This window comes from Ornithorhynchus anatinus, chromosome 8, assembly GCF_004115215.2.
Source record: "Ornithorhynchus anatinus isolate Pmale09 chromosome 8, mOrnAna1.pri.v4, whole genome shotgun sequence".
Lineage (NCBI taxonomy): Eukaryota > Metazoa > Chordata > Mammalia > Monotremata > Ornithorhynchidae > Ornithorhynchus > Ornithorhynchus anatinus.
This window is the reverse complement of record NC_041735.1, coordinates 5,791,941-5,861,863: the sequence shown is the minus strand read 5'-3', so window position 1 is coordinate 5,861,863 and position 69,923 is coordinate 5,791,941. Positions and strand designations below refer to the sequence as shown.

Here is a 69,923-nt window from a genome sequence, read left to right as displayed (position 1 = left end):
TGCGGAAGGGTCTCCTCTCCCACCCGGGTGGGCAGGGGCAGCATGGAAATGCAACTAAGTCATGCATGAAATGAGAATGTCGGGGTTGGGGTTTTAGGGAGGCGGGAGGAAGGACTGTGGTAAAAAGGGTACTTCGGGGGAGTGGGGGTCCCCTGTCAGTGTAAAAGTTCCTTCCGGGAAGACCAGGGTGGGATCGGTAGGCGGGGAGCGCCTCTATCCGTCCATCAACATGATCTAGCGGTTAGAGCCCGGGGCCTGGGAGTTCGAAGTACCTGGGTTCTAATGCCAGCTCCGTTACTCACTCGTCTGCCGTGTGACCTTGGGCCAGTCACTTAACTTCTCTGTGCCTCATTCACCTCATCTGGGGATTAAGACTGTGAACCCCACGTAGAACAGGGGCTATGTCCAACCTAATTATCTTGTATCTGCCCCAGCACTCGGTACAGTTCCTGGCACATAGTAAGCGCTTAACAAATACCATTTATCTTTACCCATCAATGGGCATTGCTGGATGATGCGGAGCAGTTTCTGAATAGACATCTTTCCAGTTGGGGAGGAGACTTGCGGTGATAGTAACGGTGGCGTTTGTTAAGCGCTTACTCTGTGCCAAGCACTGTAGTAAGCACTGGGGTAGATACACTTAAAGGAGATGGGACCTGTCCATGTCCCACACGAGGCTCACGGTTGAGGAGGGAGGGAGAACAGGTATTTTATTCCCATATTTTACAGGTATTTCTAGGCACAGAAAAATTAAGTGACTGGCCCAGAGTCCCACAAGCAGGCAAGTGGTGGAGCCGGAACTAGGACTCAGGTCCTCTGACTTCCAGGCCTGTGCTCTTTCCACTAGGCCATGGTGCTTCCCTGCAGAGAGTAATCGATGCGCTTGTTTGACACTGAATCTGAGCAGAGGGGAATTCTTTCCAGCAGAGGGGAATTCTTTCCAGCAGGGCCCAAGGGCCCCTTTTCCCTTCAATCTTCCTCCCTGTTAGGAAATCTCAAGAAGGCAGGGGAATTACAGAATGATGATGGTATTTTTAAAGCACTTTATATGTACCAAACACTGTGCTCAGCCCCAGGTTAGATATTAGTTTCTGCTCTGCCTCCTGAAATTTCCTCAGAAATCTCTCACCAGATAAAGCAGACCGACTTTAGTCTTGTTGAGGCCTTGAGCCTCTTCACCGGGGTCAGTACCCACAGATGCTAGTCCAGTAAAAGGAATGCTGATTGTCTTTTTTTTATAACCGTGTTCTATAAGCCTGCTAGGTTGTGGTAAGTGGATGGGAATTTGCACTGGGATGGTTAATTCAGGTATTTCTCTGCACGATAATGGGGATAAAGCTCCGTCCTTTAACCCCTTGACCTGGAATGGCTATATATATAAGCTCTTGTCTTCCCCCTTAGAAGGAATTCCTTTCAGGGGGAGTGAGAATTCCACGGATGAACCCAAGTCTGTCCAAACCGTAGTCCAGGGCCCTCTTAGCAAAAAGTAGTGGTAATAGTGACGAGGGTAGTGGTCAGCGCTTAGAACAGTGTCAGTGCTAGTACAGGGCTAGTGCTAGTTAGTAAGCGCTTAACAAATCCCATCATTATTATCATTATTATTATTAAGCACTCACTGGGGGTAGTGCACTTTACTGAGCATTTGGGCAGCACAAAACAATCACACATCCCCCGCCCATAGGGAGTTTACACTCCACTGGGGGAGACGGACAGAAATACTTACCGAGCAATCAAACTAAGTAATTGAACTCGTAATTGAATAAACTTGCATACCCGCCCTTCGGAGCCTTATTAAAAGCACATCTCCTCCAAGAGGCCTTCCCCAACTAAGCCTTCATTTCGTCTTCTCCCACTCCCTTCTGCGTCACCCTTCTACTTGGATTTGCACACTTAATTCACCCTCCCTCAGCCCCACAACACTTATTTACATATCCATAATTTATTTATTTGAATATCTGTCTCCCCCTCCAGAGTGTAAGCTCGTTGTGGGCAGAAAATGTATGTTATCTTGTACTCTCCCAAGCGCTTAGTACAGGGCTCCTCACAGAGGAATCGCTCAATAAATACGAGTTATCGATTCGTTTATATAAGTGCTAAGGATGAGTATAAGTAGGTACAGAAGTGCCAGAGTTGGCCGATGGGCTTGGGATGCTGGGAAGGGAGGGAGAAAGGCAGAGTTTTTCACCTTCTAGAAGAAGATTGCAAGCTCCTTGAGGGCAGGGATTATGTGCCTTTCTTCTGTTGTTCTCTCCCAAGTGCCTAGTATAGAGCTTTGCACTCAGTAGGGGCGAAGTCTATGTATCAGGGATTGAAAAACACTTGGAGGACCTCAGAAATCAGGAACCCCAGCCCTGTGACTCTTGGGGAGAATCACGGCCAACAACAGAGGAACGCTCTGAGTCTTTCTTAATAAGAAGACCTCATGGCAGGTGAACACTGTCACGCGCTGACCATGAAAGTCTGGAAGGTTCTCCTTTATCCACGCCAGAGGACACTTACCACCACCGCTCAACGGAACCTCTCGACAGGACCGTTGGCCACTTCCAGAGGGACAGGATTTTGGGACAAGGAACCGCCGGATTTGAGAGTGGCAGATTGCTGCCGGACTGGACCCGAGATTAGGCGGTCGTCCCTAGACCCCGTGGACCCTAACAACCTCCTGGTCCTGGGCTGGTTGGGCGGATGTATTCTGAGTATGCCGTGCTTGTATGGTTGGAATCTGGGTCTGTATTGCTTGTACAAATGGATTTTGGGTCTACCGTGCTCGTTCAGATGAATTCTGGGTATGCCTTGCTTGTTCAGATGGATTCTGGGTATGCCTCGTTGCTTTTTAAAATGCGTGTGTGTGTGCGTTAACTTCTAGAGGAAAAATACAACTGCTAGAGAGAGTTGATGCAACAACCCCATTAGGTGGGGAAGGGGCCAAGGGGAGGGAAGGGGGAGGCTTGGGCCTGACCGTCTTTCGGGGACTCAGGATAGGGAAAATGAGATCCTGACTTTGTCCAGAACCCTTGGGTGGTAATAGTGGAGTTGTCCTCCCAGGTGTGGTGGTCAATGTGACCTTCAGTGGGAATTTATTCCCAGCCTCCCTGTCCAGGTGAGATCACCCTGATGACCAGGAAGCCCCCCCAACTCTCGTGGCCAGAGGCAGGAGAGATGTCATTTTTAGAAGAAGGCCCTTCCTCTGGGACAGAACGGAAAGTCAGTCTTTCGCTCCCACCGGCACCAAGTCCATCAGCGACAGACAATGGCAAGGCAGAGACCAGAGGAGCCCCAAGCAGGACTCGGGGTGAGTGGCCCTGTAGAGACGCAGTGCTAAATCAGAGAGGCTCCGGCGAGTCAGAGCCGTGAGCCAGCCAGCGGGTGGGGATCGGGGAGTATCCCGGGCTCACAGCACCTCACGGCCCCGGCAAGAGGTCTGCCTCAAGTAGGATCCGTCGGTTGGTCTCTGCTGCTAAAGTCAGAGAGGTTCCAGATGTGGGATACCCCTGGGGGAGGGGCTGAGACCAAGGAGGCGGACAGAGACCGGAAGAAGAGAAGGTTCTGCTTCACATCTACTGGAAGAGGCAAAAATGTCAGGACGCTGACTCGGTCCAGTGGTGGGACCCCAGAGGAAACCCCCGCTCTGCTCTGGGGCCGTTGGGCCTGTGCGGTGGAATTTGAACCCGAGGCAAGAAGAGCCTCCAGCCTGAGGATGTTGGAAATCAAATCGGACCTGGCAGCTCAGAGCGGCGTGGGGCAGAGCCAGTTGGGCAAGTCTTCAGGGTGAGAGGAACCGGGGGCCTATTGAAGTAGGGCACCTCTGAGAAGTCCTTCCTGTGGAGTCCATTCCTCTCTGAATCACCCTATTGTGCTCTCAGGACATTTGGGGGTACCGACCCTTTCCTCTCACCCCTGCCTCTGCTCTATCTAGACTGACGTTCGGTTGCCCAGAGGTGACTAGGCACCCCCTCCCCGTTTGTGGTGCAGACCATCTGACCTCTCTGCTAAGGCCATAGGAGTAGAAGTCCTTTCACTCCGTTCCAAATTGGCCGAAGCTCCGGAGAGAGGACAAGAGCGGCAGCTTGGCCTAGCAGACCAAGCGGCACTTGGAAGCCGGCATCTCCCTCCATTCTAGGCCGCTCCACCCCTGGGGCCATAATCTAAAACGTCTCTTTGTCAGATTTCCCCCATGAGGGGACGAAGGAGAAGGTAAGACCCGCCTCCCCGAAGGAGAGCTGAGATTGGGTGACCCTAAAGTCTGCCCAAGGTGGGTATTGTAAAGCCACGGGCTTCTCTTGATTAAAAAGTCAGATCTCTGCCCTTAGGGAAACGTTTTAATAATAATAATTGTGGTATTTGTTAAGCACTTGGCATGTGTCAGGCACTCTACTAAGCACTGGGATGGATACAAGCAAATGAGGCTGGACACAGTACCTGTCCCACGTGGGGCTCACAGTCTCGATCCCTATTTTACAGATGAAGGAACTGAGGCCCAGAAAAGTGAAGTGACTTGTCCAAGACCACACAGCAGACACATGGTAGACAGGGGATTAGAATCCAGGACCTTCTGACTCCCAGACCTGGTCTCTCTCTATCCGCTAGGCCATGTTGGGGGTCTTGATCATGCTCCCCCAACCCTCTAGCTGGTGGGCTGAGTCCGGCAGCTATGGTGGTGAGGGCTGGGCCCGATGCCCAAGGCCAGCGACTGCCTCCCGCCCAATCCTGCAACCCGTCTCCAGGAGCAACAAGTCAACTCACGGGGTCTGGCGGAAGCTTGGAGTCACCCAACATCATTAGCACGGTCGCTTCCATCCATAATGGTAACGGTCAGCCCTCCCCCCCCGGCCCACGAGTGACCGGCCAAACCCCGGCCCGGGTCACCGGCGTCTTCCAGGCCAACTGTCCCTGCGGCTCCGTCTGGCCCGTGACGGATTCGTTCGTGGAACGGCAAACTCGGGGACGGAGGGGTGGCGGGGATCGATCGGCAATTCATTAAGGTGACTGTGTATCTAGCTCCGGGTGGGGAAGAGATGAAGATGGATGATGTCGGGAGGGTTGGGGGTGGTGGGGGAGGAGAGGGGAGAGAGTGAGGGGGATCTTCCAGTTCTCTCCCTGCTAATCCCCAAACGCCCCTGATCCTGGCCCACTCCAGGGCTGTGAGTCCCAGAAGTCCGAGAAATAGCGTGGCCTAGTGGAAAGAGCTCGGGCCTGGGAATCAGAGGACCTGGGTTCTAATCCCAGCTCCGGCAACTGCTCCGCCAACTGCTTGCTTGTGTGATCCTGGGCAAGTCACTTAACTCTTCTGTGCCTCGATTTCCTCAGGGGAAAGGGGATTCAGTACCTGCTCTCCTTTCTATTTAAGGCTGTGATCCTCCATTCACTCTTTCAATCGTATTTATCGAGCACTGTACTAAGCACTCGGGAAGTACAATTCGGGAACACATAGAGACAACCCCTATCCAACAACGGGCTCTAGCCCTCCATGAGGACTGTGTCCGAACTAATTAACTTTTACCTACCCTGGCGCTTAGAACGGTGTTTGACACATAGTAAGCCCTTAACAAGTACCATCAAACAAACCAAAGGACCCGCACTCGGTCTCGGTCCTCTCTCCCTCTCTCCTCTCATGTGCCCAGCTGGAGGGGGTTGGGGGCTCCAACAGATCCCTCCTCTGGGCGGTGGTGGGAAATTGGAGGAATGGGCAGGGGCAGGACCTTAGGCCTCACTTCTATGGCCTGGGACTACCGAGTCCGGGAGAGTTCCGCCCCAGGGAGGCCACCGGTGGCCCTTGTGGACACCGGGCTAGCAGATGCAAGGGACGTCCAAGGCTATACGCCGGGCACACGACATAATGTGATGATATCATCGCTGCCATCTTGTGAAAGTCTTTGCACAATCCCAAGAGCCTTCCTCTGGTGGGGAATCCCTGGACCCCTCCCCTTGGTCCACTCACTACCAACCCGGGCCAGAGTGGATCCCAGCGTAGCATCCGAGCTGTGGAGCCCAAGGGCGGAGGGAGACTCGGTGCCCCGGATGGAAAAAAAGGACTGTCTGGTCTAAAACAAGACAAGCAGCATGGTGTAATGGAGAGAGCCCGGGCCTGGGAGTCAGAAGGACCTGGGTTCTAATCCTGGCTTCACCGCTTGTCTGTGTGACTTGGGGCAAGTCGTTTCACTTCTCTGGCCTCAGTTCCCTCATCTGTAAAATGGGCATTAAGACTGAGAGCCCCATGTGGGACAGGGACTATGTCCAACCCGAATGGTTCAGCGCTTAATACAGTGCCTGACACATAGTAAATGCTTAAATTCCACAATTAGTAGTAGTATTAACAAATTCCACAATTGGTAGTATTACCCAGCTCTTAGAACAATCAACAGTATTTACTGAGTACTTACTGTGTGCAGAACAGTCAGTCGGTTGTATTTATTGAGTGCTTACTATGTGCAGAGCACTGTACTAAGCGCTTGGGAGAGTACAGTGTAACAATACAACAAACATATTCCCTGCCCACAATGAGTTTATAGTTTAGAGCACTAAACTAAGGGCTTCGGAGAGCCCTTAACAGACTTAATAGATCAGTCTCGTCTTATGTGTCGAGTCATCACCGACCCATAGCGACACCACGGACACATGTCTCTCAGAACTCCCCACCTCCGTCTGCAATCGTTGCGGTCGGGGATCCAAAGAGTTTCCTTGGTAAAAATCCGAAAGTGGTTGACCATCGCCTCCTTCTGCACGGTAAATTTGGATCTCCGCCCTCGACTCTCTCCCGTGCCGCTGCTGTCCAGCAGGGTTAGGTTTTGACTTGTAGCAGGCGGCCTTCCACTCGCTAGCCACTGGCCAAGCTAGGGATGGAATGGACAGGCCTCTGCTTGACTCTCCCTCCCGTAGTCGAGGCTGGCAGAGGACCGGAAGCTCTCCAGGTGCGACACTGAGAGGGGCTGACAAATACCTCTGCCCAAATACCTTGTTTTGGCTTCCATCCGAAAGAGACTCTCTCTTCTTCTGACCCGACCTTTCAGCCGGAGAGGAGTCAGGGGTCCGAGGGCCCAGCTCAAAAGAAGGCTGATTTGGGCTTGGTTCTGTGGCTGTCGCAAGAGCTTAGCACAGTGCTCCGCACGCAATATTCAATATATACCACTGGTTGATTGAATGCCCCAGATCCCTTGGTCAGACAGGCTAATGGAACTGCCCCAGATCTGGAGTCCCTGACTGAGTCCTAGGCTCATGTGTCCAGCAGAAGGTGTTACGGCACCACTGACACCTCCTCATGGGTCCCTGTCCAGTCTCCCTGTCCCTCCCGGGGATGGGGGGGCGAAGGCTTTGGATTCCGGGAATTGCCCAGCCCTGAAGCTCCTACATCTGGGGATTCCCTCGAGCACGACCTGCCCGGAACTTCACTTTCACCACAACACATTTCCATAAGATGGAGGGGGAAGTTCCCCCATTGCTGCGGCGCTTTGTCTATCGTATCGTCCTCTCCTGAGCGCTTAGTACAGTGATCTGCACGGAGTGAACGTTCGCTCAGTCCCCTGGATTGATTTCAGTCTCCGTTATAGGCTGGCCTGTTCCCATCTGTCATCCCCCAGTTATGGACGGTTTGGGTGTGTGTTTGGTGTGGTGGGTCCATGCGCGTTATGTGTTGAATGAAGCGGCCCGGTCCGGTGGAATGAACACAGACCCGCGAATCAGAGGACCTGGGTTCTATTCCTGCCTCCTCCACTTGCCTGCTGTGTGACTTTGACTAATCCACTTCGCTCCTCTGCACCTCAGTGTCTTCCTCCTCTGTAAAATGGGGATTCAGAACCTTGCTTTCCTCCTGCTGAAGACTACGAGCCCCGTGTGGGTCAAGGACTGTGTCTGACCTGATTATCTTGTACCTATCCCAGCGCTTAGCCCAGTGCTTGGCAGCCTCCTCTGGCACCCATTCCAGCCCCTTCCAGCCCTGCACAGAGAGAGAGAGAGAGAGCATTGTGCATGCAGTAGAGTGAGCAGGTAACTGTTTATTATTGCACATAATCCAGCAGAACAACGAACAGAAAGGCCAGGGCAGGTGCAGAGGGCCCCAACCCTGAGCCCCAGGGGTTGACCAAAGTGCCTCCGTGGCTCAGAACAATCTGAGAAACCCCTGGAAGGGCCCCCCCTACCCATCTCTGGGGAGGACCCCGGGGCTGAGGCCCCACAGCCTTGGCGGACAACCTCCCTTACAAGACTCTACTCTACGTACCGAAAATCAGTCACGGAAAAAGCAAATCTACGTACTTCCTCAGAACACGACGGGAAGGAGAGCTACCCTCAGACTGCCTGTCCCCACCCAGTACACACACACCCCCACCCCAACCCGGGGTAGGGGACCATCTCTGGCCCCGCACAGCCTTCTCTGGACCCCTCACCAAGTCACAGGCAGCTCGTCTCCTTCTGCGGAAATCATCTAAGGGGGCGTTTCAAATAAGCGACTGTCAGGGGAAGAGTGATCAGCTGCAACCTGGAGCCACGCGAAGCTGCAGAGGCGGCCAAGTCCCAGGGTTCAGACTGACCCCACCAAACGCACATCGCCAGGAGAGAGAAGAGAGAAAATAACCCACAAGAAAAGCAACCTGCTCCCCCATCCTAGTCGGGGGGGGCTTCTTAGACACGCAGGCCTCCTGTCTCGGTGTGGATTCTACAGGCCCCAGAATCACTTCTCTGCTGCATTAAACGCTCCCCAGGAGCAGCAGTGCTCTGGGGAGAAGTCACTCTTCAAAATAAAACAAGGAGAGACGAGTACGAGGTTCGGAAGTCAGATCCTTCCCGCTACCTAAGGGCTCATAAATTAAAGCTAAACTCTGCTTACCCCCTCCCTATCCTAATAGCCCATGCCAAGTCTCCTGGCTTTTCTACCTCTGGTTAACCCCTTCATATCCACTCCTCTACCCCCAGCCCACCTCAAGTGCCAGGCATCCCTAAGGACCAGATCAACTGTCTTGTTCTCCACCTCTCACTGTCCTTGCTTTTCTGGATATCTGCCCATTCACCCATTCATCCATCCATCCATCCATCCCTTCCACCCTCCAGTAGTGTTTATTGAGCCCCTACTGTGAGCTTAATATGGTCAAGTTACATGTCTACCGATTCAGCCGTATCACACTTTCCGGGGGACTTATTACAGTGCTCGGCACACGGTAAACACTCAATAAATACCAGATTGATTGGTTACCGTGTGCAGGGCACCTGACTTTTCTCTCCCACTCCCCTTTCTGCGGGTGGTGATTTTTTAAAGGCTTAAAGGGGAAGGTTGTTGTCTCTAAAGCCCCAAGGAGTGGAAGACCAGTGCGAATGTCCACTCCCATAACTTCTCCCGGGTCACCTGGAATTACCTGCTTGGAGTCCCTCCCCTCCCCTCTGCCCCTGGCTTTAGCTGGGGAAATTTCTTATAGCCAACTTCAGCTCTGGGGAGGATGAACCTCTCCTCTCGAGCAGGGTGGCTAAATATTAATTTCCTATTCCATTTCCATTCTGACACTGACCTGGTCCTGCCCCGGCTCGGCCTGATGTGGACGGCGCCTTGGACCCTGGGAGGGATATGTGTGGGCAGGAGAGTTCTGGAAGCTCAGCCAGTGGAGAGGTGCTACTGATCAACCAGAGAGGAGAGAGGGGAGAGAGAGAGAAGAGAGAAAGAGAAGAGAGAAAGAGAAGAGAGGGAGAGAAGAGAGAAAGAAGACAGGGAGAGAGAATGGGAGAGAAGAGAGAAAGAAGATGGGGGGGGAGAGAAGAGAGAGGGAAGGAGATGGAGAGAGGCATAAAGGGAGAGGGAGAGAGGAAGAGAAGACAAGAGAGAGAAGAGAAGAAAATGAGAGAGAGGGAGAGGAGAGAGAGTCAGGGAGGCAGAAGGGCAAAGAAACAGAGGAAGAGAGGAAGGGGAGGAGAGAGGGAGAGGCAGAGAAGGAGGGAAGCAGAGACGAAGAAGGGGAGAAGAGACGGAGGTAGAGAAGGAGAGAAAGAGCAGCAGAGAAGCAGGGGGCAGGGGGGCAAAGAAACAGGAAGAGAGGGAGTGAAGGAGAGAGGGAGTGAGGAAGAGAGAGCGGCAGGGAGGGAAGAAGGGAGAGGCAGGGAATGAGGGAAGCAGAGGGAGGAGGGGAGAGAAGGAAAGGGAGGGAGTGGAGAGAGGTAAGCAGAGGGATAACAGCACAGAGGAAGAGGGGGAGGGAAGGAGAGAGGGAATGAGGAAGAGAGGGACGGAGGGAGGAAAGGAGAGAGGAAAGTCAGAGAGGGAGGAAAGAAGAGAGGGAAGGAAACAGAGAGGGAGAAGGGGAGAGAGAGGAAGGAAGTGGAGAGAGACAAGAAGGGAGGCAGAGGGCAAAAGCACAGAGGAAGAGGAGGAGGGAAGGAGAGAGGCAAAGGGGGGCAGAGAGAGAAACTGAGGGAGAGAGAGAAGCAGAATGAACGAATGGTGGATGGGAGGGGGCCACGGCCTGGCGACTCCTGGATGGTTGGCAAAGTTTCCAAACAACGGGCCTAGGAGCTTTTGTACCTTCGGTCTGATCCCAGCCATGAGGAGATGTGGCTCTTTCACTCCCAAAAGGCACGAACATGCGGGTGGGCCTGGGTTGCGGGCACAACCGAGACTTGCTCTGCTCTCACCGGGTGCCAGTCATTTTCCCCCTCCGGGGCAGGAAGACACCAACTCCCAGGGAGGAGGGGAAGCCATTGGAGTTCGACCTTTCGCCAGTCCCCACAAGCCTTGGAGAAGAAGTCTTTGACACAGTCGGGTTGGAGAGCGGAAGCCAAACCTGGATTCTAGGGAGGGGGGCCAGGGCCTCAGCCTGTCAGCCCGGCTTTGGCCGGTCTGGCAGCGAACAGAGGCCCCGGCGATGAGGGATCTTTGGCTCTCGGTCATTTTTCCGGGCCCTCTGGGGTCCGTCCCCCGAGAGCCGCAGGATGGGTGCTGCCCGATAAAGGGGGAGGACAGGGGGCTGGGAGGGGGCTTTTGGCTGCCTCGACCTCTCCCATTCCCTGCCCGCTGGCAAGCCCTGAGAGGAAACCGACACTCGAAGCAAGGAGGGTTTGGGCAGAGGAGGGGAACGGAGGACTGGCTCCCTGCTAGCCTGGCACAGGGAAGCTAAACATCTCCAGGCACTTGGGTTTGGGTCTGGGGGCGGCGGGGGTAGGAGGGGCGGGGGGGGGGGGCCCGTCTTTAGGCCCCTGTCCGAAGCCTCGCCCCCACACAGCTGCATCCAGTCATTGCCAAGAGGTCTGCCATCTGCATCCGTCCGTCCGTGGGAACTCCTGTGGGAACGGGGAGGGGGAGGATATCAGAAAGGGGGTAGGGGCTCCGGCAGTTGACCGCCCACCCCGGGCTGGAGAAACGGGGAAGGGTCTCCCAACCACCACCATCACCACAGGCCTCCTGTGGCCTCACTCCCCGCTAGACTGGAAGCTCCCTGAGGGCGGGGATCATGTCATCTAACTCTCATACTCTCCCCAGCGCTCTGTACAGTACTCTGCACACAGGCGGCGCTCAATAAATACTCTCACTGATGGAGAGAAGAGCGGCTTTCAGCTTTTAGTCCAGAAAAGAGGCTTCTCAAAGACAAAGCTCATCACGGCCTCTCCTCGTCTTCTCCTCCTGAGCCTGGCCCAGGGAACAGGTCTCGAAGGGCCAGGGGGCAGGGTGGCCTGATGGAGGGAGCACAGGACTGGGATCCAGAAGACCTGAGTTCTAGTCCCGGTTCTGCCACTTACCTGCTGTGTGAGTTTGGGCAAGTCACTTCACTTCTCTGTGCCTCAGTTTCCTGATTAGTCAAACGGGGATAAAATACCCATTCTCTCTCCCTCGCTGTGGGACAGGGACCGTGTCCGATCTGACCATCTCGCATCTACCCCAGTGCTTGGCACATGGTAAGTGCTTAACAAATATCATCGTTTGTTTGGCGGGGGCAGCCGGGTGGCTGAGGCCTTAGGCAGGGATGGCTGGGGCCTCCTGTTTCCAAGCAACGGTGAGAAGAGGCTTCCGGGATGCTTGACCTAGAAGGGCCCGGCAGCAGGCCGTCCCTCCCACCCACCCAGACGGTTGACGTCCGTCTGAAAGAGCAGGCTCAACCCCCGTCCCCCCGTTCCTCCTTCCTTCCCCGTCCCACGTAAGACTCTGTTCTGGAGGCCTGGAGGGAGAGGAGGGGAGGCTTTGCCGGCTGAGGTGCCGCCCCGCTCCGACCTCACCTGAGAGACACGTCAGGTCAGGAAATGCACAAAAAGGATGGCCAGGCCGATGTTCAACAGGATCACCATGCAGATCATGACAGTGTTGGGTCCCTGTGAGGGGGCAGACCGGGGAGGAGGCGGGGGAGAGAAAGGAGGACGGAAGCTGAGAATGCGGAACTCACCGGCCACGGGAGACCCTCCCCACCCCCACCCCAAAGTCTCCTAGATGACCCTACCCTGTCCTCCACCTCTGGCCTCCAGGCCTTAAACTACATCCCCGCGATGGAGATCCAGCCTGTCCTTGAAAATATCCATGGAAGGAGACGCCACACGGTCCTTAGGCGATGATTCTCGGGGTCTCATAAGCAGTGGGGCCGGGAAGTCCTTCCTACCGTCTAACCTCAGTCCCTCTTGCTGCTCCTGCCGAGGTCGTCGGGCGAGGTGCCCTTCCCAGACTCGGGGGGAACCCAAACCCCGACTCTGATACGGCGTTGCCCAAGCCGGCCAGCGGTCAGGCCTCCCGGCCTGCAGAGTCAGAAGTTCCCCCGGGGCCCGCGTGGGCGGAAAGAGCCGCTGGAGCTGGGAAGGGCCTCATTTTGACCCTTGTCCCTTGACCAGGAAGTCCCCCAGGGCCCGTGGAAGCCCTACCCTGCTCCCTAGACTGTAAGCTCGTTGTGGGCAAGGAACGAGTCTGTTGATTGTAGTACTATACCCTCCCAAGCCCTTAGTACAGTGCTCTGCACAGAGTAGGCGATCGAGTGAATGAAAGAATAGCCCCTGGGGCTTTCCCTGTGGGGTTCCACCCTCAGACCTCCCCCACGATGAGGGGAACCCCAGCTCCCGTCTCCCCCGGGTCCTGGCCCGTGCTGCGTCACCTCCTCTAATTCCGCCTCCGCCGTGGCAGCCGCCGCCGCCCCTCGCCGGACCTTCCTTTTGGCCACCGCCTTGGTCGACCCCCGGGCCTCAGTCTTTCGTGCGGCCTTGGCCTCACCGGAGGGAGGCTGCTGCTTGGGCTCGGCCTTGGCCGGGGTTCTGGGCTCGGCCTTGGCCTTGGCGGCGGCCCTCCCAGACGGCGGCTCCTCGCTGGGCTTGCCGGGCGGGGGCCTGGCCGGTGCCGTGGGCAGGGGGGAGGATGGAGAGGAGGAGGAGGAGGGCGGAGAGGACGGGGAGGGTGGGAAGAAAGGGAAGGACGGGGAGATCGGAGAGTAGGGCGAGGAGGGGCCCGTGGGGAGGTCTTCGGCCTCGTCTTCCGGGGGCGGCGGGGGGACGGGAGTGTTGCGCACGGCGTAGCTGTGGTAGCCCTGGTAGCGGGCCACCTCGGGCTCTCGGACGGGCGCAGGAGAGGCCCGCAGGGGCTGGATCTCCATCTGCTCGGTGGGCACGCGGCCGGGGGCCAGGCCGGAGGCCGGGCCTGGGGTGGGGGTGGCCGGCCGGCTGCCCTCCCGGCTCCGCTCGCCGTTCCAGTCCCCGGGGCTCAGCGGGCCTTGGCCGCGGGTGGCCCCGGGCTTGGGGCGCTTAGACTCGGGGGGCGTCCCCACGGGGGCGCGGGCCGGCGGCGCCCCTCTGGGCGGCGGGTGTTCCCGCTCGTGCAGCTGAGGGCTCTCCGGAGGCGGCGGCTCCGGGAGGGCGGGACCCTGGGCTGCCCCCACGGCGTGGTCCTGCTCGCTTTCCGCGTTCTCCATCATCTCCTGGAGCAGTCGCCGCTTCTGGTACTCGGGGCCTGAAAGAAGAAGGACTCGGGGGTCACCCGGGGTCCCCTCCTCCTCCGTGCCCCAGCCTAGCCCCCTCTGGGGAGACTGAGGCAGAAGCAGCGTGGCCTAGTGGATACAGCCCGGGACTGGGAGTTGGAAGGACCCGGGCTCTAATCTGGCCTCTGCCACTTGTCTGCCGTGGGACCTTGGGCAAGTCACTGAACTTCTCTGTGCCTCAGTTCCCTCAGCTGTAAAATGGGGATTAAGACTGTGAGCCCCACAGAGGACAAGCTGATTACCCTGCATGTATCCCAGCACTTTGAACAGTGCTTGGCACATAGTAAGCGTTTAACAAATACTCTAATAATTAGTAGTAGTAAGCACTTACCAAATGCAATTAAAAAAAAGAGGGGTCGGGGAAGGGCCAGAACCTCAGACTAGTTGCCTCCCCCTCCCCCTACCATTTCCAACCTCCCCTACATTCAGCTGGTGGAGCAACTAATGAGCACCTACTATACGCAGAGCTCTGTACTAAGCCCTGGGAAAGAATACACGAATAAGAGTTAGACACCTTCTCCCCCAACAGCCTCTCGACAGAAGAACAGAAGGGGAGAAAAGACTGGCAACAAACACATACGCTAAAATAGAATAAAATAAAATAAAGTAATAAAATCCATATGGTTCCGGGCTTAGGCTATCCTGAACAAGCCACATATGGAGATCCCCGTCCTCTCACCGTGATCCTTAAAACCCCCAGCAGGCTCATGGGTGAGATAAGCCCCCGAAGATGGCGGGAGAAGGTAGGGGCGAAGTAACTTGGCAGCCGTGGGTATGTCCGTAGCCTCCTTTCAGCTGGGCCAGGGCAGGTCTCCCCGTCTGACCCCTTCCACGTCTATCCATCCCGCCCCCCTCTTCAGCTACCACCCACCTGGCTGGTAGAAGTCCGGCGACAGCTCCCTGGCCATGGTCCGGGCGATGTTGGATTCGGTGCCCGCAGCCTGGGCGGCCTGCTCGGCCCCGTCGGCCTTGGCTTTGGCATGGGCGGTCCTGCAGAGATAACGTCCTTGGAGCTCTGCCCCACCGTCACGGCCAGCCCGGTCTCCCCACCTCCTCCGGAGGCTGGGTTGGGGGCCGCCCTCGCTGAGGACTCGGCCTGGCTCGGCTGACCCCTGGACCTATGGCTCGAAGCCCTCGGAACGCTGGCTCTCTCCCACCCACCACCAACCCCACTCGGGGCGAGAGCCCAAATCCTCAGGTCCCAGAGCTCCTTCCATTCGTTCGTTCATTTAATCGTATTTAATGAGCATATACTGTGTGCAAAGCACTGTATTAAGCATTTGAGAGAGAGCAATATAACAATAAACGGACACATTCTGCCCGCAGTGAGCTTATAGTCTAGAGGATAGCAGCAGGATACCAAATCTCCATCCCTTTCTGCTACCCTGGCAGCTAGGCCCTCTAAGGGTCTCGGGAGCTGAGAGATCACCTGACTCGGTCACTGCCCCAGACGTAAAAAGCCCAGACAGCCTCTACCTCCTAATATCAGCTTTTCCCGTTGTCGGTCACGGAAACAGAAGCCCGGGGCCTTTAGAGAAGCAGCGTGGCTCAGTGGAAAGAGCCCGGGCTTGGGAGTCGGAGGTCACGGGTTCGAATCCCGCTCTGCCACTCGTCAGCTGGGTGACTGTGGGCAAGTCACTTCACTTCTCTGTGCCTCAGTGACCTCATCTGTAAAATGGGGATTAACTGTGAGCCTCACGTGGGACAACCTGATGGCCCTGTATCTACCCCAGCGCTTAGAACAGTGCTCTGCACATAGTAAGTGCTTAACAAATACCAACATTATTATTATTATTATTTTGGATAGGGACTGTGTGCACAAATTTTCTTGTATTGTACTCTCCTAAGCGATTAGAACAGAGCTCTGCACCTACGAAGCACTCTATAAATATAATCGATGTTAGGAGGAGAAAACGAGGGAAGAGAAAATTGGGGAGTTGGGGCTGGGGGCGGGGTGCTGCTGTTGCTGGGGTGTGGTGTGTGTCTATGCTTGTGTGAAATCGGGGGCTTTTTTTAATATGGTATGTGTTAGTAGAACAAATGGTAATAACAAACATATGGTACCTAGTATGTGCTAGGCACTGTAATAATAACAATAATGATAATGATGATATTTGTTAAGCAAATATGTGCCAAGTACCGCTTTAAGTGCTGGGGTAGATACAAGGCAATCAGGTTGTCCCAAGTAGGGCTCACAGTCTTAATCCTCATTTTACAGATGAGGTAACCGAAGCACAGAGAAGTGAAGCGACTTGCCCAAAGTCACACAGCTGGCAAGTGGCGGAGTCGGGATTAGAACCCAAGAGCTCTGACTCCCAAGCCCGGGCTTTTTCCACTAAGCCTCGCTGCTTCTCTGCTTGGAAAGTTTAAGACTGTGAGTCCTATGCGGGACAGGGATTGTGTCCAACTTAACCAACTAGGGAAGCAGCATGGCTTAGTGGATAGAGCAGCAGCCGGGGAGTCAAAAGGTCATGCGTTCTAATCCCAGCTCTGCCACTTGTCTGCTGTGTGACTTTAGGCAAGTCACTTCCCTGCTCTGTGCCTCAGTGAGGTCATCTGTAAAATGGGGATTAAGACTGTGAGCCCCAGGTGGGACAGAGGCAGCGTCCCACCCGATTTTCTTATGTCCACCCCAGCGCTTGGTTCGATGCCTGGCACTTAACAAATACCACAATTATTATTATCTAGCCCAGTGCTAAGAACAGTATTTGACACATAGTAAGCGCTTAACAAACGCTGTAAAAAAAGAGCAGGAGCAGGGAGAAAGGGAAAGGGGAGAGGAGACATCTAGAGGCAACCGATGTCCTGAGTGTGAGGAGAGGGTGAGGCAGTCTCTGCGTGGAGAGACACCGCATCTCCTTTTTTGGTAACGGGCCGAGAAAACCTCATTCCCCTGAGCCCGGAAGAGCAGACCTGAGGTAAATGAATGGTTTCTCGTGCCTTACCCGGCCCACAGCCACCTCAGCTATGCCCAGCCCAGAGAGTCCGCAAACCCCCTCACGCAGGACGGAAGCTCCCAAACCTGGAGGTCAAGAAGGGGGCAGCCCCGGGCCCGTGGGTGGGACAGAGTGGGCTGGGGAGTCTCTGGAGGGGATGAGGAGGAAGTGGTTGGGAAGTCTGGACCCTCTGGGGCCTCTGAAGCTTAGTGGCATTGAGGGGGGCAACAAGGAAGTGGGACCAGAGGCCACTGACTGCCCAGAGGGCACAGAAGTCGGATGAGATACTGCTTCCCTCTAGACTATAAGCTCACTGTGGGCAGGGAATGAGTCTGCTTATTCTTCTATTGTACTCTACCCGGCTCTTAGTACAGCGCTCGGCACACAGCAAGTGCTCAATAAAGACTGACTGGTCTTGGTTTGTGACCACCCACGTCCATCCATCCGTCCGGAAGGTCCAGACCCTGGGGGCCCAAGCCAGGGGCAATCGGTGGCTGATCGGAGAGGGGAGCCAGGGGGCACGTGTGTGTGGAGGGAGCGTGGCTATCGTCTTCATTTCGTCCGAGATTATCTCTCTGTCAGCGCAGTTAAAAATAGGGTCTGGGACTTGTGGAAATCAAGGGGAGTCTCTGTTGCCCCCGAGAGGTTCTGGAGAGAGGGACACGGCCCCTGGGTCCTCAGGCTATTCGCTCCCCTCCAAGGTCCCGCCCCCGGTGACCCCAGGAAGAACTCTGGCCAGAGGTCACCCAGATACCAGAAATCAAGCTACGACTGGAACTCAGAGCCCCAGGGTTCCCCGAGACGGCAAGGAATCGGTGCATTTCTCTCTCTTCTACAAAAGGGCTGGGCCGGGACCTGGGGTGGTGGAGGAGGGAGACGGTGCCACTCTCTTCCCCCCGTTGGCAGCATGGCCACCCCAGGTGCCCTCCCTGAGGCCAGAGCCTATCCCCAGCCTGGCTGGCCACTAAGCCACCGGGCCCCCGAAGCGCTGTGTCCCTCAAGGCTGTAAGAAGAAGGCCATGTGCAATGTCGGTGCTGAATCTGACCAATGACCACCTTTCCACCAAGCATCTCCAAGGCGACAGGATGCTTGGTGGAGAGGTGATGATGGGTGTGATCTCCTGTGTCACGCTCCATTTTGCCAATTGCAGCCGGGCCTTTCTGCTCTGGGGAACCTGGTGCCCTGGAAGAAGCTCCTGCGCCCCCGGGGCAGTGACATTTGTTGCCGAGGGAGTGGAAGCCCCGACCCTCACGCCCTGAGGGAGCCGTAGCCTTGACTCCAGTGTCCGAGGGAGGGGTGGCCCTGACTCCAGTATACAGAGGAGCAGTAACCCCAACTCCAGTGTTCTGGGAGAGCAGCAGCCCTGATTCCAGTACTCTGGGAGAGAGACAGCCCTGACTCCAATATCCCGGGGGAGAGTAGCCCTGAATCCAATGCACTGATTAGCACTGAAGAGTGGGGGAGGAAGAAGGGAATCTGCCCAGCACAGCAAGCCCCTGGCTTCTTCTCTCTTCCTGATCCTTAGGGTCACGGGGCAAAGGGCAGGGCAAACTCTCTTGTTACGTCGGGAAAAGCTGCGGAAGAATTTAAGGCATCTTTCCATCGGGCCCAAATTCATCTCGGTCGACAAGCCCCCCGAGCACGTGTCGTTCCTTCGGCTGGGGGCGGGTCGCCCTCTGAAATCTTATCCTGGGCCCTAAATAGCTCCACGCCCCCAGAGGAGGAACCCCTAGAGGAACACAGAACGGCCCTAAGGGCAGCAAAACCACAGCTGCTCCTTTAAGATATTTTCCGGACAAGCTGCCGACTCCATCAGCCCCGCCCAGCCCTCTCTGACGGCCCCGGCTTGCCAGACGCACTTGGGTGGGCCTTAGAGACCTCACGTCCTGCGGGTTCAATGGGTCCTCACTGGCTAACCCAGCTGGCCGACGCTCAGGGGCACCCGCTGGCCAGTGCTCGGGAGCACCAGAGATTCATTCCGCGTCCTGCTGCCTCCATATCGGATGGGTCTTCGCCGGCTAGCCCCGCTGGCCGAAGCTCAGGGGCACCCGTTGGCCGATACTTGGGACCACCAGAGACTCCGTGTCCTGCAGGATCAATACCGGATGGGTCCTCACTGGGTAGCCCCCCTGGCCGACGCTGAGGAGCTCCTGCTGTCCAACGCTCAGGCCATTGGGTAGCCCTGTACCACCACTCCTATTCTGCTGCCACGTGTCACTGCCCACCGCCTGGGCATCCTGGCCACCAGAGCGGCTCAAGATGCCCCTGCCAAGGCCCAGCCAAGCCCTGGACATCCCCCAGATAATTATAATAATAATAATGATGGCATTTGTTCGGTGCTTACCATGTGCCAGACACCGTAGTAAGCACCGGGGTGGATGCCGATGCCCAGGACGGGACGATCACCACCAATTGTCTTGTGCTAAGCCCCTGGTAGAGTACGGTAGAGAGGTAGACGTGATCCCATCCCTCAAGGAGCTTACAGTTTCACGTGGGGAGGGAGGCAGATGCTAAAATAGAGTGCAGGTAGGAGGGAGTACTACTGCATGGCCTTGGGAGCCAGAGGTCATGGGTTCTAATCCCAGCTCCGCCACTTGTCTGCTCTGTGACTTTGGGCAAGTCACCTAACTTCTCTGTGCCTCAGTTCCCTCATCTGTAAAATGGAGATTGAGACTGTGAGCCCCATGCGGGACCACCAGCTCACCTTGTATCCCCCCAGTGCTTAGATCAGTGCTTGGCAGATAGTAAGCGCTTAACAAACACCAACATTATTATTATTACTACTAGTATTACTAGCAGCACTTAATCCTACTACTAACATAGGTACCAAAGTGCGACAGGGGTTGGAATACTTACGGGGGTAGGCAGAACGTGGCCTAGTGGAAAGAATACAGGCCTGGGAGCCAGGGGTCCCGGATTCTAATCCCAGCTCTGCCACTTGCCTGCTGGGTGACCCTTAGGAAGTCACTTAACCTCTCTGTGCCTCCGTTTCCTCGTCTGTAAAATGGGGATTCAAAACTTGCTCTCCCTCTCCGCCCCCGCCATGTGGGTCACAGTCAATGAATCGATCGATCCATTGTATTTATTGAGCACTTACTATGTGCAGATCGCACTACTAAACGCTCGGGAGCGTATAATACAGCAGAGTTGGTAGACACATTCTTTGCCCACAAGGTGACTGTCTTAGTATAAATGTTATTATTATTATTGTATGGGGTGCTGAAGCGGTAGATGGGGTATGAAGTGGAACTGCTAAGTGATTGAGGCTGCGTGAATCTGCTGATGTGAACAAACCTATGAAGCAGTGTGGTCTAGTGGATAGAACACGGGCCTGGGAGGCAGAAGGACCTGGGTTCTAAGCCCGGCTCCGCCACTTGTCTGCTGCGTGCTCGAAACCAAGTCATGTAGCTTCTCTGTGCCTCAGTTACCTCAGCTCTAAAATGGGGATGAGTAACTGTGATCGCCCCACAGGACATGGACTGTCCAGTCTGATTAGCTTGTATGTAGCACAGCGCTTAGTATAGTGCCTGGCGCAAAGTGTATAACAAATACCATTATAAAAAAAAAAATCTGGCCTCCTGCGATGTCTCCAGGATTGCACAGAAGTGTACTGAACCTCCTTCACCTCAACTCCCGACACACAACCTCCTGAAAGAGGAGGTTAATATATTTAAGACAAATGCCTGCCTCAGCACTCACTCTCCCGGCCTTGCACCTCTTAGATTGGAAGCTCCTTGTAGGCAGGGAACGTGTCTAGACTGATTAGACTGTGAGTCCGTCACTGGGCAGAGATTGTCTCTATCTGTTGCCGAATTGTACCTTGCAAGCGCTTAGTACAGTGCTCTGCACATAGGAAGCGCTCAATAAATACTATTGAATGAATGTCTACCCCCCCTGCTCTACTGTACCTGGCATTTTTCTCCATGCCACACTGAGCTCTCTCTCCTTTACTTTATTATCACTTCTTAAACATTTACTATGGGCTAAGTGCTGGGGTAGATAATGATAATAATAATGATGGTATTTGTTAAGCGCTTACTATGTGCCAAGCACTGTTCTAAGTGCTGGGGTAGATACAAGGTAATCAGGTGGTCCCACGAGGGCTCACCATCTTAATCCTCATTTTACAGATGAGGTAACAGGCAAAGAGAAGTTTAGCAGCAAGCCTAAGGTCACACAGCAGACAAGTGGCGGAGTCGGCATTAGAACCCGTGACCTCTGACTCCCAAGCCCGTGCTCTTTCCACTAAGTCACGCTGCTTCTCCCGCACGATCAGACCCGGTCCCTGCCTCATATGGGGCTCACAGCCTAAAAGAAAGGGAGAGCAGGGATTTCAGCCCCATTTTACACATGAAGAATCTGAGACCCAGAGAGGTTAAGTGACTTGTCCACATAGGTGGCAAGGGGTGGATCCGGGGATTGGAACTCAGATCTTCAGACTCCCGGGGCTGCCCACTTTCAACCAGACCACACCGACTCAGCCTCCCTCTCTCTGGCTCTTTCCAAGGAATCCCGCGGGAAGGGAGAGGGAAAAGCACGAGTGAAAGGGCCAGGATACCCCTAAATGTGTGGGGACCCCTCTCTAGGGGGTCTTCCCTCACTGCGGGGCAGAGCGGGGCTAGATCATTGATTCTTGATTCTATTTATTGCTATCTTGAGTCTACTTATTGCTATCGTTCCTGTCCGTCCGTCTCCCCCGATGAGACCGTAAGCCCGTCGACGGGCAGGGACCGTCTCTATCCGTTACCCATTTGTCCATTCCAAGCGCTTAGCACAGTGCTCTGCACATAGTAAGCGCTCAATAGATACTATCGAATGAATGAATGACTAGTAAGCGCTCAATGAATACTATTGAATGAATGAATCATCATCAGGGGTGTCTGTTGAGCGCCTACCGTATGCAGAGCACTGTACTAAGTGCTTGGGGTAGTACAGCGTCGACAGATACGATCCCCGCCCACAGCGAGCTTGCGGTCGAGAGGGAAACGGGGAGGAGGAAGAGGGAAGGGTGCCACGCAATCTAGGTCTTATTCCCTCTCTTCCTCTCTCAGCCCTCAGGTGACTTCTCCGTATGATCTGCAAGGTCCGTTTCATTTTCTGAATCTCACCCCCTCCCTCCCCCGCCCCCCCAAGCCCAGAGATGTTCGAACCCCCGGCTCCCGCCCCAGACGCCGTCCTTCCCACCTCCTCTACCCGCCAGAATCCCATCTGCGGGGCGGGAGAGAAAAGCAATCGATCAACCGGTCAATCATCCAGTGGTATTCGTCGAGTGCTCACTGTGTGCCGAGCACTACGCTACGCGCTTAGGAGAGTACGATACAATAGAACCGCTAGTCACGTTCCCTGCCCCTAACGGTGGGAGATCCCCACCACCTAGAGGAGCAGCGTGGCTCAGTGGAAAGAGCCCGGGCTTGGGAGGCAGAGGTCGTGGGTTCGAATGCCGCATCTGCCACTTGTCAGCTGGGTGACTGTGGGCAGGTCACTTCACTTCTCTGTGCCTCCGTTCCCTCATCTGTAAAATGGGGATGAAGACTGTGAGCCTCACGTGGGACAACCTGATTCCCCTATGTCTACCCCAGCGCTTAGAACAGTGCTCTGCGCATAGTAAGCGCTTAATAAATACCAACATTATTATTATTATTATTACCTCAGAAATCCAGGAACATATTCCGGGATTAGAACCCAGATCCTTCTTAGTTCCAGGCCCGTGCTCTATCCACTAGGCCGGTCAGGATTAGAACCCAGATCCTTCTTAGTTCCAGGCCCGTACTCTATCCACTAGGCCACGCTGCTTCTCCCTCCTGCGCCGCCCTGATGTGCTCCCTTTATTCATCCCCCCTCCCCAGCCCCACAGCACCTATGTCCATATAATCACGGAATTGTTTCTATTAATATCTCCCTCCCCCTCTAGACCGTAAGCTCGGTGTGGGCAGGGAACGCGTCTGTTTATTATTATCTCATACTGAGTTCAGTGCCCTGCACCCGGTAAGCGCTCAATAAATTCGATCGAATGAATGAATTGATTGATGGACGGATTGACGGATTGATTGATGGAAGGCAGCTTTTCTGACACCCCCCGGGTTGAATTCCTCCGTCCACTCGACTTCCTCGGAGACAAGCAAATGGGACAGGACCAGTTGGGAGTTTAAAAATAAAGTCCAGCCCTTAGCATCTGTAAAGTAAACACCCCGTCTCCTAAAATAGCCCCCCAAGCCAGCCGGGTCTTCGGATAGAACGGAGACTCTTGGGGGAGGGGAGGGGTCTGAGGGTCTCTTTCTCTCACTTTCTCTCTTTCTGGTTCCTGTCTGTCTCTCTATTTCTGTCTGTCCTGTCTTCCCAGCATGTCAACCTTAAAGCCACTGAAATGCTCAGCTCGGCACAGTCCTTGCCAATCAGTCAGCATTATCTATTGAGCGCTTATTGTGCGCTAGGCGCTTAGGGGACCACAATAAACCCACTCATTTCCTGCCCACGATGAGCTTCTCGTCTAAAGGACGGCAAGGAAGGCTGGCAAAGATGTAGATATTCAGACCCCGGGTTCTAATCCCAGCTCTACCCCGATCTGCTGTGTGACCTTGGGCAAACGGCTAATCCTCTCTGGACCTCCATTGTCTCATCTGTAAAATGGAGAGAAGATACCTGCCCTCTCCGCTTCCTAGATTTGAGCCCTGGGGCAGGGATGGGGTTTTTATCCAATGAGCTGTATCCACCTCTTGGTTCGGCAGCATGCCAGTTGCCCTTCGGTGGTATTTACTGCGGTGTGGCTCAGTGGAAAGAGCACGGGCTTTGGAGTCAGAGGTCATGGGTTCGAATCCCGGCTCTGCCACTAGTCAGCTGTGTGACTGTGGGCGAGTCACTTCACTTCTCTGTGCCTCAGTTCCCTCGTCTGGAAAATGGGGATTAAGACTGTGAGCCCCACGTGGGACAACCTGATTCCCCTGTGTCTACCCCAGCGCTTAGAACGGCGCTCGGCACATAGTAAGCGCTTAACAAATACCAACATTATTATTTACTGAGCACTTCCTATGTGCAGAGCACTGTTCTAAGCATTTAACACTGTTCTATTCTCCTACTCCTTTTAACTCCTCCCAAATCCACCCTGTAGCTGTTCTTCATTCTCAGCTCTCCCACCTCTATCCCCTCGCTCCCAGATTGGAATTCCCAGATCTGGAAGACCACCGCTCTTCCCATATACAAATTCCTCCAGCCCCCAACCCCACAGCACTTCATGCACATATCTATAATTTCTTTATATTAAGCGCTGTCTCTCCTTATGGACTGTGAGCTCAATGTGGGCAGGGAATGTGTCTATTTTTATGGCGTCCTCTCCCAAGTGCTTTGCACAGAGCTCTGCGCACAGTAAGTGCTCAATAAATACCATCGACTGACTATTGAAATCTCACCTCCTTCAGACAGACTTCCCCAATTAATTTTGCAACACCTTGAGCCAAATGAACCCAACAGCCAATTCTAACACTTCCGAATTTAGTTAGATGCCTCCTCGGCACTTAATGATCATCATTAATGGTATTTACTGGGCGCTTACTATGTGCAGAGCACCGTACTAAGGTCTATCTCCTCCTCTAGACTGTACGTTCATTATGGGCAGGGAACGCGCCTGCTAACTCTGTTCTATTGTACTCTCCCAAGAACTTAGAACAGTGCTCAGCACATAGTAAGTGCTCAATTATTACCATTGGTTGATTGATTGACTGGTTGCTGGGTGACCATGGGCAAGTCACTTCACTTCTCTGTCCCTGTTACCTCATCTGTCAAAATGAGGATTAAGATCAGGAGTCTCATGTGGGACGTGGACCGTGCCCAAGCTTGTATCTACCCCAGTGCTTAATTCAGTGCCTAGCACACAGTAAGAGTTTAGAAAATACCATTTAAAAATAAATGTCGTAATCATTTACACTATACAATCGGCAAAAGTCCACTACTCCACGGAGCTGCCTCATGAGAACAAGTGACTACATCCAACCCGATAATCTTGTGTCTACCTCAGTGCTTACTACAGTGCTTGACGTGTGGTAAGCACCTAACAAGAACAATAATAACTGTGGCATTTGTTGAGCGATCACTATGTGCCAGGCACTGTTCTAAGCGCTGGGGAGGATACAAGCAAATCAGGTTGGACACAGTTGCTGCCCCACAATGGGGCTCGCAGTCTTCATCCCCATTTTACAGATAACTGAGACACAGAGAAATGAAGCGGCCTGCCCAAGGTCACCCAGCAGACAAGTGGAGGAGCCGGGATTAGAACCCAGGTCCTTCTGACTCCCAGGCCCGTGCTCTATCCACTAGACCAGGCTGCAGACAGGAAATGTGTCTGTTATATTGTTATATTGTACTCGCCCAAGCACTTAGAACGGTGCTCATTCATCCTCCCTCTCATCCCCACAGCACATATATATATATATACACCTGTCATTTATTTACTTATTTATTCATGTATATTAATGTCTGCATCCCTCTCTAGATTGTGAGCTCGTTGTGCTCAGGAAATGTGTCCGTCTGTTGCTGTATTGTGTTCTTCCAACGCTCAGTAGAGCGCTTTGCACGCAGTAAGCGCTCTATAAATAGAATTGAATGATTGAACGAATGGCAGCTCAAAAATTATGATTGATTGACTGACTGACTAAAAGCAGCACGGCGGAAGGGATAGAGCTCGGGCCTGGAAGTGAGAAGGTCATGGGTTCTAATCCCGGCTCCGCCACTGTCTGCTGTGTGACCTTGGGCAAGTGACTTGACTGCTTCGGGCCTCAGTTACCTCATCTCTAAAATGGGATTGAGACCGTGAGCCCCTCGTGGGACAAAGGACTGTGTAAACCCGATTTGCTTGTATCCATCCCAGTGCTTAGTACGGCGCCTGGCACATAGTGAGCGCTTAACAAATACCATTATTAGAATTACCAGCATTATTATTAGTATTAAAAATAATACTAATGATGATACAACAACAATAATAATAATAGTAATAATAATAACCTGTGGCCACCCGAAATGGAACCAGGGCTGGGAGAGTCAGGGCTTTATCGGTCCGGCTGAGCCGGCCCGTCGCCGCTGCCTCTCCATTTGTCCGCGTCCTCTCTGTCGCAGGGTCCTGATCCTGTTCCTGTGGAAACGTCGGGCCCAGCCGTTTCGGCTCCTCTGCATCCTATCTGGGGGAGGCTGCCCCTCCGGGAACAGACGCTGTCCGACATGATTTGCATCTCTGCTTCCATAAGCATTCCTACTGGCGACTGGACAGAGACCAGGCTGCCTCCCTCCTCCCTCCGGCGTCTCTAGCAGCCAGTACCAACCCCAGTGAACCTCGGGAAGACCCTCCGGGGAAGGGAAGTTGCTTGAATTATCTTCTAAGTCATTAATAGTAATAATGAGAATTGTACCGTTTGTTAAGCGCTTACTACGGGCCAGACACTGGGGTACGATATGAGGTAATTGGGTTGGTCGCAGTCCCTGTCCCGCATGGGGCTCACGCTCCTAATCCCCATTTTACGGATGAGGGAACTGAGGCACAGAGAAATGAAGTGACTTGCCCAAGTTCACACAGAGGACAAGTGGCAGAGCCGGATTGGAACCCAGGTCCTTCTGAACTCCAGGCTCGTGCTGTATTCACTAGGCCATGCTGCGTCCCAGAGCTTTTACTTTCCCCAGAGCTTGGTACAGGGCACTGGATTCAATAGGCACTCTCCTCCAAGAGGCCTTCCCTGACTAAACCCCCCTTTCCTCTTCTCCCACTCCCTTCTGCGTCGCCCTGACTTGCTCCTTTTGTTCTTCCCTACTCCCAGCTTGGGGTGGATACAAGCTTTTCAGGTTGGACCCAGTCCCTGTCCCTCGTGGGGCTCACAGTCTTAATCCCCATTTTACAGAGGAGGGAACTGAGGTCCAGAGAAGTGAAGTGACTTACCAAGGTCACCCAGTAGACAAGTGGCAGAGTCAGCATTAGAACCCAGATCCTTCTAATGCCTGGGCCCGGGGCATTCCACAGCACTTCTAACTCTGTTTCATTGCTCCCAGCCTGGAACACCCCTCTTCCTCAGCTGCAGGAAATCAGTGGCTCCCTCCTTCAAAACGTCCCCCCAGAATCACTTCTTCCAAGAGCCATTTCTCTTTAACTTCCCTGACCAACCCGTCAGCTCCCTGAGCACTGGCGCTTGGTGCATTTAACTGCCTACTTGTGTTTCTCGCCATTTGTCATTCTTTCGTTCCTGGGTGCCTCCCTCGTTGGACCGCAGGCTTCTTGAGGGCATCTTTCCTATTGTGTGTTCTCCGGGCACTCGATACAGTGCCCTGCGCACTGTGGCTTCGAAAAATCTGGTTGCTAACGATAGATAATTCCTGGGAGGTCAGAAGAATCGAGAATGTGACAGGGAAATCGCCCAGAGGCCACCGAGTTGGATAAATCACTGAATCAGTGGCATTTTTTGAGTGCTTATTGCATGCCAAGCACCGTGCTAGACTATGAACTCGTTGTGGGCACGGAATGTGTCTGTTATATTGTGCTGTCCCAAGCGCTTAGTACAGTGCTCTGCACACAGTAAGTGCTCAATAAATACAATTAACTGACTAAAATGTAACAGAGTTGGGTAGACAGGATCCCTGCCCTCAAGAAACTTACAATCTAGGGAACAAAGACTACCTACAGGCGGGGCGGTGGTTTTCCATAGCAGGGGTAAGTTCCTTGATAACCAAATGATCCAATATCTTCTCCCATTGCTACAGGTGGGAAACCGGAAGCCTGGTTTCACTGAGGAATTGCGGAACCCAAGAGGGGATTTCCCTCCCTGCCTCACTGCCCACCCCCCCCCCGGCCCACCTGGAAGCTGGGTTTCTTAGTCTGTGTGTCGGGGTCTTGTCCACTCAGGGACCGCCCCCCCCCCCCAGTCCTCTCCCAGACCAGCTGGAGTCAAATAAACCACCCTCATTGGTCAGCATGGTCTAGAGGAAAGATCCCAGTCCTTGGGGTCAGGGGGCCTGGGTTCTAATCCCAACTCAAAAAATAATAATAATAATATTGGTACTTGTTAAGCGCTTACTATGTGCCAAGCACTGTTCTGAGCGCTGGGTGAGATACAGGTTGTCCCACTTGGGGCTCACAGTCTTCATCCCCATTTTACAGATGAGGTAATTGAGGTCAAGTGACTTGCCCAAAGTCACACAGCTGACAGGCGGCGGAGCCGGGATTAGAACCCACGACCTCTGACTCTTAAGTCCGTTCTCTTTCCACCGGGCCAGGCTGCTTCTCAACCACTTACTTGTCTGCTGTGTGACCTCAGGCAGTTCGCTTAACCCCTCTGGGGCTCATCATCTGTAAAATGAGGAATCAAAGTCTACTTAAACTGCAAGCCCCATATGGGGCAGAGACTGTGCCCGGCTCCATTATCTTATATCTTCCCCGTAGTACGATGCTTGGCTCATAGTAAGTGCCTAACATAAATCCTAATTATTATCATCACTGTCTGTTCCTCCCCTGGGACAAGACAACCAAAGACCCCAACGTCAGGGGACCTACGGCCTCCTCTACTAATCACTCGAACTACGGGCACTATTTACTGAACGCCTACTGTGTGCCGGCTGTCGTACGGAGAGCCTGGGGGAGTGCCCTGGGGCGAGGAGACACGATCCTTGCCCTCACAGAATGGACAGTTGAGAGCGGTGGGGACAGATGAGAAATACGTTGCAGAGAGAAGGAAGAAGAGAAGGGAAAGATGGATATATAGATGAGTAAGTGCTTAAATAGAAGGGTGTGTAAGTGGATATGTTCAGAAGGGAGGGGGTGGTATCGTAAAGGCCGAGTGGAAGCAAAAGTGCTGAGCGGGGAGTTGCGAGTGTGTGACCTGGTGAAAAGAAAAATGAATTGGGGAAGGCCTACTGGAGTAGGGATTTTTTTTTTTTAGAAGGTATTTGTTAAGCGCTTACTACGTGCCAAGCACTGTTCTCGTACTTTCCCAAGCGCTTGGTACAGCGCTCTGCACACCGTAAGCACTTAAATACGACTGAATTGAATTTTACAGACGAAGTAACTGAGGCCCAGAGATGTTAAGTGACTAACCCAAGATCACCCAGCAGACAAGCGGCAGAGCCGGGATTAGTACTCAGGTCCTTCTGACTCCAAGGCCCGTGCTCTGTCCACTAGGCCGTTCTGCTTCGAGGAGGGATGCGGACCGGTAGATTTGAGCGGGGAGGGAGTTCCAGGGAGGAGGATGAGCTTGAGAAAGGGGTTGGAGGGAGAGAAGAGCGCGAGCTGGGGTGTGATGGTAGAAGAGAGTGGGACAAGTAGGCTGGAAGGAGCTGTCTGAGGGGCTTGAAGCCAGTGATCAGGAGTTGCTGCTTGACGTGGGGAGGAATGATCCACCCCTGGAAGTTCGTGAGGCACTTATGCACATTTCCATCTGTAATTTATTTTAGTGTCCTCCTCCTCTCTAGCCTGTAAGCTCCTTGTGGGCAGGGATCATGCCTACCTACTCTAATAATGTTGGTATTGGTTAAGCGCCTACTATGTGCAGAGCACTGTTCTAAGCGCCGGGGTAGACTCTAACGTAGTGTACTTTCCTAAGTGTTCAGCGTAGTGCTCTATACACCGTAAGCGCTCATTAAAAGCCACTGCGTGAGTGGGGAGATGGACGCAGCACAACATAATAAAGAAATGGTCCGGGCAGCACAGTAAAGTAAGGATGGAGAGGGGAGAGACTGGAGGCAGGGAGACCAGGGAGGAGGCCGATCGATAGGAAGAATCTATTTGGGATAAAAAGGGCATGTGGAGCATTTGGTGGAGAGGAAGTGGAGGATCTTGGAACTGTTGTGGAGGACAAACAACGGGATGTAGTGGCACGTTTAGTTCTTCGGGTAGGTCTCTGGCTCCCAGAGGCCCCCGGCCCTGACTCTTGCAGAGGGCCTAGCCAGAGGGGTCCCGAAGGAGGGCAGACAGGAAGTTCCCTCTCTGACCCAGACCAGTCTGCCTCATTTTCCTGTCCTCCTCCTCCTCCTCTTTTGATTTTAACGCTATGTCTTTAGCTCTTACTATGTTCCAGGCACCGTATTAAGTACGGGGACAGATAAAAGCTAATCAGGTTGGACACAGTCCCTGTCCTACATGGGGCTCACAGTCTGAATCCCCATTTTACAGATGAGGTCACTGAGGTCCAGAGAAGTGCAGTGACTTGCCCAAGGTCACAGAGCAGGCAAGCGGCAGAGCTGGGATTAGAATCCGGGTCCTTCTGACTTCCGTGCCCTTGCTCTGTCAACTAAGCCACGTTGCTTCTCTTCTTCTAACTCTTAACCGGGAATGTCCCAAAGCCTCCATTCTGACGCCACTCTTCTTATCCCCTTAAACTCACTCTTTCCTGGAGGTCGACTATAATGGCCACTTCTCTACAGGTGGGCTACCTCTCTAGTCCTACCCAGAGTCCAGTTTCTGGCCTCCCCAGGGGGAGAGAGAGAGAGAGAGAGAGAGAGAGGAAAAGAGAGAGGGAGAGATTGAATCTCTTTTCAGCTGCCCCTTTCCCGCTTGGCCTCTGAGCTGTCTCAGATAGCGGGGAGGGAGACTCAGGGGGCTGGTTCTGGACAAAATTCCTGGAATCCCAAAGCCGAGTTGCACCTGGGGGGAGGAGGGTTAGGGGTGGCATTTATGGGCCAAGAGGCGCGGGCCTGGGCGTTCAGCTGTTGCATTCTCCAGCCGCTCTGGTAAACCTCCTCTGCGCCTCTTTGCCTTATTTGGCCAGGGAATCTCTGCTGACCCCGGGCCTTTCGGGACGTCACCGGCACCAGACACCGCTGTCCCGGGGCAGGGCCGGGCAGGGCCTCGTTCCTCCGCCACTGGGCGCGGGGAAATGCTGAGCACACAGAGCGGTTAAGCCCCGCGCGGGCAGGAATGCCAGAGGGCCGCGGTAGGCCCCGGGAGAAGCCGGATCCCAACGGGGCCGTTACAGTCTTCCCGGGAGGGGCCTCTCCGTTGCTTCCCAGCACGACCCCGGCCCGGACCTGGACACGAGGCCCCACGGGAGACAGAGATGTCTGGCTGGGAAGCAACGGACCTGGGGCCTGACCGGAGGGGAATCCACCCGGGGCCCCAACGGGGCCGCAGATGTGTGGTGGATGGGAACGGGAAGAGACAGAGAAAGAGACACAAAGAGACAGAGAGAAGCAGGGAGGAAAGAGGAGGAGGACGGAGGGAGGGAGAGAAGAAGGGACAGAAAGATAGCGGGAGAGAGGAAGGGAGAGGAAAGGGGAGAAGGAGAGAGAAAAGGGGAGAAGGAGAAAGACGCAGAAGGAAGGAGAGAGACAAAGAAGCAAGAAGGCGGGAAGGCGAGAGGGAGAGAGACAGAGCAAAGGATAGAGGGGGAAGGGAAGGAGGAAGGAGAGAGTTACAGAAGGGAAGGAGAGAGTAATGGAGGGATGGAGGGAGAGATCGAGGAAGGAAGAGAAAGTGAGAGGGAAGGGGAGAGAGAGAGAAAGAGAGAAAGGGAGGGACTTCATGGCTCAAACACCATCCACTTAATCCATCGCCTCGGAAGGGTACAAGTCTGGGTGACTCCCAAAACTTCCCAAAAGCTTATCTGATATTTCCCACAGTGTGGACCTGGAGGTCACTGGGGCGGAAAGCTTCAATCAATCAATCAGTGGTATTTCCTGTGCACTCACTGCGTGCAAAGAACTGTACTAAGAGCTCGGGAGGGTACAGCCGGGTCGGGAGACACGATCGCTTCCCTCAAGGACCTTACAGTCCCTGGGGGCAGCTCGGCCCAGTGGAAAGAGCATGGGACAGGGAGTCAGGTCACCTGGGTTCTCCCAGTCCCGTGCCCTTTCCACCAGGCCATGCTACCTCCTCTTACCGTCTTATGAGGGTCCCTGCCTTGGGCCAAAGACCCCTTTTAGGTGAGGAAACTGCGCCTGCTGAGTGTGTGAGTATGTATGGGGCTCTTCTCGTGCGTGTGTTTCTCTGTATTTCTCTCTTGCCTCTGCTTCACTGGTTGCCTGTTCCACTCGACACTGAGCAGAAACTCCTGAGTTAAGGTTCTCCATCAGCTCTCTCCTCCTTTTCTAGGCTCCTTCCTCTCCCTCTAAACCCCAGCTCCCACACCTTTCTCCTCTCGAGCCGACCCACCCACCGGGCCTCGTTCTCCTTCCCTGCCAGGCTCTCGTACGCTTTCTCTCCGCTTCCCGGAATTCCTTCCCCCTTTACATCCGGCAGACCTCTGCCCTCTGCATCTTCAAAGCCCTACGGAAAGCCCATCTCTTCCAGGAGGCCTTCCCGGACTAATCTCTCATCTCCCCACACTATTTTCCCCACAACCACCTCTTTGCTTCCACATCATTTAAGCATTTGAGTTCTCATTCCCCTATCCCCCAATTCCTTATATATAAAGCTTTATGCTCTGTTTCATCCCCCTACCTTTAATTTAGTTTAGTGTCTGTCTCTCTTACTAGATTGTAAACTGCTTGAGGAGAGGGTCCATATGTACTTTCCCTATGTTACTCTGGCAAGTGGCGAGCACTTTGCCTTGTACATAGGAGGTGCTCAATAAATATCCCTGATCAATCAATTTTTTAAATGGTATTTGTTGAGCCAGGCACAGTACTAAGCGCTGGGGTAGATTAAAAAAAAATGTTGGTATTTGTTAAGCGCTTACTATGTGTAATCAGGCCGTCCCACGTGAGGCTCACGGTCTTAATCCCCATTTTACAGATGAGGTAACTGAGGCACAGAGAAGTAAAGAGACTTGCCCAAAGTCACACAGCTGACAAGGGGCAGAGCCGGGATTCGAACCCTTGACCTCCGACTCCCAAGCCCGTGCTCTTTCCACTGAGCCACGCTGGGCCCACTCCATTTTTCACAAAAGGCCCACAGTCTTTAATCCCCATTTTACAAATGAGGTAACTGAGGCACAGAGAAGTTAAGCGACTAGCCCAAGGTCACACAGGCAGACAAATGGCGGACACCTTGGTCCTCCTCCTCCCTTTCCACTAGGCCATGCTGCTTTTCGACTGGCCGAAATGGTATTTTTAGTCACCGGGAGGGACCTGGTGAGGAGGATCGGGGGGGAGCAGGGTGGATGAAGTCGGATGGAGACCGCACGGCTCTATCTCCCCTCACCGGAATTCCGGGCTCTGGGGTTGGGGCCGCTCTATGTGACTCTCTGCTCTTTGAGCCGTTCCACTCAGTAGCACCCAACGAGAGCGGTGGGGGGGGGGGGGGGTGCGGGGGGAAGCCCCTGAGGAAAATGAACCGAATATCATAGTTCCTCTGGCTCCAAAGCTTCCTTAAAAGGAAATTCGTCCCTGGCTCGGAGAGCAAGCGTTGCCATTCCTGGGCAGATGAAAATTCAGCCTCTTCTCCTCCTCCTCCCCTCCAGCCCCACAGCACCACGGTTCACGGGAGTTTGAGAAAAGGAGCCGCTGAGGAGAAAAGACTAGCCCAGCTCACATTCCTCGTTCGGGCTTTCTCTCCCCGCTCTGCATGGAGACCTGTCAAAACCGTTCCCCCCCACCATCAAGCCTTGGGGACGCGGGGAGGTTCTCGTCCCGGCTCCGCCACTTGTCTGCTGCGTGACCTTGGGCAAGTCACGTCACCGCTCTGCGCCTCAGTTACCTCATCTGAAAAATGGGGACCGAGACCGTGGGACAGGGACTGTGTCCAATCGGATTTGCCCGTATCCGCCCCGGCGCTTAGTACAGTGCCTGCCACGTAGCGAGCGCTCAACCAACGCCGCGATCATTATTACTGCAGACCCACTGGGGAGTACTGCCGGAGCACCGCTCACTCTCCTTCTTCAAAGGTTCCCAGTTGGAGAAAGGCCTCCCAAATGCTACCTCCACCAGGAAGCCTCCTCTGATTTCTTTCCGACATCCCCCGGGTCACGCCAAACCGACAACCACTCTCGGCTCCTAGGCACTGAGACCCACCTTTGGCCTCCAGCTTCCCCCTCTCTTCAGTCCGCGCTCCACCAGGCTCCCCCGATCATCTGAAACGTCACGCAGCACTCCCCTCCTCCCGTCTTCTCCTCAAGGCCCTCCGACGGAGGCCCATCTCCCTCCGCGTCCACCCGAGACGCCCTCCCCGTCGGCTTCCGGGCTGTCCACCCGCCACCTCCGCCGGACTCACCGTGGAAAACCCCGGACCCTTCTGCGTTGAGGTCGACGGATGTTGACCTGAGGTGTTCCTTCTCTGCTGTCCTCCCTCCCCACCCGCATCCCAGGTCCCCTAGGTGAGCGGTTTCTAAGGCAACCCCGCTGGAGGGGCTCAGGGGACAAGAGTCCGGCCAGTGGGACAGCTCCCCGCCCACCCGGCCCGATCGACGCGGGGAACCCGACGGACGGGGCCCGGAGGGCCGGGGTCCCACCTGGAGGCGGCGATCTCCGACTTCTGGCGGGCGATGGCGGCGGCCCGCTGGGCCCCCTCGATGCCGCGGTCCACCTTCTGGCGGATCTTGGCGCTCTTGAGGGGGATGACCCTCTTCTTCATGCCCTTGACCAGCACGTTCTGGCGGTACTTGCCCTCCTCCCTGCGGCCGTCGGGCAGCGTGGTGCAGCCGTAGCCGTGCCGCAGGTTGTCCAGCCACTCGCCCTCGTACCTCAGCCCGCTGGACCGCTCGCTGATCCCGAAGCCGGACCGCTTGTCGTTCTTCCACTCGCCCATGTAGGTCTCGGTGGTGGTGGCGTCGATGTCCGACTCGAACGGGGCCGGCTCCTCGCCCTCGGCCCCCTCGCCGAGGCTGGCCGTGGAGGCCGCGTCGCTGGCCGCCGAGCTCAGGTCGCTCCTGAGGAAGCTGACGCGGCTCCTCTGGCTTCCCAGGGAGCTGCGGGACTCGGAGCGCCTCAGTTTACCCAGCAGAGAGCCGCGCCGGAAGAGGCCTCCCACGCCGCCTTTCTGGAACTGGCCCGCGGCCTCCGCGTTGGCCAGCAGGCTCAGGGCGAAGCCGCCCCGGGGGACGGTCGGGGCCGGGGCCGGGGGGCCGCCGTCGGCGGCGGGGCGCGACGGGGGGTGGTCCTGTTGAGGCAGGGTCCCGTTGCTGTGCTCGCTGCGCAGGGAGGAGAGGGAGGTGCGAAGCGGGGAGCGGACCACGACGGCCATGCCGTAGGGGACGCTCTGCCGGATGCCGTAGCCGTGGCGCATGCCGTTGGTGAACTGGCCCTGGTACGTGCCTGCCGGGCGGGGGAGAGAGAAGGAGGAGCCCCCGGTCAGCAGCAGCGTGGCCTGACGGAGAGAACGCGGGCCTGCCTGGGAGTCGGAAGGACCCGGGTTCTAATCCCCGCTCTGTCACTTGTCTGCTGTTGACCTCGGGCCCGTTACGGCACAGCTCTGGGCCTCGGTTCCGTCATCTGGAAAACGCGGATTAAGACGGTGAGCTCCGCGTGGGACGGGGACCGCGCCCGACCTGATGACCTTGTATTTACACCGGTGCTTGACACATAGTAAGCGCTTGACCAACGCCGTCGTGATTATTATTCTCTGTCCCTCGGTTCCTGGAAAATGGGGATTGAGACGGCGAGCCCCACGTGGCACGGGGACTGTGTCCAACCTGATTAACCCGTAGCTACAGCAGCGCTTAAGACGGTGCTTGACACCTAGTAAGCGCTTAGCAAATACCATCCCTTATTGTTATTCTCTGTGCCTCGGTTCCCTCATCTGGAAAATGGGAATTAAGATGAGGAGTCCCACGTGGGACAGGGACCGTGACCAACCTGATTAGCTTGTATCTAGCGCAGCACTTAAAACAGTGCCCGGCACATAGTAAGCACTTAACAAACACGCGTGGCTCAGTGGAAAGAGCCCGGGCTTGGGAGTCAGAGGTCATGGGTTCGAATCCCGACCCTGCCACTTGTCTGCTGTGTGACTGTGGGCAAGTCACTTCACTTCTCTGGGCCTCCGTTCCCTCGTCTGTAAAATGGGGATTAAGACCGGGAGCCTCACGTGGGACGACCTGACGACCCTGCGTCTACCCCAGCGCTTAGAACAGTGCTCTGCACACAGTAAGCGCTTAACAAATACCAACGTTATTAAACACCGCTAAAAAAAAGCCGGGCGGGGCACAGCGGGTTGACAGCGAGCAGGTCCGCGGGACCCGGAGGGGGGTAGACTGAGGCAGGTCCGAATTTGAGGCTGGGGCGGAGAAGGTGGGAGGCCCAGGGCGAGTGCCCTCCCAAGTACTATAATAATAACAATAATAATAATAACTGTGATACTTGTTAAGCGCTTACTGCGTGCCATTCTTATTATCATTTGCCAGAGGGACTTTGAGCACAGGGAACAGCATATTCGGTCTCTTCACCATCTGGCTCCCCCAAGCCCTTAGTACAGTGCTCTTCACACGGTAAGCGCTCAATAGGGAAGCAGCATGGTCTAGCGGCAAGAGCACGGACTTGGGAGTCGGAGGTCGTGGGCTCTAATCCCGACGCCGCCACTCGTCCGCTGTGTGACCGTGGGCGGAGTCACTTTACTTCTCTGGGCCTCAGTTCCCTCATCTGTATAACGGGGATTGAGACGGTCAGCCCCCACGTAAGACAACCCGATGACCTCGTATCTACCCCAGCGCCTGGCGCGGAGTAAGCGCTTAACAAATACCATCATGATTATTATTGATAATACGACTGACCACTGATTGACTCCAACGATCCCAGGAGGGTTTGAGCCTAGCAGGCCGTACCCCTTTCTCCTCGGGGCTCAGCTCGTTGCAAAGCCCAGACACACACTCTCTGCTCAGGCCTAGAAGTCATTTCACTGAACCCTAATCAGCAACATCAAGTTAACACCCAGAGGTGTGAGCTACCCAGGGCCCGGGGCCAAGGTCTCTGGCAGATCGCGGTCACCGAAAGAACTCTGCTGGGGGAGGGAAGAAAACGGGGTCTGGGGAGTAACAATAGTAAATCACAACGCTGCTTGTTAAGCGCTTACTGTGTGCCAAGCGCTGTACCGAGCGCCGAGGTGGATACGAGCATATCTATTTGGACACATTCCCTATTCACAGTCTCAATCCCCATTTTACAGATGAGGTCACTGAGGCGCAGAAAAGTTAAGTGACTTGCCCAAGGTCACCCAGCAGACCGGTGGCGGAGGCGGGATTAGAACCCAGGTCCTTCTGATTCCTATCTGCTAGGCTATGCTGCTTCCCCGAGAGCTGGGGAAACTGTGGAGACGGGCAGTGCCTCTTCGCACGCAACAGATTATCACTTTCCCCAACTTCAAAGCCTCTTCGAAGGCCCACCTCCTCCGAGAAGACTTCCCCGTCTAGGCCCTTATATTTTCTTCTCCCGCTCCCTTCTGCATCGCCCTGGCACTTGGATTTGCCCCCTTCATTCCCCCTTCCCTCAGCCCCGCAGCACTAAAGTACATATCCGTCGTTTATTTATTTTATTAATGACTGTCTCCCCCTCCTAGGCCGTACACTCGTGAGCAGGGAACGTGACTGCGACTCTGTCGCCGCGTACTCTTCAGAGCGCTCTGCACACAATAAGTGCTCAATAAATGCGATCGATCGGTTGACTGATTGCCCAGAAAAGAGAGGGCCTTGGCAGGTTTACCCGGAATCACAACCCGGGGCAGAGGAAATAGGTCGGTTGCTGCTCTTCGACGGTGAGTTGCTCTTCCCCTTCGCCCTCTGATGATGAATGCTTTGCCCCCCCCCCCCAAGTATTATAATAATAATAATAATAATTGTGATACTTGTTAAGCGCATGAATGCCTTGCCTTAGAAATTGGCAAACTGCCCAAAGCAATGGCCACCCTCTGCGGCGGCCCCAAATCCCTCGCCTCTCTCCCCCTCAGTCTTCTCGGGGCAACACAGAGGGAGGATAGAGACCCCCTACCCTCCCTCCGACCGCCCCCCACACTCTGCCACCTACCCAAGGAGCAGCCGGACAATAGATCATTCCCTTAATCAATCAATCACGCATCTGCTGTTTGACCTCAATAATAATAATAATTAATAATAATGATGGCATTTGTTAAGCGCTTTCTATGTGCAGAGCACTGTTCTAAGCGCTGGGGTAGATACGAGGCCATCAGGTTGTCCCACGTGGGGCTCACGGTCTTAGGAGAAGCAGCGTGGCTCAATGGAAACGAGCCCGGGGTCGGGACTCAGAGGTCACAGGTTCGAATCCCGGCTCTGCCTCTTGTCAGCTGTGTGACTGTGGGCAAGTCATTTCACTTCTCTGGGCCTCAGTTCCCTCCTCTGTAAAACGGGGACTAAGACTATGAACCTCACGTGGGACAACCTGATGACCCTGTATCTACCCCAGCGCTTAGAACAGTGCTCTGCACATAGGAAGCACTTAATAAATACCAACATTTTTTTGGTTTTAATCCCCATTTTCCAGATGAGGGAACTGAGGCACAGAGAAGTTAAGCGACTTGCCCGAGGTCACGTAGCAGACAAGTGGTAGAGCCGGGATTAGAATCCATGACCTCTGACTCCCACGCCCGTGCTTTATCCACCAGGTCACATTGTTTCCTTCTCTACAAGAAGCTTACTTAAATACCCGTTCTAATATTAATGACAATAATGATGATGTTGGCATTTGTTGAGCGCTTACTATGTGCCAGGCACTGTTCTAAGTGCTGGGGTGGATAAAAACGGATCAGGTTGGACCCGGTTCCTGTCCCACGTGGGGCTCGCAGTTTCCATCCTCATTTTCCAGATGAGGTAACTGAGGCCCAGAGAAGTGAAGTGACTCGCCCAAGGACACCCAGCAGACAAGTGGCAGAGCCGGGATTAGAACCCATGACCTTCTGACTCCCAGGCCCGGGGTCTAAGCACTACGCCACGCTGTTGTTCTCCCTCCCCACTCAAAACTGCGAGCCCCAGGTGGGAAAGGGACCGTGTCCGATCCGATATCTCGTTCCTACCCCGGTGCTTAGTACAGCGCTCGGTACATCGTAAGCGCTCAACAAATACCACGACTGTTACGGTCCGGGAACGCCGGCCCTCTGGCCTGCGGCCAGACCGTGGGGCCAGGCCTCTCGGGGAGAGGGACGGCGATCTCGGAGCTGAGCTTGGAATTTCCTTCTGGAGCCAGGGCATGGGAGCTGGGAAGAGCAGAGCAAACTTCGTGTGGTTGGTGACATCATCTTTCCGGTATGAAAAACGTCTGGACTTGAAATACGGTATTCCTGGGAGACGGAGCAGGAACCAAAGGGAAAAGGAGTGGGAAACGGGGAAGAAGAGAATAGGCGGGATGGGATCGGAGGCATCCGGAACCGGGATCGGGTTTTCTACGGGTGCTGTCCCGGGGGGAGCGGGGCAGGACTGGGGTGCAGAGGAAGGGGAATGGGGTCTTCCGGAGAGGCAGCAGGGCGCAGTGGATCGAGCCCAGGCCTAGGGAGTCAGAGGGTCATGGGTTCTAATTCCCGGCTCTGCCACTTGTCTGCCGTGTGACCTTGGGCAAATCACTTTGCTTCCCTGAGCCTCAGTTCCCTCATTCGTAAAATGGAGATGGAGGCTGTGAGCCCCATGTGAGTCAGGGGACTATAACCAACATGATTTGCTTGTATCCGCCCCAATGCTTAGTACACTGCCTGGCACATAGTAAGCGCTTAACAAATTCCATTACAGTGTAGCTTGGTGGAAAGAGCCCGGGCTTCCGAGTCGGAGGCCGTGGGTTTGACTCCCCGGCTCTGCCACTTGTCAGCTGTGTGACCGTGGGCAAGTCACTTCACTTCTCTGCGCCTCAGTTACCTCATCTGTAAAATGGGGATTGACTGTGAGCCTCACGTGGGACAACCCGATGACCCTGGATCTACCCCAGCGCTTAGAACAGTGCTCTGCATATAGTAAGCACTTAACAAATACCGACATTATCATTATTATTATCATCATTAGAATCCAGAAACATAGGGATAGGGATATAATACTAATAATACTACTACTAATGATGATGGCATTTATTAAGCGCTTACTCTGTGCCAAGCATAGTTCTAAGCACTGGAGGAGATACAAGGTGATCAGGTTGTCCCACGTGGGGCTCACGGTCTTGATCTCCATTTTCCAGATGAGGGAACTAAGGCTCGGAGAAGTGAAGTGACTTGCCGAAAGTCTCACGGCTGATAAGCGGCAGAGCCGAGATTAGAACCCACGACCTCTGATTCCCAAGCCCGGGCTCTTTCCGCCGAGCCACGCTGCTTCTCATGTCGGGGATCACATCAGGGCATCTGGAATTCAGTCTTGACAGCCTGCCTTTGCTGGGGACGTTTAAAACCGAGTCAAATGCTCCTTCGAGGTCTGCGTGTGGAAACCTGACAGAAAAATGTCCCCGCAGCCATCGCCGACAGACTAGAACACCACCCCTTAAATCACCTCAGGCCCTCAAGCCCCCGAAACTATAATCATCATCGCCATCAGTGAGATTTATCTGTTCATTGTTCTATCGTCCTCTCCGTAGCGCTCGGTACGGTGCTCTGCACACGGTAAATACTCTCAGTACGGTGCTCTGCACACGGTAAATACTCAATAAATACCATAGACTGAATAAGCGCTTAACCGGGCCAGCGAACTCTCCCAAGGCCTTCATCCCATCAGACTGGGCTCGATGTCTGTCCCCCCCCCCCCCCGGGGGGGACATGTGATGTAAGGAAGAAGAGGATAGGTATTTAATCCCCATGTGCGGATGAGGAAGCTGAGGCACAGAGAAGCTACATCACTTGCCCCGGGGTCACCCAGCATAGAGAAGGGGCCTGGGAGTCAGAAGGTCATGGGTTCTGATCCTGCCTCCCCCCCTTGTCTGTTGTGCGACCTTGGGCAAGTCACTTTATTTCTCTGTGCCTCAGTTCCCTCATCTGGAAAATGGGGATCGAGAATGTGAGCCCCACGTGGGACAGGGGACCGTGTCCAACCCGATTTGCTCAGTGCACCCCAGCGCTTAGTACACTGCCTGGCACATAGTAAGGGCTTAACCAATACCATGATTCTTATTATTTTTAGTATTATGATGGGGCAGGATTAGAATCCAGGTCTCCTGACTCCCAAGCCCGACCTCTTTCCACAGAGTGTCCCAGGAAACTTACTGGGATCGAAAAGAAGCTTATCCTGGATAAAGAAGAGTCATAAAACTATGGACAATTAGGAGAGTCGTCCCCGACGCCAAGTAGTTATTTGCTAAATCCTATTCTCGCGCAGCGTGGCTCAGCGGAAAGAGCACCGGCTTTGGAGTCAGAGGTCATGAGTTCGAATCCCGGCTCTGCCATTTGTCGGCTGTGTGACCGTGGGCGAGTCACTTCACTTCTCTGTGCCTCAGTGACCTCATCTGTAAAAATGGGGATTGAGACTGTGAGCCCCACGTGGGACCAACTGATTCCCCTGTGTCTACCCCAGCGCTTAGAACAGTGCTCCGCACATAGTAAGCGTTTGACAAATACGCTTTGGTTATTCACCAAACCAGGTCCCTCTCCTCCTCCAAACCGCCTCCTACATGAAGCCATCCTTCCTCTTTTGGGGACCCCCCCCGTCATCTATTTCAGGTCCCCCAGAATCTGTGCTCCTAACTGGATATTTTGGGTTTTACCGGACTCCTTCGGGGCTGTGCTCTTCCTCTTCTTCCTCCTCCTCCCACCCCTCTTCCGTTTTTTCCCCCAGTCAACCTCTCCATCACTCTCCTCCTCATCCCTTAAATCTCTCGACTCTTCTGTAAGCCCATCTTCCTCTCTCTTCCTCTCCCCGATTACCTTCTTCTAGAAAATGGGGATCAAATCTATCAATCGTATTTATTGAGCACTTACTGTATGCAGAGCACCGTACCAAGCGCTTGGAAGAGTACAATATAACAGTCAGTAGACATGTTTCCTGCCCACAACGAACTGAAATCCTCCTCCCTTCAATTTAGACGGCGAGCCGCATGTGGGACAGGGACTTTGTCCGGCTTAATAATCTTGTATTTACTCCAGCATCTAATACAGCGCTGGGCACATAGTAAGTGCTTGATAAATAGCACAGTTATGATTATAATTATTATCACCCAACCCTCCCGATCTACCTGGACCTTTCTGTCCTACTACTCTCTGGGTCCTTCTGGCCACCTCTCATCATCTCCCTTCCTCTCTCTCATTTCCTCCATCCCTTGATGGCTTTCTCCGCCGGTCACTTCTTTCACTCCGTAGCATTTGCTGAGCACTTACTGTGTGCGGAGCACCGTGCTAAGCCCTGGGGGAGAACACTTTTATAGGGGATCAATAAGATTCCATCACTGGCCCCAGGGAGCTCCCCGCTGCAAACCTTGTCTCTCTTTACATCCCCACTTCTCGAAAATCAATCTGTCAATCGACTGTGATTATTCAACACCTATTGGGTGCAGAGCATGAAAGAGAAGAGAAGCAGCGTGGCTCGGTGGAAAGAGCCCGGCCTTGGGAGTCGGAGGTCCTGGCTTCTAATCCCGGCTACGCCGCTTGCCGGCTGTACGACTTTGGGCAAGTCACTTATCCTCTCTGAGCCTCAGTTCCCTCATCTGTAAAATGGGGATTAAGAGAGTGAGCCCCACGTGGGACGACCTGATCACCCTGCGTCCCCCCCAGCGCTTAGAACAGTGCTCTGCTTAACAAATACCACCATTATTATTAATAATAGATGAAAAAATATGATTGCTGCCCTCCAGCAGCTGAACAACATCTTGCAACTTCTTGGATATTCTGTCCCTCTCCCCTGCGCCTGGTCTTTATGAGGGAAGCAGCGTGGCTCAGTGGAAAGATCCCGGGCTTGGGCGTCAGAGGACGTGGGTTCTAATCCCGGCTCAGCCACTGGTTGGCTGTGGGACCTTAGGCAAGCTGCTAAACTTCTCTTTGCCTCAGTTCCCTCATCTGTAGAATGGGGATTAAAACTGTGAGCTCCACATGGGACAACCTGATTACTCTGTATCTATCCCAGGGCTTAGAACAGTTGAGCAAGCGCTTAACTAATACCATAATAATAACAATAATGCTCTGGGCCCTCTGCTTTTTGTTTTTTGGGGCTTTTTTGTCTGAGGGTAGGGGGTTACCAGTATTGCAAGCATGTATTTTGCACCATGCACCGTAATAGTAATAATAATAATTACGGTATTTGTTAAAAGTGCTTACTAAGTGCCAGGCACTATACTAAGCACCGGGTTGGGTACGAGCGAATCAGGTTGGACACAGTCCCTCTCTCACATAATAATGATAATATTTATTCAGCGCTTACTATGTGCCAAGCACTGTTCTGAGCGCTGGGGTAGAGACAAGGTAATTAGGTTGGCCCACGTGGGACTCACAGTCTCAATCCCTATTTGACATATGAGGTAGCTGAGGCACAGAGAAGTAAAGTGACTCGCCCAAGGTCACACATCAGACACGAGGCAGAGCCGGGATTAGAATCCATGACCTTCTGACTCCCAGGCCTGTGCACTCACCACTAAGCCACGCTGTGCTAAACGCTGTTCATCTCGCGGCTCAGTGGAAAGAGCCCGGGCTTGGGAGTCAGAGGTCATGGGTTCGAATCCCTGCTCTGCCCCTTGTCAGCTGTGTGACTGTGGGGAAGTTACTTAACTTCTCTGTGCCTCGTTGACCTCACGTGTACACGCATGTACACGCATGCTACCCCCCCCCCCCCGGCTTGCAGGGGAAAATGCCCCACATTTAATACTAATAATAATGTTGGTGTCTGTTAAGCGCTTACTATGTGCAGAGCACTGTTCTGAGCGCTGGGGTAGACACAGGGGAATCAGGTTGTCCCACGTGGGGCTCACGGTCTTCATCCCCATTTTACAGATGAGGGAAATGAGGCCCAGAGAAGTGAAGTGACTCGCCCACAGTCACACAGCTGACAAGTGGCAGGGCCGGGATTCGAACGCATGACCTCTGACTCCCAAGCCCGTGCTCTTTCCCCTGAGCCACGCTGCTTCTCTATAAGCAGCGAGCTCGGGTAGCGGGGTCAAGGTCCCCAAATCCTACGAGTGCCTACGGATCCCGCCAGTCGTATTTACTGAGCGCTTACTGTGTGCAGAGCACTCGACTAAGCACTTGGGAGAGGAAGATAGAACAATATAACAGACATAGTCCCCGCCCACAATGAATTTACAGTCTAGAGGACGAGTTTGCAGGGCAGCAGGGCCACCCGAGCTAGAGCGAGGAGGGTGGGGAAGAGAGGGAAAAGGGAGAGAATGAAAGAAGGAGGAGGACCCGAGAGAAAGAGGTTTCTGAAATTCAGGCTCTTGAGCCTTATCGAATTTCTCGTTTGCTTTTGGTCTCTGCTTGATTTGACCGGAAATTTCCTGCTCGTTGTGGAAATTCTATTGTACTCTCTCAAGCGCTTAATACAGCGCCCTGCATATCCACTCAGTGCTCGATTAAATATGATCGACTGAGGGAGTGATTGGCTGAAGTCGAGGACCTGTGGCTCAGTGGAAAGAGCATGGGCTTTGGAGTCAGAGGTCATGAGTTCGAATCCCGGCCCGGCCACTTGTCAGCTGTGTGACTGGGGGCAGGTCACCTCACTTCTCTGGGCCTCAGTTCCCTCATCTGTAAAATGGGGACTGAGACGGTGAGCCCCACGTGGGACAACCCGAATCCCCTGTGTCTACCCCAGCGCTTAGAACAGGGCTCTGCACCTAGTAAGCGCTTAACAAATACCAACATTAATATTATTATTAAGTTGAAATAATAATGATAATTATGGCATTTGTTGAGTGCTTATTCATTCATTCGTTCAATAGGATTTATTGAGCGCTTACTACGTGCAGAGCACTGTACTAAGCACCGGGCTGGGTACAGGCAGACCGGGTCGGACTCAGTCCCCGTCCCACGTGAGGCTCACAGTCTCAACCCCCATTCTACAGATGAGGTCACTGAAGCCCAGAGAAGTGAAGTGACTTGCCCCGGGTCCCACAGCAGACAAGTGGTGGAGCTGGGATTAGAAACCAGGCCCGTGCTCACTCACTCACTCAGTGGTATTTACCGAGCGCTTACTGTGTGCGGAGCACTGTACTAAGCGCTTGGAAAGTACAATTCAGCAATAAAGAGAGACGATCCCGGCCCGCAGGCCAGGCTGCTTCCCGGCCGCCGACCCGGGGTGGTTTCTCCATTAAAAGCATTTGAATCCGACCCGGAATCGCGTCCCTCAGCGGTGAGAGTGAACCGAGTCACGCCCGCGCCCTGCCCATCCAGCCGGGCCCGCGGCTACGGCCGACAGGGGCGGCTGAGGATTTGGGCAGGCAAGCGGGTTTTTCTCAAGCCTATCCGCAGGGCTGCTCTAAAAATCTCTTCCCGTCCCTACAAGGCCGTGCGACTTGAGCTCGTCCACTCTCCCCTTTCCAGAGGGCGCGGCGTGGCCGCCCAGAGAACCGAGGCTGGCTTCGGTTATTTATAGCCCCCAAGTGCCAAGGATCCCGTCGCCGAGGGAGCGGGGCTCGGGGGCGTCGTCTCCGGGGACGTCGTCCCGGCCGGCGACCCGAACCCGGGAGAACCCACCGCACCTCCTGGGAGGACGGTTCTGGGGGGGGCTTTACGGCATCCGTTGAGCGCTTACTAGATGCCAGCAGCCGCCGTACCTGTTTTGAAGTCTGTCCCGCTGTGAGCCCGTTGCTGGGCGGGGATTGTCTCTATCTGTGGCTGAACTGTACTTTCCAAGTGCTTAGCGCCGGGTGAGCGCCCAATGAATAGCACCGAATGAACGAATGCTGAGGTAAATGCCGGGTTGGACACAATCCAGGTCTCACGTGGGGCTCGCGGTCTCAATCCCCATTTTACAGGTGAAGGAACTGAGGCCTAGAGAGGTGAAGCGCCCGGCCCAAGGTCGCACGGCAGAGAGGTGGCGGGGCCGGGATTAGAACCCGGGTCCTCCTGACTCCCGGGCCCGGACTCTACCCATCAGGCCACGCCGCTTCGTGATTTAGGGACCCGGTCTGTCCGCGCTGGCCGCTCCCCTGAGGCTTTGCCAGGGAAGGCCACTCTGGAGGCCGAAGAGGCTTGTCGGGCTCCTGGGCCGGCCAGGGAGGCCACCTCGGGCTCCCGAGGGGATCCGGGGGCAGGTGGCTACCGCCAACCTCCGGGCCTCCCGCCAGGAGGACAGACGGGAAACGGCGAAGGGATAACATCGAGAATCCTAAATCCCCTTGCCGTGTAACAATAATAGTTGTGGCTTTTGTAAGCGCTTACTAGGTGCCAGGTGCTGTTCATTCGTTCTTTCATTCAATCGTATTTACGGAGTGGCAAGAGCACGGGGCCTGAGAGTCAGAGGCCCCGGGTTCTAATCCCGCCTCCGCCGCACACCCGCTGGGAGCACTTGGGAGAGTTCGGTATAACAAAGTTGACAGACACATTTCCTGGTCCCGATAAGCTTACAGTCTAGAGGGGGAGCCAGACATTAATATAAATAAACGTATTCGTTTAACGCTTTCTAAGTGCCAAGCACTACGTAAAGCCCCGTGACTGTCACAGTTCAGTCTCAGGACTCGCGGTCTTTCCCTCCCGGAACCACAGAGAAGCAGCGCGGCTCAGTGGAAAGAGCCCGGGCTTGGGAGTCAGAGGTCACGGGTTCGAATCCCGGCTCCGCCGACTGTCAGCTGGGTGACGTGGGGCAAGTCACTTCACTTCTCGGTGCCTCGGTGACCTCATCTGTAAAACGGCGATGGAGACTGGGAGCCTCACGTGGGACGACCTGATGACCCTGTATCTATCCCAGCGCTTGGAACAGTGCTCTGCACATAGTAAGCGCTTAACAGATACCGACGTTATTTGCCTGGAAATTTTCTTTGGGAGGGGAAGCGGCATGGCCTAGGGGATAGAACCTGGGCCCGGGAGTCGGAAGGACCTGGGTCCCAGTCCCGGCTTCGCCACTTAACTGCTGCGACACCTCGGGGGAGTCACTTCACTTCTCTGGGCCTCCGTTCCCTCATCTGTAAAATGGGGATTAAGACCGTGAGCCCCACGTGGGACCTGGGCTGTGTCCAACCTTACATTCACCCCAGCGCTTAGTACAGTGCCTGGCACCTAGTAAGCACTTGACAAATACCATTTAAACAAAAATAAAAGGTTCGGGGGGGGGGGGGTGGCAGGACGGTTGAGCTCGGCCCCTCAGCTGGAGACGGTCTCCCTTCCTCTGGCTCCGATGCTTGCGAAAGGCACTCGGCTTCATCATTCATTCATTCGGTGGCATTTACCGAGCGCTTACCTTTGGCAGAGCACTGTACTGAGCGTCGGGGACAACACACAAGAATATGCATAGACCAACCCCGTCCAGAAGGAGGTCACTGCCTGGCTCCTTCTCTTAAATAACGCGGCTGCGGGCACCCTCCCCCTCGGCTCCCTCGGATCCTCGGGAGAAGTCGAAAGCAGAACTGACAATAAAGTTTGCTTTCAGTTGGATCCTTTAGTTTCCACTCTCTCGCGTCGTCGGGCCAAGGATCTCCAGGAGAGCGGGTTCCCAAGAGGCCGTGGGGTGCCGGGCAGAGAAGGCACTTCACTTCTCTCTGCCTCGGTTTCCTGAGCCGCAGAATGGGGATTCGATACCGCATCCCCCTCCTTTTTAGACCGCGAGCCCCCTGGGGGACTTGGACTGTGTCCAACCTGATTATCTTGCATCTACCGCAGCGTCCGGACCAGCGTTCAATAAATACCGCAATTATTAGTAGGAGAAACTGCCCGTCCCCGTCCTGGGCCTTCAGGCCGGTGACGGAGACCCTCAAGAGCTTCCCCTCCTCCCCGGTGCCGGGAGCGAGCGTGAGAGCCAGGAGCGGCTGTCCAGCTTCCTGCCGTCTCTTCCTCCTCCAGAGGAACTCAGCAAGAAGCCCATTCCCGGATTTGTCACCGGGATTGGGAGAAGCACCTACAGCTCGAGTCATTGTTATCGTCACCGCTGCTACTATTATTATTATTCCTAATAGCAATCAGTGGAGGGTCCTGGGGTGTCCGGGAATCCCTCAGCTGGCATCGAGTGAAACCCGAACCCATCTGGGGGCTAAAGAGGCCTAGAGCGAGTGAGTGGGAGTCTGGAGGGGGTAAATGCTTGCTTGCGTCCACCCCAGCGCTGGGTACGGTGCCTGGCACAGAGTAGGCGCTTAGCAAATACCGTAATTATACTAATCGTTCTGATTCTTAACAGATCCATCAGAGGTCACTTCCCGCTGATCCCGAGGACTGGGGGAAACGGCCCCCACCGGGCCCGATCCCTTCCGCCCACCCGCCTCCCGCCGCCCAGCCCTGCCCCGGACGGAGCCAGCGGCCGTCCCGGCCCCGGCCGTCTCCTCCTCCGTCCGCGCTCTCCCCGCCGGCCCAGCCGGGCGCTCGGGGGACAAAAATGGAAGCTCCGTAACCGTTGGCAGGGGGCCGACCTCTGACGGGAGATGGGCCGTTCGGAGCTCCGCTCTCAGTGGGCAGGTCAGGAGGAGGGGAGGGCGGGGCCGACGGGAGCCAGGGGTCGCGAGTATCACTCCTCTCCGCCACCTCCTCTGCCACCGCCGGTGCCAAGCCGAGCTGCTTCCCCGGCCCACCGCCCCCGTCCGAAGGATCCGGAGGCCGGAGGCCGGGAGGTGATCCGGGGGTCGGGTGGGGGCGACCGGGGCGTTTCCGACCGCTTCGCCCGCTGCCGGAGGCGGGGGGCGGCCCCGCGGGACACCCTGGGAGTCGTCGGCGCCCGAGAAGGCCCGAAGGCAGGCAGAGGTGGTGACACGTGGCGCCGGGGGGAACTGGGTGGGGAGCTCCGCCACAATTCCGAGTGACCTTCCGGGTCAGAGGGGGTAGCCGGCACCCAGCAAGACACCACGGGACTTGGGCCGGGGGTCCCGGGGGCGGCAGGCGGGGCTCCCAACCGGTGGCTGGCACGGCTTGCCGTCGTAGAGGAGCGGCGTGGCCCGGTGGATCGAGCGCCACCCTGGGAGTCGGAGAACCTAAATTCTAACCCCGGCTCCGCCACCTGTCCGCGGCGTGACCTCGGTCGAATGGCTTCGCTTCTTTGTGCCTCATTTCCCTCGTCTGTAAAATGGGGACTAAGACCGTGAGTCCTACTGTGGGACGGGGACTGTAGCCAACCTGATTATCTCTTATCTACCCCAGTGCTTAGAACGGTGGCTGGCACATAGTAAGCACCTGACAGATACCGCCGTTATTTTCCAGACAGTAGCGGCTGAGGCTGACTCAGGTGGCCTCAAGCAAATAAAATGGCTTAAACCCATTTCCTCCCTGGCCCGCCTGGAGCAAGCCCCAGCGCCCCCCCACCTATCATTCCCCTAATACACTCTGCTCCTTCCACTGCCCTCACAGTCTCTCCCTCCAACAGCCAGGCAGTCAAACGTATTTACTGAACGCTTACCGTGTGCAGAGCAGCGTATCGAGCGCTCGCGAGAGGACGATATAAGAAACGGGCACATTCCCTGCCGACGGTGAGCTTACGGTCCGTCCCCAGCAGCTCGGCTGCCACTAGATAGATGCCGAACACCGATCCACACCCAGAGGCAGATGAACGGCACACACGCAAATCCACGTTGCGATCGTAGCATCTGTCGGGTGTTTTCCGTGGACCGGGCACCGTACTAAGCGCCGGGGTAGATCCCAGACGGGCAGATCGGACCCGGTCCCCGTCCCACGGGGGGCTCGCGGTCCGAGGGGAAAAGAGAACGGGTGCCGAATCCCCTCTTTTACCGATGAGGAATAATAACGATAATGACCGTGGTGTTCGTTAAGCGCTTACTACGTGCCAGGCGCTGTTCTAAGCACTGGGGTAGAAACAGGCTAGTTTGGACACAGTCCCTGTCCCACATGGAGCTCACAGTCTTCATCCCCATTTTACAGGTGAGGTAGCCGAAGCCCAGAGAAGTGAAGTGACTCGCCCGAGGTCACGCATTTCAGACAAGCGGCAGAGCTGGGACCGGAACCCGGAACCCTCCGACTCCCGGGGCCGGCGCTCTATGGGCCGGGCCACGCTGCAAGCGGGGCGCGGTCACCCGCGCGGAGCGCTTAGTACGGCGCTCCGCGCGCAGTAAGCCCTCGACGGATACCATCGACGGGTCGAGGGGGGCGGAGGGATCGATGGCCGTGGACGGCCGCCCGCGCCCCGCCGTCCCCCGCTCCCCCGCGGGGGCCTCACCTCCGTCGGCGTAGGTCTCGGTGCCGTAGCCATCCTGGAGCCCGTTGTTCCAAGTGCCTTCGTACTTGGCGCCGCTGCTGGAGCTCTGCCGGATCCCGTAGCGCCCCTTGAAGCCGTGCGTCCACTCCCCCTTGTACAGCCAGCGGCCCTTGGTCTCTATGCCAAGCCCGTGCCGCTTGCCCTGGCACCAGTAGCCCTCGTAGGTGTTGCCGCTGGGCCACGTGTAGATGCCCACCACCTCGAAGCCGAAGTTCCAGGAGCCCGAGTACTCGCCCTGGCCCTTGGGGCCGGTGCACAAGCCGTGGCCGTGGGCCTTGCCGGCCTCCCAGCCCCCGCAGTAGGCCCCGCCATCGTCGAAGTCGAAGCGCCCGCCGCCCGCGTCCCCGTCGCCCCCGGCCACCTCCCCGCCCTCCAGGGCGGATCAGGGGTGAGCCCTCGGCCGGTCCCCGGTCGGGACCGCGCCCCCGGGGGTCGCCCGCCGGCCCCGGGGCCGGGGAGACGGGCCTGCGGCGCCCCGACCTCCGACCCGCCGGCCGGGGAGGCGCGAGGCGGGCCGGAGCGGGACTCCGACGTCTCCGGGGCGCCCCGGCTCCGGCCTCGGCCGGCGGCTCGGAGGGGGGCGGGGGTCCCCTCCGAGGGGTCCGGAGGTGGAGGGGCGGAGGGGACCCCGGCCTTCTCCGGGGAAGGGGGGAACCCCCCTTCGGGTTCACCTCAGCTCTGCCCCGGAGCGGCGCCGCTGCCTGCGCCACCCGGCTGGCTCCCGTCTCGGCCCCGCTGCGTGTGCCTGTGTGTGTCTGAGTGTGTGTGTGAGCGCGTGGGTGAGTGTGCGTCTGTCCGTCTCTCCCTCGGCCGCAGCCCCCGCCCCCTTCTCCCGTCCCAACCCTCCTCCTCCGACGGAAAGGTCAGCGCTGCCCTAACAAGGCCATCGGATCCCAGGCCCGGCTCCCAAAATAGCCCCCCAGCCTCGCTGGGCCCCTTGCATCTGGGAGGAGACGATCTCTCCGGTCCTCCGTCCTTCCCTCCCTCCTCCTCCTCCTCCTCCTCCTCCTCCTCAGGCCAGGAACCCGAGATCCACGGCCCCAGGCCGAGCCGAGCAGGCCCGCCGGCCGCCTCGGCGACTCGGGCACGCTCTTCCTGTTGGCACAGAGACCCGCTCCAGACCAAGGAGACACCGGGCCTGGGCACAGAGGGGGCAGAGGGGAGGAACTCGGGACAGGGAGCCGACGGCCTCGATGGACTCCTCTCATTTAACCGGATAATAATAATAGTAATAGTAGTGACGGCATCTGTTAAGCGCTGACCGTGCCAAGCACTGTTCTAAGCACCGGAGGAGATACGAGGTAATCAGGTTATCCCGCGGGGGGCTCACGGACTTAATCCCCATTTCACAGATGAGGGAACCGAGGCCCAGAGGTGACAAGTGGCGGCACCGGACGTCTGAACACGTTTCGGCTGGGCTCCCTCTCCTCCCCCCGCTGCGGCCTCAGCCCTGACCCGGGGGCTTCTCCCTTCCCCGACTAGTCGACGGCCTTCCTGATGATAATCCAAATGATGGCACCTAAGTGCTTACCGTGTGCCAGACGCTGTTCTAAGCCCTGGGGTAGATACGAGTTTGGACACAGTCCCCGTCCCACACGGGGCTCCCGGTCTTCAGCCCCATTTTACAGATGAGGGAACCGAAGCGTCGGAGAGGACGGAAGCAAATCGGGTTGGACACGGTCTCTGTCCCACACGGGGCTCGCGGTTTCGATCCTCATTTGACAGACGAGGGAACCGAGGCCCGGAGAAGAGAAGTCGCACAGCAAACACGCGTCGGAGCCGGGATTAGAATCCAGGTCCTTCTGACTCCCAAGCCCGGGCTCCATCCCGTGCAGCTTCTGGGAGCTGGGAGCCCCACCGAAGACCCTCGGTTGGACGAGGAGAGGAGGATGCCAGGAGGACGGATATTCGAAACGGTCTGCCAACTCCCCGAGTCAATCATATTTATTGAGTGTTTACTGTGTGCAGAGCACCGTACTAAGTCCTTGGGAGAGTACAACGGAACGACGTTGACAGACACGTACCTCGCCCGCGACGGGCTTACAGTCCGTAAGTATAAAGAAATAAAATTACGGATCCGGACGGCGCTGTGGGGCCGGGCGGGGGGGGACGATGAAGGGAGCAAGTCAGGGGAAGGGATCCGAAGAGAAGGAAAATAGGACGTAGTCAGGGAAGGCCTCTTGGAGGAGATGGGCCTTCGATTAGGCTTTGAAGAGCCCTCCTGAAGACAGGTAAAATTTAGGGAGGAAGCGGTGAGCGGAATGCCACTCTGTCACTTCCTCCTCCATCGCTAACAGCCCCCACCGGCTTCCAGTCCCGATTTTTCCCTCTGAGACGGAGGGAAGGGACGGAATGACCACGACCCGTGTGCTAATCGTTGAGGTCTCACTACATGCCAAGCACTGTACTACGCTCTGGAGTTGACACAAGGTCCTCGGGTCAGGCCCGGTCCCCGTCCCACACGGGACTCACAGTCCAAGAGGGAGGGAGAACAGGTGTCGAATCCCCATTTTACGGATGGGGAGACGGAGGCCCAGAGGGCTTCGGCCATTTGCTTAAGATCACACAGCAGGGAAGCGGCGGATCCCGGCTCCGTCGCCCATCCCGGCTCCGTCGCCCGTCAGCTGTGTGACTTTGGGCGAGTCACCTGACTTCTCCGTGCCTCAGTTACCTCATCTGTAAAATGGGGATTAAGACCGTGAGCCTCACGTGGGACAACCTGATTACCCTCTAACTACCCCAGCGCTTAGAACAGCGCTCGGCACATAGTAAGCGCTTAACGAACACCAACATTATTATTATTAGAACCAGGGCTCCCCGACTCCCAGGCCAATATTCCTTCCACTAGGCCACACCGCCTCTCTGCGACGGGGCCATCTTTGATGCTCTAGAATCTGTTTTTCCCAAGCAATCAGTGGTATCTCCTGAGCGCCGACCGTGTGCAGAGCACTGTACTAAAAGCTCGGGACGGTACGCTACGAGAGTTGGCAAACGTGCCCTCCGACCACAGCAAGTCTAGAGGGGAATGTTTACATAAAGTGCCGCGAGGATGGGATAACTCTCAAGGCGCCTAAAGGATTCACGGCCAAGTGAATCAGTCGACGCAGAGGGTTCAGTCAGGGAAGGCCTCTTGGAGGAGATGTAATTTTAGGGGGTTTTGCTGGTGCCGCGTCACTGCCGACCCCCGAGCAGCCTTAGCTTTTGCACTGAAAGAGACCTCAAAGCTCCAACGGCTCCCACTGCTTTTCAGAAATCGGGTACAAGGCGGGGGCTTAGTGAAACACAACTCGGCCGCGTGCCCCGATCGGAAAACGGGAACCCCCGGGGAAGTGCGTGTTAACGGGTGGTTCTGCTCTTCTGAAGCAGATGGTGGAGTCGCCGGGGTTACGTTGCCCGAAAACAAAACGCACCAGCGTTCCCTAAAACTTTATTAGCGGCCCTGAGAAACCCGATCCCGGCCACTTAATCCAATCGGCTTCCAGGTTTGACCGAATTTCCCCACCTCCGCCCCCTTCTCGCCAGCAAGCGTTGGTCATAAAAATGGGCGACATAGCTCACGTCTCCAACTTCCTTGAAGCGAATCCCCAAGAGCAAGACGGCCTAATGAATAACCACTTGCCTAAGATACCCAACAACTAAAAGTTGCGGTATTTGTTCAGTGCTTACTCGGTGCCGAGCTCCGTACTAAGCGCCGGGATAGACACGGGTTAATCAGGTTCCCGCCCCGGGGCTCGCAGTCTAAGCAGGAGGGAGAACAACGTGCATATTATGAAGAAATGCCATTTTTGTTTATTAACTGGGGGATTCTTCGGACGGTTATTTAGATTAAAAAAAAGGAGTCCTTTTGTAGCTTCGCAGGCCGTTGCTAGATTAACTTAAAAGATCCACTGTCCTCTCTCAAACCTAGCTCTCTGCCTTCTCGAGACCTTCCCAAATAAGGGAGTTTTTCTGGAAGAAGGAAGATGGAGACCACATTCCAGGAGAGGGTTTTCTCTATCTCAAAAAGATGAACAGAGATAATAATAATAATAATGTTGGTATTTGTTAAGCGCTTACTATGCGCCGAGCACTGTTCTAAGCGCTGGGGTAGACGTAGGGGAATCAGGCCGTCCCACGTGGGCTCACAGTCTTAATCCCCATTTTACAGATGAGGGAACCGAGGCACAGAGAAGTTAAGTGACCTGCCCACAGTCACACAGCCGACAAGTGGCAGAGCTGGGATTCGAACTCATGAGCCCTGACTCCAAAGCCCGTGCTCTTTCCACTGAGCCACGCTGCGGGCAGAGACGAGCTTTGATGTCTGATTTATCTGATCGACGTTTCTGGCTTCAATCCCTCCCCCCGGATCTCTCGGATCACTCCGGTCCCTGCGTAAGCTCTTTTGGGTTGGGATTCTTTCTACCAGGTGTATTGTACTGTACTCTCCCGAGCGCTTAATGCACTGCTTTTCACATGATAAGTGCTCAATAAGTACCAATCAACGGTATTTATTGAGCACTTACTGTATGCAGAGCACTGTACTAAGCGAAGAGTTGGTATACACGCCCCCCACCCACAAGGAGTTTACCACTGATTCATTGATAGAGCCCCTTTGCTTTAGTGCTTAATAGTATTTAGTTTTTCAAAGAGCAGCTATTCTAAATCTTGGTTCCTTTCCTCTGGTGTGTGTTTGGGGGGGGGGGTATAAATAATTTAAAAGATATACATAGTTTTTGTCATTATTATTACTGTATCTGTCAAGTGCTTATTATGTATCCAGCACTGTTCGGTGTGGCTATGTGTATACATGTATATATATATACATAAATACACATGATTTAAAATATATACACAGTTTTTGCTATTAATACTGTTATTATTGTATTCGACAAGCGCTTACTATGTGCCAAGCACTGTTCTAAGCACTTGGGTAGATACAAGTCAATCGGGACGGAAGAGAGTCCCCGTCCCACCTGGGGCTCCCCGTCTAAGTCGGAAAAAGAACAGGTATTTAATCCCCATTTTGAAAGTTGAAGAAACGGAGGCACAGAAAACTGAAGTGACTTGCCCAAGGTCACGCCGCAAGCAATTGGCAGAGCCGGTGTGAGACGACTCCCAGGCCTGTGCTCTTTTCCAATTGCTCGACTGTACATTCATTTACGGACCTATCTGTAATTTATTTATATTAACGTCTGTCTTCCCTTCTAGACTGTAAGCTCACGGTGGACAGAGAATGAGCCTGCTTACCCTTCTGTACCCTCCCAAGCGCTTAGTACAGTGCTCTGCACTCAGTAAGCGTTCGATAAATACAACTGAACGAATGAATACGACTGAACGAATTGACTGTGATTACTCTGCTTTGAAGTGTTCCTACATCTGCCTCTTCCACTGGAGCGGAATCTCCTGGAGATCAGGGCCTGAGACACCACCCGCTACTCTTGTTCTTCCCGGCGCACCCAGCGGGTGCTCAATAAATGCTACTGCAACTTCAGATCTACAAGCGTGGCCTAGCGGACAGATCGCGGGCCTGGAAGGCAGAAGGATCTGGGTTCTAATCCCGCCTCCGCCACATCTGCTGTGTGCCGTAGGGCGAGTCGCTTCACTTCTTCCCTCGGGGGTTGAGTCCGTGAGCCCCATATGGGACCGAGACTGCGTCCAACCCAATTTGCTTGGATAATAATAATAATGTCGGTATTTATTATGCGCTTACTACGTGCAGAGCACCGTTCTAAGCACTGTGGGGTAGATCCAGGGTAATCAGGTTGTCCCCCGTGAGGCTCACAGTCTTAATCCCCGTTTTACAGATGAGGGAACTGAGGCACAGAGAAGTGAAGCGACTTGCCCCCAGTCGCACAGCTGACTAGTGGCAGAGCCGGGACTCGATCCCAAGATCTCTGACTCCCAAGCCCGGGCTCTTTCCCCTGAGCCACGCTGCTTCTGGATCCACCCCAGCGCTTAGTACAGTGCCTGGCCCCTAGTAAGCGCTTAAAAAACACTGCAATCATTATTACTTCCCCGTGCCTCGGTTCCCTCATCTGTAAAATGGGGATTAAGAGATTTGAGCCCCACGTGGGCCCGGGACTGCGTCCAACCTGATCAAGTGGCATCTACCCCGGGGCTTGGAACAGTGCTCGGCACACACGGGCGCTTAACAAGTACCATCGTCGTCGTCGTCGTCATTATTCCTTCATCTGGAAAAATTGGGGATTAAGACCGTGAGCCCACACGGGACAGGGACTGCGTCCAAACGACCGGACGACCGAATGACCGGATCACGTCCAACCCCGGCGCTCAGTACGGAGCCCGGCACGAAGCGAGCATTTAACGGCTACCGCGATCGTCACCTCCCTCGAGAACCGCCGGTTTGCCCCCTCGTCTCAACGTTGAACCCGTCACCAGCAATCGTTGGACGGGGCTGACGCGGGCCGCGAGCCGACGGTGACGGAGACCACATTTCGCTCATAGTTCGATTTAACAGGGGACTGGGCCGAGGGCCCGGGGAAAGCGGCCAACTCCAAGAATTTCTAGGGCGGCGGAGTCGGCGGCGTCCTATGGCTTAACGGTTTCTCCTTCCCAGCTGGCAGCGGAAAGAGCCGGCGGGCTCTCCGGATGGTCAGCCGATAAACCCCCGGCCACGGTAACGATGAGAGCGATGATAATCGCGGCATTTGGGAAGCGATAATGACGCCGGTATTCGTTGAGCGCTTCTTACGGGTCGAGTTTTAAGCGCCGGGGTGGAGACCGGTTAAGCAGGCTGGACGCGGTCCCTGTCCCACGTGGGGCTCGCCCTCTTCATCCCCACTTTGCAGACGGGGTAACTGAGGCACAGAGAGGGGAAGTGACAAAAAATGGACAGGGGTTGCCTATCGACCTCCGTACGGAGCAAAAACTCCTCACGCGAGGTTTCCAAGCCGTCCATCCCCCGGCCCCCTCCTGCCTCCCCTCCCTTCTCTCCTTCTCCCTCCCAGCCCGCACGCTCCGCTCCTCTGCCCCCCCTAGACTCCTCACCGGGTCCTCGTTCGTTCGTTCGTTCGTTGGATAGTATTTATTGAGCGCTTACTATATGCAGATCACCGTACTGAGCGCTTCGCACTGTCGTTCTCGCCAGTCCCGCCGCTGACCCCCGGCCCACGTCCCACCGCCGGCCTGGAGTGCCCTCCCTCCTCACATCCGCCAGCGTGGCTCAGTGGAAAGAGCCCGGGCTTGGGAGTCGGAGGCCGTGGGTTCGAATCCCGGCTCTGCCCCTTGGCGGCTGTGTGACCGCGGGCCAGTCACTTCGCTTCTCGGTACCTCGGTGACCTCCTCTCTGAAATGGGGACGAAGACCGTGAGCCTCCCGCGGGACGACCCGATGACCCCGTATCTCCCCCGGCGCTTAGAACGGCGCTCCGCGCATAGGAAGCGCTTAACGAATACCAACATCATCTGCCAAACAATCACCCTTCCCCCCTTCAAAGCCCTACTTAAAGCTCCCCTCCTCCAGGAGGCCTTCCCAGACTAAGCCCCCCTTTTCCTCAGCTCCCCCTCCCCATCGCCCTCAGTCGCTCCCTTTACCCCCACCACAACACACACGTACACGTACGTATTTATAATTCTATGTATTTATACTAATGATGTGCCTATATCTACGGTTCTATTTATTTCCAAGGACTCTACTGATGCCCGGTTACTTGTTTCGATGTCTGTCTCCCCCCTTCTAGGCTGTGAGTCCGGTGTGGGCAGGGATTGTCTCTACTGGTTGCTGAATTGTACTTTCCAAGCGCACAGTACAGTGCTCTGCGCACGGTACAAGTGAACCAGTGAATGACTTGCCCGAAGTCACGCGGCAGACAAGCGGGGGGATCCTTCTGATCCCCAGGTCCGGGCTCCGGCCACGAGGCCACAGTGCTTTCCCGAATGCTTACTCCGTGGAAAACCCCGTACGCAGCTCCGAGGTGGCTACAATATACACAGACTGGGCAGAGTCCCCGTCCCACACGGGGCTCACGGTCCAAGGGGGAGGGAGAAGAGGCACTGAATTCCCCGTTTTCCAGATCGGGAATCAGAGGGAGGAATAGAGAAGTAGAGAAGCAGCATGGAAAGAGCACAGGCTTGGGGTCAGAGAACCTGGGTTCGAATCCCAGCTCTGCCAACTGCTTGCTGTGGGAGCTTGGGCGAATCACGTAGCTGCTCTGTGCCTCAGTTTCCTCGTCTGTAAATGGGGATTGCACCTTCCCTTCCCCCCCAGCTGAGGCTGTGAAGCTCCACGTGGGACAGCGACCACGTCCAAGCTGATAAACTGGCATCTACCCCAGCAACCAGAGCGGTGCTTGACGCACAGCAGGTACTTGACGGAGACTATAAAGAAGCGACTTATCCAAAGTCTCGAAACAGGCGAGTGGTGGAGCCGGGATTAAAACCCAAATCTCCCGACTCGAGGCTGGGGCCCTTCTTGCTTCCCTTTCGAAAGCAAACTAGAGAACCGATCCCCACTGATTTATCCTATTTGTACAGATATCCGGCACGCTCTGAACCAATTCTCCTCAAGACAGACCTTCTACCCGAGAGACTTGCAAAAAAGAATCAACAAGTTTGTTTTTACAAAACAATCTGTCCCAGAGAAGTCTGTCCTCTTACTCCAATGAGATTTTGAAACCAGATCTTCTTGGAAAAGGCACAGTCAATCGATATCTGTAATTTACTTATCTATTTATTTATATTAAAGTCTGCCTCCCCCTATAGACCGCGAGCTCATCTGGGGCAGGGAATGTGCTTGACGTTACAGTGTATTCTCCCAAGTGCTTGGTACAGTGCTTTGCACGCTATAATCACTCAGTAAGTGATTATTATTCATAATAATAATTTACTTAGCACTTACTGTGTGCAGCACACTGTATTAAGTGCTTTGGAGAGTACAACAGAGTTAGTAGACACAAGCCTTGCCCTCAAGGAGCTTACAATTTAGCCGGGGGAGACGGACACTGACATACAGCGTGGCTCAGTGGAAAACGCCTGGGCTTCGGAGTCAGGGGTCATGGGTTCGCCTCGCGGCCCTGCCACTTGTCAGCTGTGTGACCGAGGGCGAGTCACTTCACTTCTCTGTGCCTCAGTTACCTCATCTGTAAAATGAGGATTAACCGTGAGCCTCACATGGGACGACCTGATGACCCTGTATCTCCCCCGGCGCTTAGAACGGTGCTCTGCACATAGTAAGCGCTTAACAGATACCAACATTATTACTTTACAGACAGAATAAGCCTCCCTTTTCTTCTATTTTCCCTCCCCGTCGCCCCGACTCGCTCCCTCTGCTCTAACCCCCCTCCCTGCCCCACGGCACTTGCGTATATATATGTACATATTTATAATCACAATTCTATTTATTTTCATTAATGACGGGCATATATCTATAATTCTATTTATTTATAATGACTCTACTGATGCCTGCTTACTTGTTTTGACGTCTGTCTCCCCCGTTCTGGACCGTGAGCCCGTTGTGGGCAGGGATTGCCTCTATCTGTTGCTGAATTGTACTTCCCAAGCAATCGGTACCGTGCTCTGCACACAGTAAGCGCTCAATAAATACGACTGAATGAATGAATGGGGTGGATTTGTATGAGTTAGTGTTCAAATAGTATTATAAACGCTTACTAGGTGTCAAGCACTGCTCTAAGCGCTGGGATAGATACAAGTTAATCAAGTTGGACAGCGTCCCTGTCCCACGTGGGGCTCAGAGTCGAAATAGGAGGGAGAAGAGGTATTTAATCCAGCTCCCCCAATTTAATTTAATAGGATAAATCAGTAACCCACTGGGGATGAGACTGTAAACTCGTTGCGGTCAGGGAATGCGTCCGTTCAATTGTTTCCTCCTACTCTCCCAAGTGCTTAGAACAGTGCTCGGTGCGCACTCAATAAATACAACTGATGGCATAACCGCCCTTCGGTACTATCCACAAGCTCTGTTGCACGCTCCCCAGCGCTTCTTATTAATAAAAATTCTAACGGTATTTTTTTAAGCACTTACTCTGTACCAAACACTGTTCTAAGCACTCGGTAGTGCAGAGAGCGAGGACTTTCACAAATCCGGCATTAATACGGACGATTGCCTGTGCGATTGTCCTTTGATCCCTGCGGGGACAATTTGAGAATAAACTGATTTCTGTGGACTAAACCAGTCAAGCCCAGTCCTCGTCCTTTTCATCCTCGGTTTGGGGGTCAGCTCTCATCCCGGCTCCGCCACTTGTCAGCTGCGTGACTTTGGGCAAGTCACTTCACTTCTCTGCGCCTCAGTGACCTCATCCGGAAGATGGGGATGAAGACTGGGAGTCCCACGTGGGACCACCCGATGACCTTGTATCTTATCCCAGCGTTTGGCCCACAGTAAGCGCTTAACAAATACCAGCATTATCATTATTATTATTATTATTATTATTATTATAAAGACCAAAGGGTCGGGGTGACACCTTGTGGCCAAAGGTGTTACAGAAACGAGTTTTCTCTTCTGAGCTCTCTCAGTTGACGCCGGAGAAACAAATTTTCAGTTTTCCTCCCAAAGAGCGGGTTTTCCTCCGCTGAATGCGAAGCCAGGGCTGTGAGGGTGCCAGACCCTAAGCTCGTTAACGGGACGGGAGCGCGTCTGCCCATTCTGTTGGACTGTACTCTCCCGGGCGCTTAGCGTGGTGCTCTGCATACGGTAGGCGCTCAGTAAATACCATCTTTTAATTGATACTACTTCCAATTTTGATGTCCGTCTCCTCCCTTCTAGACTGGGAGCCCTCTGTGGGCAGGGATGGTCTCCACCCGTTGCCGAATTATACTTCCCAAGCACTTAGTACAGTGCTCTGCACATAGGAAGCGCTCAATAAAAATTCGACTGAGTGAGTGAAAGAAGAAAGGACAGGTGGATTTGGATGAGTTAGTGATTTGAAAGTAGTATAATAATTGTATTTAAATGCTTACTGGGTGTCAAGCACTGTTCTAAGCACCGGGATAGATACAAGTGAATCAGGTTGGACAGCATCCCTGTCCCACACGGGGCTCACAGTGGAATTTAATCCAGAGACCCCGCTTTTTTTACATATTTGTTAATCGCACTACTTGCCGGGCCCTTTACTAAGCACTGGGATACATACAAGGTGGTGGGTTCTAATCCCGGCTCCGCCACTTGTCTGTTGCGTGACTTTGGGCAAGTCACTTCTCTGTGCCTCAGTTACCTCATCTGGAAAATGGGGATCACGACCGTGAGCCCCACGTGGGACAAGCTGATTGCCTTGCATCTTGAGTAGCGTTTAGAACAGTGCTTGGCACATAACGAGCGCTTAACAAATACCATCTTTAGTATACAGGCTAATTAGGTTGGACCCATCCATGTCCCACATGGAGCGCGCCGTCTTAATCCCCATTTTACAGATGAGGTAACTGAGGCACAGAGAAGCGAAGTGCCCAGAGCGGCGCAGCCGACGAGTGGCGGAGCCGGGATCCGAACCCACCGCCTCGTATCCATCCCACTGTGCCTCGGGTACAGGAACCTGCCCGAGGTCGCACAGCAGCCAAGTAGCGGAGCCAGAGTTAGAACCCATGTCTTTCCGACTCCTCCCAACCCGTGCTCTAGGCGCTGGGCCACGTTAGCTTCTCATTTCCCACTCGCCCACTCCCCTCGCTCCCGGATTTCCTCCTGCTGATCCTAGGTGAATCCAGCATTCCTCCTTCCCTGCCCCTTCGCCATTCCAATCCTTTCAACCGCGGGGTCTTCGTCGTTCCACAAGGAGCCAGAGATGGAGGAAGCCGGGCTGTGAACGGGAACCGGCCTTTGAAACGGGGAGTGAGGTTGCCCAGGGAAAGGCAAGTAGCTGCCGGGAGGGGTCACTTGAAAGATCCGGGAGTCAGAATTCCAGTTCGAGTGCGGCCGGGAATTCCGCAGCCAGAAGTCAACCATCTTGCAGAACCCCGTCCGAAAGGCGCATTCACCGAGGAGCTGACTGCATGAGAAGCAACGTGGCCTAACAGAAAGAGCGTGGGCCTGGGTTCTAATCCCAGCTGTCACCTACCTGCTTTGTGACCCTTAAATTCTCTGTGCCTCGGTTTCCTCATCTGTAAAATGCGTCCAACCCGATTAACCTGAATCTACCCCAGCTCTAAGAGTACTACTTGACTTGCAGGAAGTGTTTCATAAAAGGGAGAAGGAAGAGGAGGAGGAGGAGGAGGAGGAGGAGGAAGAGGCGAAGGTGGAGGACAGTGAGGAGAAAGAGGAGGAGGAGGAGAAAAAGGGGAAGGAAAAGGAAGAGGAGAGGGACAAGGATGAGGACAAGGTTGATACAAGCTGATCGGTCCGGGCGCAGTCCCTCCCCCGCGTGGGGCTCACAGTCTTAATCCCCATTTTACAGATGAGGGAACAGGCACAGAGAAGCCAAGTGATTTGCCTAAGGTCACACAAACAGACAAGTGGCAAAGTCAGAATTAAAACCCAGGTCCTTCTGACTCCCAGGCCCAGGCTCTATCCACTACACCACGCCGCTTCTCAGGCACGGAACGTCCTCCCTGTCCTGTAACGAACAGACCGCAGGTCTCCCCACATTTAGATCTTCTAGACTGTAAGCCCGTTGTGGCCAGGGATCGTCTCTCTATTGCTCAAATGTACTCTCCAAGCGCTCAGAACAGCGCTCCGCGCACAGTAAGCGCTCGATAAACACGACCGAATAAATCCCTTCTAAAATCCCGCTTTCCACGATGAACGTGCCAGCCCCCCGGAGCCGTACGGCCCCTCGGCCAACTCCGGCGCTCAGGATTTCTTACGCCCTCCTCAGATGCGTAGCCATCTGCTCCATTTCTTCTTACGCCCGTCTCCCCCGGGGAGACTTCGAGCGCCTTGCGGGGAGGGAACGTGTCACTCGGCTATTTGGTAGTTCCGAAAGACCTAGTACAGTGTCCCGCATCTGGTAGCCGCTCGGGAAACGCTCCTACTATTTCTAGGACTTCAAATAACTCCACCACCGTTTACGCCGAGTTCGGAAGCAAAACGAAGACCGCCGAAAGAATTGTTAGTCACGAGGCTGAAAGGCTAGGGACGCCATTCTCCGCCCCGTTAGCTCTACCACCGTCCCGCACCGGTCGGGCGGGTTTTCTCCCCCGTCCCCCCAGATCGACGCTCAGACTAGAGCTCGGAAACAAGTCGGCGTGGACCGCGACGCAGGCCTCCTCCCGACTGGCTGAGGCCCAGCTCCCCGGGGCTTGGAGAGCAAGGTCGACCCCGGCCAGCTGGTTAGCCCGTGGATCAAAAGAGCTCTGAAACAGAACCAGAAGGTCCATTCGAGCCAGCTCCGCACAATCCGCAAATATCGCCGCCCCCCCCCCCCCCCGCCACCCCGCTCTCGACAAGCCGCGTATCTCTGAAGCCGCGGGCTCCAGGGCCGAGGTTCAACTTGCTCATCGGCCCCCGGGGGAGGCTTCGGCAGACGGTCTCCCGTTCGGTGGGGGACGTTACAGATGTCAAATGGCAGCCCGACGAGTCTCAGTAGGTCAAATCAGAAACGCCCGTAACACCCGTCCCCGTCTCTTGGAGCGGAAAAGGGGACGCCGAAACTACGCCGCGATCAAATCGCCCGCCGTTTCCCAAAATCCGTCCCCGTCTTTCGGAGCCGAAAAGGGGGGTGGCTAAAGCTACGCCGGGATCGAATGGCCCGCCGCTCACCGAACTTTAGCATCCGATTTTCCCGAGACACGCCACTCCGTAAGCGGATCTGAAAAGGGACGGAGTCCTCTGACAGAGAGAGCTTTCCCAACGGCCCACCCTCCCCTCCTCTCCCTCGGGCCGACTTCCCTCCTTTAACCCCCGCTGGGAGCCTCGGCCGGATCTCTCCACGGCGCGCCTTTCTCGGGGCGAGGACTCAGTTCACGACACGAAGGTGAGCCGAGATGCCAAGAGACGTTTTTATTGCAAGCGCAGTGAGCAGAGAGAGGTGTTTGCCCCGCACGGAGAGGGATCGTAGAGGTCCGCCGAGGGCCGGGCGGTTCCCCGCCGGCCCTGCCGCCGGTCTCGCGGCCCGGTGGCTTTCAGGTGTACATCATCTCCGCCATGTGAGACATTTTCTTGGGGATGTACAAATAGTACTCCATGTAGCCCGACAGGTCTTCGATGGTCACATCGTCCACGTAGGCCCTGGCCTGCTCGGAACAGGATCGCGGGGAGCCGGCGGCCCCCAGGCCGGCCGGAGTTCTGCCGTGCAAAGACTGAGCGTAGTCCTCCAGGGGACCCCTCCTCTCCGCCGCCAAGGGCGGGACGTTCTGCAGGCCCGAAAAGGAATACACCTCCATGTCCTGCCACCGCTGACAGCGGCACTCCCGCCCCGCGCAGGCACACGGCCGGCCCCGGTTCAGCTCGGACACGGCCCGGAAGTCAGAGAGGTCACGGCCTCGAGAGGCCAGGGCGGAGGCCGGGGTCTCCCGGGGGCCCCCGCCGGCCGCGGGGCCGCCCGCCGGGGCCTCGGGGGCGGCTCCCGGGGGGTCGGAGGCGGCGAGGGGTGCCACGGGGTGTTCGCTCGGGCTGAACTCTTTAGGGGCGGGGATGCCCAGCCGGCCGCCGCCGCCGTCCGCGGGGTCGCTCTGGCTCTTGTGCTTGAGCCGGCCGCTGGGGGAAGAGGCTTTCGTGCCGCAGTGGATGAACTTCGGAGGGTGAAGGACGGGAGATTTGGAGCGCCGGCGCCGCTGGGTTCTCGCGGTTCCTCTGGAAGCTTTCCTCGTTGACCTGAGGGAGGGGGACACGCCGGGAGACGCTGAAACGGAAGGCTGACCTCCACGAGGCCGCACCACGGGGGGGGGGGGGACGCCGTCGGGAGGTGGGAGACGTCGGTGGAGCCCGTTAAGGGCAGGGGACGTGGCTGCTTATTGCTGCGTCTGGATCGTGTGGACCCGAGACACAAAATCCCTCCCCGATTCACTCATTCGATCGTATTTATTGAGCGCTGACCGGGTGCACGGCGCTGTACTAAGCGCTCGGAACGTACAACTGGGCAACGGATAAAGACAATCCCTGCCCAACGACGGGCTCGCGGTCTAAAAGGGGGAGACGGACGGTACAACAAGGCCCAGCTCTACTGCTGTCCCTGGGTTTGAACGGCAATATCGACCAGGGTCGGCTGGTTCGCCCCTGAATCGAAAGAGCTCCGAAACAGACCCAGAAGGTTCGATTCTCCCAAGCGCTTAGTACAGTGCTCTGCGCGCAGTAAGCGCGCAATAAATACGACCGTCTGCCGCCCGGGACACGACGCAAGCGCAGCGCCGGCCGGGCATCCCCAGCATAGGCTGCAGCTTTCCGAGGTTCAGCCAGGGCTTCGACTCCGTCGAGTTCGCTTTTTAGACATAAGCGAGAAAAGCATCCGGACGAAGGGGCGGGATGGAGGGTCGTACTCTTGGTTTCGGAAGAGAGAAAATGAAAGCGCGCTCACCCATGCCAGCTGTCTTTCGGGGCACACGCGGCTTTGGGTTTGGTCTCGTCTGGAGGCGTTCGGGCTGACGCTCGGACGCTCGTCCCCTCTCCGACGGGAAGGGAGGCCGTTGACCTGTGAGGCGAGGATAGAGGTTGGTGCTGGAGGACGCTGAGAGAGCAGGACTTTCGGGGGCTTTGGAAAAAGCCACTACCCGACCTGGGTCTGTTCATCACGGTCCCAAATTCAAGAGTGTGAGAAAGAACTCTAAGATAGGCATTCCGGCCAGGAAGTGATGTTTCAGAGGAACTGGGGAACCCGGTTACCCTCCCAGGGCTATGATTTGGCAATGGGCGGGGACCGTCTCTATCTGTTGCCGAACTGTAAATTCCAAGCGCTTAGTACAGTGCTCTGCACGTAGTAAGCGCTCAGTAAATAGTACCGAATGAATTTGGCTATAGTGCGTTCTCAAGCGGGCGGCAGGATCACGGTAGCAGGTGCCAATGGTCGGTTTGCCTTTCAAAGGGAACCAACTGCAAATATTTCATTCGTCCACTCATTCAGTGCTATTTATTGAGCGCTTACTATGTGCAGAGCACTGTACTGAGCGCTTGGAATGGACAATTCGGCAACAGATAGAGAGAATCCCTGCCCAATGACGGGCTCACGTTTAAAATTCACGGTTTACTGGAAAACGACCTGAAGCACCCGCAAACCGATCCCCCCCAACACACAAACGCTCACGGGGTGCTAACGACTATCGATAAGGGTGAGAGAAAGGGACATGGATGCAGGCGGCTTGAAGCAAACTTTAGAAGACTTTTCTCCTCTCCCACAACCTTTCTGAATTTCCCCATATGACAGAAGTCCGGGACTATTTCCCTTAAAAGAGAATTACCACGAGTTCCCTAAAAACCCTCATTTTCCAGAGCCCCGGAATTAAAGCAGAAATTCCTAACTAAAAATAGGCTCTGAAGCTTTTCAAGTCGTTCACCTAATCAAACCGGATCCCGTGCCCACGAAGCACACGAACGGTCTGAACTCTTATCTGTTGCCGAACTGTACATTCCAAGCGCTTAGTACAGCGCCCTGCGCATAGTGAGCGCTCAATAAATACTAGTGAATAGTAGTGGGCAAGCTAGAGCTGCAGTGTAGCCGATATTAAGAGACCGACCGATTTGGAACATGAACTTGCTCTGGATTAACTTCAGCTTTTAGGAAACCATCCGATCCTAATATTTATGATGCTTATTAAGCACTTACTCTGCGCTAAGCACCGAGGCAGACCCGGGGTTATTAGACCGGATACAGTCCCTGCCCCGCCGAGGGCTCAAAATCTATTTTGTCCCCATCTTACAGACGGGGAAACTGCAGCCCCGAGAATTTCAGGGATCCACCCAAGGTCCCGCGGCAGGCAGGGACAGAGCTGGGACTAAAACCCGAGCCTCCCGATTCCCCCAGCCTTTTATCGTGATTATGTTGTTTTCTCGTGGTTACGTTGTCTCGTTTTTGTCCGTCTGCCTCCCCCGATTAGACCGTAAGCCTGTCACTGGGCAGGGGTCGTCTCTATCTGTTGCCGAATTGTCCATTCCAAGCGCTTAGTCCAGTGCTCTGCACATAGTAAGCGCTCGATAAATACTATTGAATGAATGAATGGCTCGTCCCGCTTAATCAAACCGGAAATACTCTCATTAACCTCTCCTCAGAAGTGACTGATAAGGTTACTCTCCTGGTGAAAATTCTAATTCAAGACGTTGAGGCCACCGGGGGAGAATTTAGGGACACTGGGCCATAAAAGAGTATAACGCCTTGAGATAAACCATCATTCCCAGAATTTACCGGGCGGCCGCTCGGTGCGGTTGAACTGAAACCCGCTCCGAGTTTTTTAGCCTATCTTTCCCGGAAAAAAAACGTTCGGGTCTCTCCATTTCACCGAGGCGTTGGGTCTCGTTTAAAGTGGGCCGATGATATAAGGCCAGTAGGAATGTTTGATGTAATAGTCTCAATCTGCTTAGTCAGAGCAGTGATTCACCCTTTCCACTCCGTCCTGGCCTTCCTCGGTCCCTCCCCTGTCCGTTTTCTAGAGGACGAGGCCTCAGAGACCTCATCCGTTACGGTAGCGCCGTACTCCTGGAAGGCGATACCCTTCCAAGACCGAATCCGACGTCGCTCGGAGGCCGCTGACCGAAACCTTTTTAAAAAGGCCCCGGGTGTTATTTTTAGGAACGCCGAAGAGCTCTTAATAGCCCCGGCTTTCTACAGCAGCATGAAAGAATTGTATTCACTGAACTTTAACTTTCGGGGGGGAGAGGAAAAGGTCTTCTGAAGTTTCTTTCGAGCCCCCTCCCCACCCTCTGCACTTCCCCTTCCCCCTCCCCTCAGCACCGTGCTCATTTGTATATATGATTTATTACCCCATTTATTTTGTCAGTGAGGTGGCCATCCCCTTGATTCTGTTTATCGCGATTAAGTTGTCTCGTTTTTGTCCGGCCGTCTCCCCCGATTAAACCGCGAGCCCGTCACTGGGCAGGGATCGTCTCTGTCGGTCGCCGAATTGTCCATTCCAAGCGCTTGGGGCAGTGCTCTGCACATAGTAAGCGCTCCATTAATAGGACTGAATGAATGAAGAAAGCTTACGCTCACAATCAAGTTGTTTGCCACTTAGTGTTATGGTCCACCTGAAAGAACTCATTAATCATTCATTCATTCATTCGACAGTATCTACCGAGCGCTTCCTATGTGCAGAGCACCGTACTAAGCGCTTGGAATGAACAAGTCGGCAACAGATAGAGACGGTCCCCGCCGTCTGACGGGCTCACGGTCCGCTCGGGGGAGACGGACGGACGAGGACGATGGCGACGGACAGAGCCGAGGGGAAGGACGTCTCGTAAAAACGATGGCGACTAAATAGAATCGAGGCGATGTACATTTCATTAACAAAATAAAATAATAATGCAAGGACAGGTGGCACTACTATAGTTAATGAGTTTTTACGTAGACAGGAATCACATTTTATTAATCCAGGCTCCTCGAAGGACTACGTAACAAGGAATTCAGACTGTGACCACTTTGCTTTGATTCGATTCTCTTGCGTTGTACTGTCCCAAGCACTTAGGAGAGTACTCTGCACAGAAGTAAGCGCTCAATAACTACAATTCAACCAAACCACCCCGACTTCAGATCTGGAGCGAGCCCCAGTTGCTAATAAGCAGAGGGTCGCGCTCTGTGACCACTAAAGATTTACTGCTTCCGGGTCACCTCGGCTTGTTCCTAAATTGGGCTATCTGTTAAGCGCCTGCTATGTGCCGAGCACCGTACTAAGCGCTGGGGTGGATTCGCGGTAGTCAGGTCCCACCTGGGGCTCCTAGTCTAAGTAGGAGGGAGAACAGGTACTGAATCCCCAGGTGAGGAAACTGAGGCACAGAGAAGTAACTTGCGAGGCAGAGCCAGGATCAGAACCCGGTTCCTCTGACTCTGAAGTCCCTGCTCATTCATTCATTTAATTGCATTTGAGCGGTTACTGTGTGCCGAGCACTGTACTAAGCGCTTGGGAGAGCACGATATAACAACAAACCCGCCCTCAACGAGCTCACAGTCTGGGCCAAGTTGCTTCTCACGCACGGAAACACACAGCCTGCAAGCCCGGTGTCTTGCCAAATCAGGGTTTTTAAGTGATGGCGAGAGGATCCCCCGAACGGTCACCATCCTTCTGCCCTTCCGGGAGGAAGGTTCTCATTCTGGAAATAAAAGTGATTCAAGCAGCTCAGCCCTGCTGCAAGGCAGGTGCTCAGCGAGGTGTTCCTAGCTAAGCTTAGCTCAGCAAGCACAGGGTAAAGCACTTAAAATTCCACGGTCGTCATCTCCTTTGTAAGACGGGGTTCCCCGTCTGCGCGTGTGTGGGGGCAACTGATCGCGGAGGGAACTCCTCCTTTCTCGGAGGAAGGAATCCACGTCTACGTTTTGCCGGTTCCTCTACTGCTGACAAAATGCCAAAGAGGCGTTTAACGGCGGTCAGTAGGGGCAAGGTGCTTAGCGGAGTATCACGAAGGCAGCAGACACCGCACCCCGGAGAAATAACTGGGGTGACCGGTCAAGCGCAGCAAGACCGAAGAGTGGGATCGGGAAGGGCTGGGATTCAAACGTACCTGTTTTGAAAGCACAAAGCTTCTGGGGGCACCACAGTGGGAAACGTTACGGTGGTACTACTACTAATAATAATAATAATAATAATAGTGGTATTTGTTAAGTGCTTACTGTGTGCCAGGCACGGCCAGGCAGAGTAAACTTGTAGATACAAGCAAATTGGATTGGACACGGTCCCTGTCCCACATGAGGCTCACGGTCTTAATCCCCATTTTAGAGATGAGGAAACCGTGGCACAGAGAAGCTAAATGCCCCAAGTCACACAGCACACAAGAACGGTGCTTGGCACATAGTAAGCGCTTAACAGATACCATAATTATTATTATTATTATGAAGTATTGGAGCTGGGATTAGAACCCAGGTCCTTCTGACTCCCAGGCCCGGGCTCTATCTCATTATAATAACTAACTGTGGTATTTGTTAAGCGCTCACTATATGCCACTGTACTAAGCGCTGGGGTAGATACAAGGTAATTAGGTTGGACACGGTCCCTGTCCCCTATAG

The 69,923-nt window shown here is 54.9% G+C and overlaps 2 protein-coding genes and 1 non-coding gene across 6 annotated transcripts in view; all 3 read right to left on the bottom strand.

Moving 5' to 3' along the window:
* Positions 1-6,785: 6,785 nt before the first annotated feature.
* On the bottom strand, positions 6,786-6,923 carry LOC114814068. The gene has a single exon (XR_003761810.1). It is a non-coding gene; the product is annotated as a small nucleolar RNA SNORA7 (small nucleolar RNA).
* Positions 6,924-10,329: 3,406 nt separating this feature from the next.
* On the bottom strand, positions 10,330-50,846 carry JPH2 (junctophilin 2). The gene is made up of 8 exons (XM_029070625.1): positions 50,838-50,846; positions 50,369-50,536; positions 49,865-50,273; positions 34,190-34,991; positions 14,779-14,897; positions 13,035-13,879; positions 12,178-12,270; positions 10,330-11,247 (listed from the first exon to the last, which is right to left on the bottom strand). The coding sequence occupies exons 1-7, from the start codon at positions 50,844-50,846 to the stop codon at positions 12,190-12,192; spliced, it is 2,433 nt and encodes an 810-aa protein (XP_028926458.1). The 3' UTR covers positions 10,330-11,247; positions 12,178-12,189.
* A 12,913-nt stretch (positions 50,847-63,759) lies between these two features.
* Positions 63,760-69,923, bottom strand: part of OSER1 (oxidative stress responsive serine rich 1) — a 19,941-nt gene continuing 13,777 nt past the window's right edge. For all 4 annotated transcript variants that reach the window (XM_029070981.2, XM_007662552.4, XM_007662549.4 and 1 more), the window contains exons 3-4: positions 65,298-65,411; positions 63,760-64,597 (exon numbers count right to left, since the gene is read on the bottom strand). In XM_029070981.2, the coding sequence (XP_028926814.1) occupies positions 63,907-64,597; positions 65,298-65,411 (805 nt within the window). In that variant the 3' untranslated portion in view covers positions 63,760-63,906. The remainder of the gene's footprint in view (positions 64,598-65,297; positions 65,412-69,923) is intronic.

Coding starts and splice junctions, on each gene's coding strand:
- JPH2 (XM_029070625.1), bottom strand. Junction 34,992..49,864: donor CGAGACCTACGCCGACGGAG/GTGAGGCCCCCG, acceptor CCCGCCCGGCAG/GCACGTACCAGGGCCAGTTC. Junction 12,271..13,034: donor CGGAGGCGGAATTAGAGGAG/GTGACGCAGCAC, acceptor GCCCCCTCACAG/GGACCCAACACTGTCATGAT.